General features: G+C 39.5%; 1 protein-coding gene and 1 pseudogene across 2 annotated transcripts; one reads left to right on the top strand and one right to left on the bottom strand.

The window, feature by feature from the left end:
- Positions 1 to 42,479: 42,479 nt before the first annotated feature.
- CGA (glycoprotein hormones, alpha polypeptide) lies at positions 42,480 to 59,880 on the bottom strand. 2 transcript variants are annotated; one of them, XM_036094830.2, is made up of 4 exons: positions 59,765 to 59,880; positions 44,800 to 44,906; positions 43,213 to 43,397; positions 42,480 to 42,803 (listed from the first exon to the last, which is right to left on the bottom strand). In XM_036094830.2, exons 2-4 carry the CDS (start codon positions 44,897 to 44,899, stop codon positions 42,726 to 42,728), a joined length of 363 nt encoding a protein of 120 aa, XP_035950723.1. In that variant the 5' UTR covers positions 44,900 to 44,906; positions 59,765 to 59,880; the 3' UTR covers positions 42,480 to 42,725. The 2 variants fall into 2 exon arrangements, with proteins under 2 accessions (XP_035950723.1, XP_035950722.1); XM_036094829.2 differs by lacking the exon at positions 59,765 to 59,880 and adding an exon at positions 50,490 to 50,601.
- On the top strand, positions 54,216 to 54,757 carry LOC118537448 (large ribosomal subunit protein uL15 pseudogene; annotated as a pseudogene).
- Positions 59,881 to 72,089: the final 12,209 nt, after the last annotated feature.

Here is a 72,089-nt window from a genome sequence, read left to right as displayed (position 1 = left end):
TTATATACCTTATACATACATTAATTGTGACAAATGTATCATTCGAATATAAAATGTACTCAGTACTGAGTACACAGGAACGATCTGTGTTATCTTTGCAACTCTTTTGTAAATCTGAAACTGTTCTAAAATAAAAATTTATTTTTTCATTATTTTTTATTATGTTATGTTAATCACCAAGAATCACAGACCTGTACATCTAAAATTTTATTTTAAAAGAATCAAAAGAATACCTGCCACTGTTCTATCAAATTTTCCCAGCTGTTTACAACATTTGGGTGCATTTCATCATTCATTTGCATATATTTAATTATAAACCCAATTTACAATCACATTATTCTTAGATGTGGCATTTAAACCCAAGAATCAAATGCTGCACTACTAATGTGAATGCTCTGCTAAGTTGTACTCTCTAATACGTTCCCTGTAGTGTGGCACTTCATGTGTGTGCCCCATAAAGAGCTCTCATAATAAACAAGGTACCTAAAGTAGCATATGGTATACTTACGATTTATCTTTAACTGTACCCAGTAACATGCACTGCGATCTCACAATTCTAAAACAGACTTTTCTGTTACACTATTCTAATTTGATTATAAGTTGTTGATGACTTACACTCAGATTTCATTTTGACTAATCCTATAACGTTTTCCTCCCCTTCTCAATTCCAATCATTCTTCTTAAAATAGGATGTTAAACGGGACATTTCCGCATCTCAGCTGAAACTAATAGGTGTCATGTATCCCTACATTCTAAAGAGATGTGCCAAATACCCATACAGGACTGGCTAAGAGGCATCCCCCCAAAAAGAAGACTATAATCCTTAGCATATCACCAATCTCCAGGATACAGGAAAGCAAGCCGATAAGTGACTTAAGGTTGTTGGTGAATCCTTGAACAGAACTCTGAGTGTTATGCATTTCCACCCAGCCCCGCTAGAGGACTGCCACCCCGTGCCACTGGCATGAGGATAGGGCCTTCAGAAACTGCTCAGAGAGGACACAGGTGTTTGTTGGGAAAATGAAGGATGGACAATGAGGAAGGGAGCCCCAGGAGAACATTGCTGAGCATCAGACCTGGGCAACCATGGGACAGAATTTAACCTGTGTGCTCTGCACTTGAAGAGTGAACATTCTGGGGCCTGGTATTATCTAGAGAAGCTTAAGGCGAGAGGCTGGCTGGAGAGACTTTTGACTGGAGGGGCAAAGAGAAAACGCAGCACTTGCACCCAGAGTGGGCCAAGCAGAAGAGAGTCAGGCTTGAGTGACCTGTGAGGGACGCCGCCTCAGAGGACTGCTAGAGAGGTGAGCTGAGCCACCCAGAAAGACACTGCATGGCACAGACGAGAGTGGACATTGCAAGGGGGTAGCCAGGGAACATAAAACCAACTTCAGGGAAATGTTGAAGGCTCTTGGCCAGGGAGGGGGAGGGATGTCTGAAAAACCAATGAAAAGCTCCACAAGAGAAAGAGCTAGCATTTGGGCACGAGCCACAGAGACCACCACTTCTAGAGTACAATCATACCAGGCCAGGCCAAATTGCTGAGATTCCAAATGAGCAGAACCGATTTGAAACTACAGTAACTATCCTACTAAAATAAAAATTTTATAAAACCTGAAAACAAGACATCTTAATAGGTTGCGCTTGAATTAATTTTGTTTTGTGGCAAAGAGATTAAAAACAAGTAGCAGTTTTGAAGGGAGGGAGGGAGCGAGGGAAGGAAGCGATATTATTATGCATCCTCTGGCACAAAAATAGTTTCTGGCAGACCACGTTTAACCTTAGAATCACACAAATTGATTTTTAAGGAAATGGAAAACCTGACAGAGATCTAGAAAACACAGGTGAGAATCACCTTTCAAAACCATACTGATTCTGCCTGGAAACCAACTATTATACAAATATGAATTGCAACAGGTTTGTTCAAGAGAAAGAGCTTGTTATGGTGAGCGCTGTGAATTGTGCAAGACTGTTGAATCACAGATCTGTACCTCTGAAACAAATAATGCAATATATGTTAAGAAAAAAAAAAGAAGAAGAAAAAGATAGCAGGAAGGGAAGAATGAAGGGGGGGAAATCGGAGGGGGAGACGACCCATGAGAGACGATGGACTCTGAGAAACAAACTGAGGGTTCTAGAGGGGAGGGGGTGGGGGGATGGGTTAGCCTGGTCATGGGTATTAAAGAGGGCACGTACTGAATGGAGCACTGGGTGTTATACGCAAACAATGAATCATGGAACACTACATCAAAAACTAATGATGTAATGTATGGTGATTAATATAACAACAAAAAATTTAAAAAAAAGAGAAAGAGCTTGTTGGCATAATATCAAATAATGCCAGTCAACCGGATAACAATCTACTTGCTAAGCAAACTGATGTGTCAGTCCCTGCTACAGTCAAGAGATCAATCATTCACCAACTTCAGTTAGAGACTGCAAATCAATACTTTGGTTTAAGAAGCATAACTACTCCCATCCACATAGAAGTATGGATTTCCTCAGAGAAGTTTTCTCATGAATTTCTCACCCATGACCAAAATTTACAATAGACCTTGCCAAGGTGTTGTCAAAATATGATCCCCTGACACTTGAGAGCTGTAGGTACATGACGATGACAAAGTCAGGATCTGGGGCCTCACGTTCTCTAGGGTGATTCTAATAGAAACCTGCAAGCCTAGATACTCCCCATGCCTGGAATGGACAACAGGCAGGCTAAGCAGCCATAAGCTGCAGCCCCCAGGCCCTCCTGTCGTTCATTTTGAGGGTGGCTACCTGAGTTAGTTTTCTAGGGCTGCCATAACAAAGGACCACAGACTGGGTGGCGTAAACAACAGAAATTGATTTTCTCACCATTCTGGAGGCTGGAAGTCCAAGATCAAGGTGTAGGAAATTCAGTTTCTGGTGAGGTCTCTCTCCCAGCTTGTGGATGGCCACCTTTTCACTGTGTCCTCAATGACCTTTCCTCTGTGCTCTCCAGGTAAGAGCTCTCAGGTGCCTTTTTCTTTTATAAAAGCATCCATTCTGTTGGATTAGGGCCCCACCCTTATGACCTTATTTAACCTTAACTACCCCCTCAAAGGCCTTGTCTCCAAAACAGTCACACTGTGGGTTAAGCCTTCCATGGTATATGAACATGGGGCAGGGGAATGATGACACAATTCAGTCCATAATACTACCTTTTTGGCAATAAGAGCAGAAATCAGGATGGTTAATGTGGAGATGGAAGTGTAATAGGTAATCCTGTTCTCTAGCTTGTCAGAATTCTAAGATTAACTATTCAACATAAGTAACGCTTTATTGATTCAGACACCACTAAATTGAAATGGTGCCGTTCAAACTGGAGAATCTGAAGCTTCCACTTGTACCATAGAGGCAAAAGTAATTACCCAGGCAATTGCAAGAGTTAACAAGATTGCAGAAGAATTGAGGAACAGAGAGAATAAATTTCAACAACTGCCATTGGTATTAAGTAATGAGCAGGTTTCTACTTACCCTTTTCTTGCCGTAAAAACAGGTTGGCCAGCTCTTCCTTCAGTGCTCCCTACTCATCTTTAGTCAAGTAACTATATGTTCACTGCTCTAATCTTCAAAAATATTTCTTTTCAAGAATTTCAGAGTTCCTAATGTATTTATAAATCATACCCAAGATTCTCACTTGGATAGTCAAGGCCCTCCTAAATCCAGCGCTATTTATGTACTCACCCCTGGCTCCCTTTACTCCCTAGTATGATCCCTGACTACCATCAGACCACTCTACTTTTGGCCCCTGGGCACCCCTGCAGTTTGATTCCCGGCTTGCCCCTTCTGTCCTTGGTGCCTCAGGAACTCACAATTTGGAGCGGATTTTAAGCAGAATCTAGAAATTCGAGATGCTTTCCATGCTCACGACTCTAGCAGCTATGATCTAGGGTCTCAATTCCTTAGTTACTTTCATTGTTGAGAAACCCCACTTCCTTTAAGTTCTACCTCGAGTCTTGCCTCCTTCAAGAAAGACTTCTTTTCCTAGTCATTTAATTTATACAGAGTTGCTCCTTTCTAAATTTCCAGATCCATTCCACTCCCTCTGGCTATGCCATACAGCTTTTCTTGCTAGTTATTTTTCCTCTGCGGGTCTCAAAATAATTGTGAATTCTTTCAAGTCAGGTACTATTGACTTTTAATGTTTTTTAAACATCCAAAGGGAAACGCAATGCAGTAAATATTTTTCTCTTCAAAGTAGCTTGAGTTCAAACCTCTCACTACTTCAAATCAATCTCCCCAAGCAATGTTAATTACTGAGGCTCTGCTGCATCTGGCATTTTATTCATGCTTGACATCTCAAACCAATTCTGGAGCAAAAAGTCTGTGATATCAAGAAAGAAACATAAAAAAGCTCTGAAAATTGACAAATTTTTTGAAAAGAGGTGGAAAGAATCACTGAGCAGTAGTCAAGGAATGTTACCTAAGGAAGTTTTAATATAGAAAGGAAAGTTCATACTTGAAATACTAAGTGGGAAAACAATTTAACTTTAGCTTACATGTATTGGTGCAAACTATTTAGATGATAAGAACAAAATTAACTTCTTTTCTTAAGACCAAATAAATGCAAACCTCTTGAATTTTCTGAAATACTAAAGCAAAGACTGGGGTAGGATGGGGGGTGGTGATTGCATTTTTTTTTTTTTTTTCAGATGAATTCATCACCTAAGAGCAACTTCTACTTCTTTCCAAAAAAAAAAAAAAAAAAATGAGCTACAGGGGCCACATTCTGGCCTCATCTTAACATGAGGCAGTGATGAAAAATTTCCTTTTCAGCTCTGTGAATCAATAATTTTCAACCCTTTCGAATATCTTACTCTAACTTGTCTTTACAACTATCCTCCACTAAAAGTCAACCATGGTATAATTATATACACACTTGAAGCATATAAGCTAAAAATACATACTTTTACTAAAACTCTAGACACAAAAGGATAGGATAGATTGCACTGAATTGCCTAAGATAACCATTCTAGAACCTAAGCAAAGATTCTCAGCACTTTCTAACGCAGACTACAGTACTATCACTCCAAGCGGAGAGAGCTCATAACTCCCTCTCCCTGATGTCCATGAAGTCTGATAATCCAAACAGCATTCCCAAAAGGTTTTGGACAAAGCACTGATTTCAGATGAACATAACTATTATTTGCATTAAGCCTGTCTTTTTTTTTTTTTTTTTAATTCCAATATAGTTAGCATGCAGTGTGCGGGTTCCTCAAAAAGTTAAAAGTAGAACTGCCTACAATGTAGCATCAAGCCTGTCTTTGACCCATCTCTGAAATATTTCTTTAAATGACAGCTTTGCGTTGTGCCAAAATTACACAACTAGGATTCCCCACTTGATTCAGTGGTTGATCTTACTTAATAAATCCTATGCAGCATGTTGGAAAAATAGCCAGACACGCTTCCTCTCCCTGTATCCATCCCCCCCTTTATCATGTGAGTTTGAGTGTCCTCAAACTTGACTCTGAGATTGGCCATGGGACATTTTTTGACCAATGAGGTGTTAGCAAACATGATACAAGCAAAGGCTTGAAAAGCACTGCGTACTGAGGCTGCGCCTCTTGCCATCACCACCACCACCATCTGAAAAAGCCCAAACAAGCCTATTGGATGATGAAAGGCATGTGGTCCAGGGATCCCCACCACCCAAGCCTATGGCTACCCCACCCCAGTAGCAGAGCTGACCGACAGCTGACTGCAGGTAAACGAGAGCCAGCCCAAACCAGAAAAATCTCCCAGCACCTCCCAAACTGCCGATGCAAAGGAGTGTGAGCTGAATAAATGGCTCTTGTTTTAAACCACTAAGTTTTGAGGTTGTTTGTTATTCAGTAAAAGCTAACTGGCACACCATGAGATTTCAAATAAAAGTCTACCATTCTCCTCAGCTTTGACTTCAACTCCTATGATCCCTTGTTTAAACTGGTCATTGCAAGATCTTGTATTTTTCCTACACAGTGGGATTATGGGATTGCAGTCCGGACACCAACTCAGAGATTTGAGAGATTGTCTCATAAAGGGGAGTGTGGGAGTGTAATAGTTTTCACCAGCTGGGTTTGATTCATTTTTCAGCTGTCCTATCTCTGCAGTGTATTCCAAATGGCTGAAATACACCAAAAGCCAGCATCTTTTTCTTGGAAATTATTTGAAGCCTAGTGAAACAATGAAAGCTTTCAAGCAAAAACAAGAGTTTTTCTTTGTCTTTTTTCAATACAGAAAGCAGGTGGCATATGGCATCCTATAGCCACCAAAAAAAGCATTCCAATTTTAATCCATCTGAACAGAAACTGGACACTTATTTGGGTTAATCATGGATCAAAGCCTCAAATACCTGTGGTTTTTGTGCTGGTTAGCGATTTCAAAATTGAACCAAGGGTGAATAATAAATGCTAAGTTGTAGCACATCCAAAATAAACCATTCATTTGTCACTGATAAAAGTCATTCTGTTTTCATGCTATTACAATTACAGATATGGCATCTATTTTTTTCTGATTCCTATCACACAATATGGTATTTTAAAATTTTGTATACTTGATAACTATTCTTGCTTAACTTTAGGACATTGAATAGGTTTTCCCATTAATTTCTCCAGGACAAAAGTTAGTCTGAATTATTTTTCTCATCAGCCAACAAGGAGGCAAAAACTGACAACTTAAGCGGAGACTCATCACAAACAAATATACCAGGGACGATCCTTGTAACGTTTGCAGAGTTAAGTCTTCAGACAGTATTATTACTTCTCAAGTTTTCTTTTCTGCCATCTTTATTCTTGTTGCATATGGGGGGTGTTTAACATGCTTAGTGGAATTTTGATTGAGATACTACATCTCTCCTTCTCTGAAGAATGTATTCCACCAGGGTCAGAAATTCTGCTCATGTCATGCCAAAATGAACTCAAGCAAAAAACACTCCCTTTACAACGCAGGTATCTGATAGGCAGGTCAGTTACATATGGGAATTTTTTTTTTTTTTTTGAAAACTAGAAGCTTGGTAGAATAAAAACAGAGTTGACATTCTCAAGTTGAACAGACTCAAATCTTTAGGTTAAAACAGTGATAATTTTACTTGTGTGCTGGATGAGGGAAAGTCACTGTGGATATAGACTTAACAAAAGTGAAAAATGGATTTCTCTCTCCATCATCAAATGATTAGATATTATTTAATAGCTTACTATATCCTAGGGGGAACAGACTAAGATTAATTTCATGATTATTAGAAACAGATACTGACATTTACAAGAGGAAGTTGTTGAAAATTGTACACTGGCTTTTCTACCGTTAAAACACTATAACTTCCTGTCACTTAGATAGCAACCCGGGTTGTACGTGATCACAGGCTTGAGTTTACATTATAAAAATAAATAACCCAGTGAACCTTTTTCATGAGAGAACATCTTTCAGAGTTAGAGGAAAAAGAGAAGGCCTGGTCTGTTCAACCTGGGAATTCCATGGTTTCACATTACATACGGACGAACTCAATCCCTCAGGACACTTAACACGTAATGAATAATTATAACTCCTTTATTCGGAATCCAGTAATTAGGTTGACAGAAAAGCAACTCTTTTGGGTGGGTGTGAATTTATTACAGTAAGTATAACCTCCTCCAAACTTCCCATAGCTATTGATACTACATTATGTGCTCTCCATGCCTTATCTCACTTAATCTTCACAAACAACCCAGGCAGATAAATGAGAAAATTGAGGCTAAGGAGTTAAGATAACTTGCCTGTGATCCCATACAGCTTATAAATATTTAATTCAGGATTTGGGCCAAAGAAGAGTTTTGCCAACAACTACATTCTTAACCAGTACCTTTCCCTTAACAAAAGAAGTAGCAATGAGGAAATCGGGAGACCCTTGGTTTTATGGCTGTAATTCCCATTTAACTGGTGTTCTTGGTCTGTAAAGACAAACCAAAAACAGTTGATTTACACTACAAATAAGCCCATGCAGTATATTAGGCCTGACCTTTAGCGATATTTTCCTTATGTACCCTCAGTCACTAAGCTTCAACACTCTTAATCAATGGAACCATATGTCAGCTGAGTTTATTGCGTATGGAAAAGCACCCAGGAACAAAGAGAAGAAATAATATGTTGTTTCCAGGAGCAAGTAAGTGATTATTGATCATGATACGTAAGAGTTCACTCAGGTGCTTTGCTGTAGTTGAGTGGGTAAGAAAGAAGAAAAACAGGTTGGTAAAATAGAGCTCCTATAAAGAGGTGGATATTCTCTACGCCTTCGCCAAACGTGATTTAGGAGTATAAATTTGTGCCACAGAGCTTGCCACCCACCAACCACAAATGTAACTATATCAACATACTTTTATTTTATGTTAGCCTTCTTCTTTGTTTAGTTCTCCCTCTCTATTCTACTCCCTTTTTTTTGCCTCAGGCAACCCACGTGAACAACCTCATCTACCATAATTTTCTTCTTTCTTACATAAGCATGTGAGAACTCCATTAATCATATACACACCCAGGAGTTTGTGACTGTTCTTTAAAAACTGGATTATTTTATGCACTCTTTGGCAACTTGCTTTTCTCACTCATGTTATCTCATGAAAATCCCTCCAAATCAACTGGAATAGGTAGATCTAATTCATTCTTGTTCGTGGCTGCAGAAAAGTCCACACTCTTGCTGTTGCATGATGGCATTCACTTTGGTTCTAGACTTTCCCCTCTAATAAGCCATGCTAAATATATGTGATTGCACAGATATTTTAAGTATTGGCAATTTTATTTACAAGGTATCCATTTCCTGGGGTGAAGTTTCTGGGTCAGGGTGTATATGTATTTGTAATTTTAAAACTGTTGCTAGATGTTATATTACCAAAAGGTTGTAACAATGCCATTTGCACCTGCCATGAATGTGAGAAGCCTTTGCACTGCATCCTCACCAGCAATGGCTTTTTCATTTCCATCTGTCTGAGAGTTCTAAAATATTATTTTGCAGTTGCTTTAATTTGCATTGCTGGGTCACTAGTGAGTGTGAGAATCTTTTCATATGCTTGCTACCCATCTGAATTTTCTCTCCTGTGAATTGTTCATGTTTTTTTATTTTATCTCTACTGAGGTCTTTTGGCAACTTGTTTTAATTTGTAAGAGGTCTTTGAATTTTATAAACATTAACCCTCTGTCTGCTGTCTGTATTATAAATATTTTCCCAAGGCTTTTGTTTATATTTTGACTTAGTTTATAGTATTTTTTGCCCTATTGATATAATCTGATATTCTATCTTTTATTAAACAGTTTCCAGGCTTCCAGTCATGGATAAGAAGTCTCTAGCACCTAGATTTTTCAGAGTTACCTAAATTTTCTTCCACGATATTAAAATTTTTACATAAAATTTGTAATCCATTGGAAATTTTTTTATGGTTTAAAATGGGGATAAAAGGGGCGCCTGGGTGGCTCAGTCGATAAGCGTCTGCCTTCGGCTCAGGTGGTGATCCCGGGGTCCTGGGATCGAGCCCCGCATCGGGCTCCTGCTCAGCGGGAAGCCTGCTTCTCCCTCTCCCACTCCCCCTGCTTGTGTTCCCTCTCTCACTGTCTCTCTCTCTCTGTCAAATAAATAAATAAAATCTTTTTAAAAAATGGGGATAAAAGTGGGAGTGCACATTTACTTTTTTATATTAACAGCCAGTTACACAAGCACCATTTATTAAATAATTCATTCTTTCTCACTGAATTGATATATCTACCAGTTTTGTATTTATTAATTCTCACTTACAATGGGATATATTTTTAGATTCTGTTCTGTCCCATGAATCTATTTGTGTATTCCTAGGTCAATAGCATTTGATATCTATTAGGGCAAGTCCTCCCTTACTATCTTTTTCTTTCCCTCAATATATTTATTTTTGGGGTTTGGAGCATTTATTTTTCCATTAAAAATTAAATCATTTTATTCAATCTTCCAATTCTCCCTCCTTCCCAAATTCCTTTGACATTCTATTTGGGATTGCCTCAAATGCATTTGTTAATTTTGTGAGCATTGACCTTTTATGATATTGTTTTTCAATCCAGTAAAAAGGCATGCATTTCCATTTGTTCCAATGTTGTTTAAGTCCCTGACTCCTGACCTCTGCCAATAAAATGAGACCTTTGAAATACTTTTGCTTTCTCTCTCCCTTCATCCTCAATCCTAGATGACACCTTGGAAAATAAACTTGAATTTTTCTAAAAAAATTAAGTATTTTTATTTCTGGACCATTATTAGCACTTACCTTGCCATATTCATTCATGAATTCAACTAAACATTTATTGGGAACTTACCATTTACTATGCATGGTTTGAGGTACTAAGGATAGGTCAAGGGGAAAAAATTCTCTGCCCTCATAGAGTTTACATATGGGGAAACAGATATTGGACAGAATAAATGAATAAAATATAACTATGTTAGGGGTGCCTGGGTGGCTCAGTCATTAAGCGTCTGCCTTCGGCTCAGGTCATGATCTCAGGGTCCTGGGATCGAACCCCTGCATCGGGCTCCCTGCTCAGTGGGAAGCCTGCTTCTCCCTCTCCAACTCCCCCTGCTTGTGTTCCCTCTCTTGCTGTGTCTCTCTCTGTCAAATAAATAAATAAAATCTTAAAAAAAAATAAAAATAAAAATAAATAAAATAAATAAATAAAATATAACTATGTTAGAAGGTAATAAATACTACAGAGAAATCCAAAACATGAAAGTGGGATGGAATGTCACAGCATCAAGCAGAGAGTACATTAAAATGTTAAATAGTGTGGTCAGGGAAGGTCTGAAGAAGAATGTGGCATTGGAGAGAAGACTTGAAAGATGTAAGAAAGAGAGCCATGTGGATGTCTGAGGAAGAGCAATCCAGGCAGAGGAACAAGAAGTAAGAATGCCCTGAGGAGGGGCACCTGGGTGGCACCGTCGGTTAAGCAACCAACTCTTGGTTTCGGCTCAGGTCATGATCTCAGGGTCTGGAGATAGAGTCCCAAGTCAGGCAGAGTCTGCTTGAGATTCTGTCTCCCTCTCCCTCTGCCCCTCCTGCTCGTGCTCTTGCTCTCTCTCAAATAAATAAATAAATCTTTAAAAAAAAAAAAGAATACGCTGAGGAGGGATCATGCCCAACCTACTCAGGAACAACAAAGAAACCGGAGTGATTGATGTGGAGTAAAGAGCAGGGTCAAGGAAGGTGAGAACAAAACAGTAAGAGATGAGGCCATAGAGATTATGGGGGTCAGGTCATATAGGGCCTTGATGCCTATTATAACTTTCACTCAGGATAATGGGAAAGCCATTAGACAGTTCTTTTTAAAAGCACCTTGATCAGGGGTGCCTGGGTGGCTTAGTCGGTTGAGCATACGACACCTGATTTTGGCTCAGGTCATGACCTCAGGGTCATGAGATGAGCCCCGCATCAGGCTCTGCACTCAGCAGGGAGTCTGCCTGGGATTCTCTCTCTCCCTCTCCCTCTGCCCTGCCCCTACTTTCTTTCTCTCTCTCTCTGTCAAATAATAAACAAACAAACAAACAAAAGCACCATGATCTGACTTAATTCTTTAACAAAAAGATCATTCCTGTGTTAAGAGTTAAGGGAATAAGATGAGTTAGGAGTCTACTGCAATAATCTAAGCAAGAAATAGTCTTATGGACTAGGACCAATGAACTAGTGGTGACAAGTGGTCAGAAAAGTATATATTTTTAAGATAAAACAATGAGATTTGCTGAGGGATTACATATAGAGTACACGAGAAAGAAAGAGGTCAAGGATAACTCTGAGGATTTTTGACTGAGCAACGGGAAAGATGGAATTCTATTCACTGAGACAGAAAACCATGAGAGGAACCAGGTAGGATGGGGAGTGGAGGTATTAAGTCAGGAGTTTAATTTTGGACATGTCTACTAGACTTCCAAGTAGCTGAGATAATAGATGGATACACCAGATTGGTGTTTAGGAGAGAAGTCCAGAGTAGGGATATAAATTTAGGAGTTGTTGGTATTTGAAAGTATGTAACTGGATAAAGTCATTAATGAGGTGAGTGGAGGTAATGAAGAGAAGCAGCTCAAGGATTTTACCATGAGGAACTCCAAAGTTGAAAGATTGGTAAGATAGGAGAAGCAAAAAGAAAACTGAGAAAATGTGGCTAGTGAGATAGGAGGAAAGCCAGCAGAATGTGACATCTCGGAAGCCAAATGGAGAAAGTATTTCTAGAGTGAGGGAATGATCAACTCTGCCAAACGCTGCTGAAAAGACAAGATGAAGACTTAGAATTTCCCGATGGATTTAACAAGGTGGACATCATTGGCAACCTCAATAAGAGAAGCTGCAGTCATACGGATGGCATAAAAGATTTAAAAATATAAATAGCAGACTTGTGGAACAGCATCTGAAAAGAAGTGATATATTTCTTAAAACTGGGGTTATATTTATATTTGGATTGTTAACTATAATTTTATTTGTTTATATCAAGTTTTTTCATTGTCATTTGGCAAGAGATAAAAGGCACCTTCATCTCATATTTAATACTTGCTGGCTCTTGTAGATGTTTGTTTGCTAAGTAGGTATGATTTTCACATTATAACATTTCCTATCAAGGGCTCTCCTCATCAAATCAACATGCTAACAAATGACAGGAGTCAAGAAAACCATGGTCTCCTTAAACTAGTAAATGATTATCTTTTACAATGGTACCTACAAGATCTCAGTTGGTGACTGTGCTAAATGGTGAAGTAAAACAACATGAATTGTAGCCTGGACCCCTAGATTAAACTTAAATAATGTTTGCAAGTCCCTAGGTCGGCACTGAGGGGGAAAAAATATGTCATCTATGACAGATGGCACTACTATATGACATTTTAATCAAAGAGCCAACTGGCTTTTAAAAGTCAGTTTTCAAAATTGATCTATATGTAAAAGGAGAGCAGTAGCAAGAAGAATAATAGCTCAGGAAACAATGCAATCCAATATGCCAGGTTTGGGTAGAAAGTGTCTTCATGTGAGAATTGCATACTAGATGGTGATCAAACATGAAAGAAAAAGAAAAAGGAAATATTTTAAGAGATAATGTTCACAGTTCCACTCCAGTGGGTTTTGTGAATAAACACTTGTGAATTCCCTTGAAGTAGCTCAGGCCTCAAGCCATTATAAAGTATACAGTACTCCTTTTTCATAAAGTAGAATTAAATTAGATTTCTCAAAGCTTCACCAATCTTGCCTCATGTACAGCAATTTGATTATAGATTTAAATACCTCTAAAATTCAGAGTAAACATTCTCACCCATTTAGAAAAAGCACAGAAGAATGAAATTTTACCTGCAGTACATTAGCTAGAAACTCACATAGTAGTGTGTGAGGAGAGAAAATTCTAATGAGTAAGATGAGGAATACAATCAGAGTGGTACCTTTATCCTTAAGGAAACAAAAGCATGTGATAAATGAGGATGAAAAATACATATCATTTATAAAGCTGAGAATCATTTGCTTTGACTTACAGTAAACCAACTAATTACAAATACAAGTTATTATTATACAGGCAATGGATGACCTTGAATCTTTGGAAGAAAATTGACGTCAAAAATAACAAAATAAACTATTCGGGAGAGGGACTTTTGTTAATTGGGCTATTATTAATATGCAACATTATCTTAGTTTCAGGTGTACAACATACTGATTCAATATTTGTATACACTGCAAAATTGATCATCACAACAAGTCTAGTTAACATCCACCACCACACATAGATATAAATGTTTTTTCTTGTGATGAAAACTTTTAAGATCTACTCTCTTAGCAACTTTCAAATATAAACACAGTAGTATTAACTATAGTCACCATGCTATACACTACATCCCCAGGACTTATTTATTTTATAACTGAAAATGTGTACCTTTTGACCACCTTAACCCATTCCACCCACCCCCACCCCCACTGCCTCCGGCAACTAGCAATCTGTTCTCTGTGTATCTATGAGTTTATTTTTTTTTGGTTGGTTGGTTGGTTGGTTTTTTATGATTCCACATATAAATGAGATCATATGGTATTTATCTTTCTCTGTCTGATTTATTTCACTTACCATCTTGCTCTCGAGGTACATCCTTATTGTTGCAAAGGGCAGGATTTCATCCTTTTTTATAGCCAAATAACATTACACATGATTATATAGAATATACCATATTCTTAATCCATTCATTCATCCATGGACACGTAGGTTGTTTCCATGTCTTAGCTATTGTGAATAATGCTGCAATAAACATGGGAGTATGGATATCTTTTCAAATTAATGTTTTGTTTCTTTTTGATATATTCCCAGAATTAGAATAGCTGGATGACATAGTAATTATATTTTTAATTTTTTGAAGACCCTTCATACTGTTTTCCATAGTGGCTGCACCAATTTATATTCCCACCAACAGTGCAAGGTGAACTATTTATATGTTATTCTACTCAGTTTTTCAGCTAATATTTTTTCTTTTTTCTTATTATGTTATGTTAGTTTTTCAGCTAATATATCAGATAGGTATTGTTAAAAATGTCTCTCGGGGTGAGTGGGTGGCTCAGTCAGTTAAGCATCCGACTCCTGATTTCAGTCATGATCTCATAGATGGTGAGATGGAGTCCCACATGGGGCTTCGTGCTCAGCAAGGAGTCTGCTTGAGATTCTTTCTCCCCTCTCTTTCTGCTCTCCCCCCCAAAAAAATAAATCTTTTAAAAAAAAGTGTCTCAAACAACTAATAATAATAATGTTAAGTTTAACACACACACATATACCCACTCTGAAAGTATGGAAAACTTATAAAAATGTCAACAAGTGGCTTTTTCCCCCATTCTGCTAATCTTTATTTCTAATTTTTCTACAGTGAAGCTGAATTACTCATATAATTTTTAAGGGTTAAGTTTGTTAAAATGTTCATGCATGGAAGAATAATGGTTGTTAGCCAAACTTAGGGTGCTTGAACTGAAAAATTGGAGAGTATTTCATCCAATGTTTCTATGTTACAGATGAAAAGACTGAGGTAGAGGAAGGTTATGTCAGTTTTGCTAATAATGATCTGAAGGTATAGATCATGTAACTCAGTGATTCTCAACTCTGGCTGATTTAAAGGATAATAAAAGTATGCCTGACCAGAGCTTACCCCAAACCAATTGGATTGTAATTGGAGCTATGTGGACCAGAAGTTCAAGGTTCTCCATGCTGCCTCCAAAGAATCTAAGAAAAATAATGGGAACAGGAGATCATTACACCAAAAATAAAATCAACAGAAACTTTAACAAGCATCTCTGTATAAATTCCCTTTCCTAAACATACACTTGTCTATTAAATGTGTGAGCCAGCTCACTCTGAAACAGAGCTTGGCAATAGGGATGATGTATCTGTCTCTTATGCTAAGGGTGTGAGTTCTTCTTTGCACCCTTTAGATAAATTCACATCTCAGATTCTGCAAAGCATAAGAAGAGTAAATATTTATTGAATGCTTACTATATGCCAGGCACTGTTCTGCATATTTTATTCAGTTTATCATCTCAATCCTATCACTATCCCTGTCTTACATGGACACTACAGCTCAGAGAAGTTAGGTAACTTTGCCTACAGTGACTAAGCAATTTAAGTGGACAAGCCTGGAGTTGAACTCAGCCATGCTCCCAAACATGTGCCCTTAAGATGTACACTACCGTGTTATAGGATGTTTATACGTAATCAAGTCCAAAGAGTTAATTGAATTCTGATTTCTACATAGTAAATCATAGCTGGGCTCCAGAAGAAGAGGGGAAAAGAAGACACAGTGGAGAGAGAGGACTGTGTAATAGTACTGAAGGAGAATCTAAGTTGTTTAAGTGGTTCCCCTGAGGAAAGTCTCCAAGCTTTAGTATGTGGATTTCAAGTCGTCTTTTTTTTTTTTTCATTTGAGAGAGAGAGAAAGCACAAGAGGGGGTACAGTCGGAGGGAGAAGCAGACTCCCCGCCGAGCAGGGAGCCCGATGCGGGACTCGATCCCGGGGCTCCAGGATCATGACCTGAACTAAAGGCAGTCGCTTAACCAACTGAGCCACCCAGGTGTCCTCAATTCGTCTTTTAACTACACAGCAAACTTCATGCTTCATGGCTGTGCTCTGAAAACTGAGGTTGTCTGAGGGTTTCCACTGTGTAGGGGAGTGAGGCTGCACCATCAGATGTCTGTATGCTGCTTGAGCAAGTATAGGCATTTAAAATAAAAGAAGAAGTATTCCGGTTTCCAGTGTCTATAAACAAACCAACCAACCTCTAGATCAAGAAAAAAACTAAGCCAAGGTTAATATTCCTGGTCCCACATCTTCCCAGCAGTACAGCAAATAGGTTAGACTGAATCTGTGTTTCTCAAAACTTGAGTCCACAGATACATTCCCAAGGGTACACAAGGCTAACTTTCTATTATAAAGTTAATGTTGTGTTCTGATTTTAGTCACAAACTTTTTCAAAAAGCATATTTTGAATCTTCATGATAACTAACTGCCTTATTAGCCAGACTGCCATGTAATTCAGTACTTGTTTCTGCTTGCATTTACAAACCTCTTGTGCCCAAAGATCACCTATAATCATGGTATTTATCTTATGTATATGCTGAGCAATAAGTGTGGCCACCATTCTGTTGTTATATCCTAACATCACAATGATGACAGTTGGCCCACATTTACTTTTGTGTACCAGTTGTAAATAAAAAAATATTTTTCCTTTGCAGTTTAAAGACTTTTTAAATTAAGACTTTATTTTTATTTATTAAATTGAAATTGACTTAATATTATTTGAAAAAAACATATAGTAAAGCAGAACAATGTGTTCCTTGTCACAAGCTAATGGAAAGAACATTGATATAGATGTAGAAGATAAATAATTCAATTTACACCAAGTTACATGGTAACCTTTCCCCCATCCCCTTCCCCCGCTGGGCTCACTCAGCGCAAGCTAAACTCATATTGTCCAGAAATGTCAGCTCCCTTAGAAGTCCTTGAAGACCTTGTTTCTCTCCCTCCACTCACCTTCTTCCCTAACTGAAGATTGAAATGATTAACATTTGCATAACTCTTCACAATTTTTAAAAGTGCATTCACCTACATTATTGCATTTAATTCTTATAATATCTGTTATTTTCATCTCCATTTCACAGATGGAAAAATCAAGGCTCAAAGAAATTAATAACTTAATGATAAAAATAACAATAGGACATAACATCCGCTACAAGCACTGTGCTAAGTACGTGACATACATCACTCATTTAATCCTCAGAACAAGTCTAGTAGTACGGTAGGCACAATTCTGGGGTGGCCCTCAAGTTGCCCTGCCCTTCTTCCCCACCCCTTGTACATTCTCTGGACAATCCTCAGTACTGTGAATTTGGTGGCTGTCTCACTAAAGTCATTAAAAGCAGAGCTGACGAACTTGTTACATAGCCATTTCCTTAGCTCTTTCCTCTGGTCACCCTCTCCTCTCCTCAAAATCCAACAACTGAAGAATTAACATCTGTTACAGCCCATCTAAAAGGTACCCCTGAGAGGCTGGTACTTGTGCCTTTTTTATTGCTAAATATATTTATATGAACGCTGACTAAAAAGACTGAATGTCCCCCAGCCTCATGTCCACTGGTGTCCTTTGCCTCAAATATGTCTTCTAGGCTTACTCAGGATAACATGATTTGTACATGATTTACAGGCCAGAGTGCTCATATTCACCAAAGCTCTGTGGTGTTGCATCGGACATACAACGAGGTGGCTATAGGTGGCAGAACCAGACAGTCTGAATCGAGTGACCTGGTTTTTGGCAAAGTGCCATATTGCCCTCCTCAGTCTTCATGGCCATATAGAAGGGATTAAATATTCAAATCCTAACCCTGTCCTCCTTCTAATAATCCAGGGGGGTCAAATCTGACTCATGAAGTACATAAATGCCCAGCACCTCTTCTACCTGGTGGAGCGAGTTAAGACTATCCTCCAAGTGACCTGATAAGGTTGGAATCCCAGAAAAGTGTCCTCAAGTCTCATGTCGGGTGACATAGAAAACAAAGAGGTCTAAGCCCAAGCCTAACACCTTCTAAAACCCTAAGTAGCACACATTAGTTGTACCTCTAGATAAGCCGAATGTGAAAGAAGGATGATATTTTTGGTTAAAAAGTCTGTGACAAAATGTTTTAGAAAAATTTACAGATTGAGAAATATTTTAAATAATTTATGGGTCAAACTTAATCATCGCGACAAGCAACTCCTGTCTCTGGGCCTCTGTTCTTGCTGTTCCCTCTACCTGAAATACTCTTCCCCATATCGACCATCACTTCCTTCATGTCTCGGTTCAAATGGTATGTTGCCAGTCCCTGTATAAAATGAGTCTGCTCCCATATCCTCCCTTGGCCATCCTTATTCGCTCTCTCCCGTTGTTTCTCTCCATGGCTCTGTCTCCATCTGCCACACTATATACTTACTTATTTGTTTACAGTATACATATTATATATTATACATAATAATAAAATAAATAAATCATATATTATGAAACATAGTTACATTTGTTAATTATATATACATATAACTAAATATATAACTAATAAACATGTTACCAAGATATAAGCTGCAATAGAGCAGGGAATTTGTATGCTTAGCTCTCCGCTGAAATCTCAGTCCTTAGACAGTCCTTGATACATAGCAGGTGTCAATAGATATATGTTAAATATTTTCTACCGAACAAGGAAATTGCACTAAAGAAACTAAATTAGTTTACGACAGCTGAGGAATTCTGACCTAAAAGTTCAGATGAGGGCGCCTGGGTGGCTCAGTTGGTTAAACAACTGCCTTCGGCTCAGGTCATGATCCTGGAGTCCCAGGACAAGTCCCGCATCGGGCTCCCCGCTTAGCAGGGAGTCTGCTTCTCCCTCTGACCCTCTCCCCTCTCATGTTCTCTCTCTCTCTCAAAAAAAACAAACAAAAATCTCCTGAAAAAAAAATAAAAGTTCAGATGACAAGCATGAATTCTGTGTGTGGAATAAAAGGGAGAGGTGAGAGATACCCTCGATATCCACTGGGGAGTTAAAGGTGAATTCACTCACGCTGGGAAGCTTGGTCTGCAACAGGTGGCTGATCCTGAGAAGGACGAGTAGGCTCAGAAATAGACACAGCAGAGCCAACAGGTCCCACCTCAAAATTCTCTGAAAGACTGTGGTTTCACAGGAAAATGAGATGCTCTATGAGCAAGGAGAGGAAAGAAAAGAGAGCAGACAAAGAGGGACCAGAAGACCTTTCTCTATGATCTAGGCTATCAGTTACAAGTTTCTACTGCTGACTGATTGAGCAGGAAGGGATTTTTAAATAAAAGGATTTGGGGTTCTTCTAAAAATCAGGGTGGGATGGAGAAACAGGGTCAGGACTTGACGAATCTTCACTGACAAGGATGGTTTTTCAGCTGACTGATCATTCCTGAGCATAGCACAGAGAGCTGGCTATTGGACAGGATGGATCAATGAGGGGACGGCTGGGGGAAAGGCAGGAATGGCTGCCAGGAGGCACGGGGCCGGGAGAAGAGGGGCGCTCCAGGCGGCATAACACCACGATCCTACAGGAGGCCTCTGCTGCCTCAAACTCGTTTCAAAATTCACAAGACACTTTGCTGCTTGAGACACAGAGGAAGAAATGGAACCAGGAGCAGGAATACAGGTAAGTGGGCTGCCTTTCCCATGGATTGGCCCCAAAAGGGCTCCAACCAGAATGTGCAGGGCATGCCAGGATGCCTCCTTCCTGTCACACAGCAGAGGGAGTGAAAGGTTCAGCGTGCAACAACACGTGGGGCGCGGCTAAGGATGGAGAGTGGAGCTGAAAACAACAACTGACAACACAGTACCACATCGCATATTCCAAACGTAGGGAAGAACTGGGAAACAAGCCGGAATGTGACTGAACAGCCAGTGTAGTTCATCTACTACACTTCATGCTCTTTCTCAGAGAAGCAACTCATGCTCTATTCTGTATCCACTTAGTCTTCTTTTATGCAAAACTCTATCAAGTGTAACATCTATATTCCAAGCCCTCAACACATTAGAAGCAGGAGAAAAGCCAACACACCAACTTCCACAAGAAAGAGCAGACAAGAGTTCAATGTTGTGGGAAGAAACAGATAAAATCAGAAGCCTAATAGTCTGACATTTCATCTAAAGGCAAAAAACAAAAACAAAACCTTACACATCTCAGTAGCCCCATGATATTAAATTAGAACAAATTAAGGGGCATCTGGGTGGCTCAGTTGGTTAGGTGTCTGCCTTCAGCTCAGGTCATGATCCTGGAGTCCCGGAATCGAGTCCTGCATCGGGCTCCCTGCTCAGCAGGGAGTCTGCTTCTCCCTCTGACCGCCCCCCCTCATGCTCTCTCTCTCTCTTTCTCTCTCTCTCTCTCATTCTCTCTCTCAAATAAATAAATAAAATCTTTAAAAAATTAAGACAAATTATAATGAAAGAATTGCTCAATTTATTCCTTCATTGATATATTCAAGAATATCTATTCAGCACCTGACATGTGTCAAGAAGTAGGCTAGTTGCTTGAGGCACAACCATAAATGAGACAGAGTTCCTGTTCATAAGGAAGGTTTGATCCCAAATGAGGATACATATCATTTTAATGCAATACTGTTGATAGTGGATCACAATCAAATAATAGAGAAAAGCCAAGGATGCTATTACAATACAGAAGACCAGCACAAACCTCATCGAGAAAACTCAGAAAAGGTTTTCCAGAGACATTAGGGTCTACACCAGGGCTTGAGGGATACATAGGAGTTAGCAGGGGAAGCAGAGGCAGGAGAGAAGCTATTCCAAGGAGCGAGAACAAAATGTGCAAAAGCCCAGAGGCAAATAGCAGCCCAGAGTCAGTTTAATGGGCATGCAACCTGTTCTCAGGGCCCAGGCTCGGAAGCCTAACCCCCTGCCACTTGGTTTAATATCCTGCTCCTACAGTCTTGAAATTCTGAATAATTTTTTCTTTGAACTTGTGTTTTATGAGTGAAGGCCAATGGATAATGTGTCATGTGCCTGAGCAGAGGAGACACTCACACAGTGGGTATCCACCATCCCTTGCTGCTCCATTTGCCTACAGCATTCATCTGATGAGCACAGAATTCTGGCAAGTCCACAATATGTGGAAGTTCAGCAAGACTCAAAGCAAGTAAAAAATAAGCATGTTGATCTTTCATTGGGTGAGTGGGGGCTATCAGAGGCTATGTGTTCTGTTCCAACCAGAACTTGCCTCAAGCAAAGAAAGGAGACAGTAGTGTTCTAAGAAACATCAATGACCTAGGATAGCTCTTCTTACCGTTACTTCTCTGTATTAGTGAACCACTTAAGCTGAAAATGATGACTTCAAAAGAAAGGGCTATGAAGAGTAACTCACCGTTCTTTTTAACTTCAGTCTTTCCATACTCATCAGTAGATGAAGACAGGAAGTGTTGGTAAAATGTACGGGTGTCAAAAAGGGAAAGAAAAACAGTTGAGTTAGTTTTGTGAAGTGTTTCCACTGTCCTGAAGAGAACCAAATACATATGTGTGTATTAACTACAAAATACAAATTGTGCAATTTCAGGGGCGCCTGGGTGGCTCAGTCATTAAGCGTCTGCCTTCCGCTCAGATCACGGTCCCAGGGTCCTGGGGTCAAGCCCCGCATTGGGCTCCCTGCTCCACGGGAAGCCTGCTTCTCCCTCTCCCACTCCCCTGCTTGTGTTCCCTCTCTCGCTGTGTCTCTCTCTGTCAAATAAATAAATAAATAAAATCTTTTTTTAAAAAATTGTGCAATTTCAGTGATTAAGATGCAAGATAAATGCTCTTATACATTTTTAAAACGGGCATCACACAATATAAAGATGAATGATAAAACTCATGAGGATTCAAAATTTTAATTTTTCTTTACTTACAATGACATTAAGTGGCAAATGAAAAACACTATAACAACTGGAGAGAGAGACTGTTGAAGAATGGAAAAGCCATATATTTTTCCTGCTTTCGGGGAAAGGGCCCCACATTTTCAGTTTGTACTGAGCCATGCAAATCATGTAGCCTGCTGTGACAACATAAGAAGTTTGTGTGACATAGAAAGTTCCAAATTAGAGGAACATACAATGTCTTGTATCCATGGTTGTTGGGAAGGAAGGAGAGATTTGAGTCAGGGAAGACCATCCAGCCATCTGGTTGTAAGGGGAGGACAGTGGCTTTGAGTATCAGTGAGAAAATAAAACTGATAGGAGTTTTGGAAGGACTGAAGTCTTGTCAAAAACTCACCTAAAAATAAAAGTCACTGATCAGAGAAAAACAACCCAACAGATTTGTGCAATGGAAAGACTACTTCCATGGCCACCACAGGGAAAAAATGGCATATGCGTCCTAAGGGGTATACAAAAATATTTTGTGTGCATAATAGCCCCAAACTGGAACCAGCCCCGATGACCAGGAGCTGGAGGCTGACTGAACACCCAGAGGCACAGGCATGCAGTGGAACGCTGGTCAGCAATGAACGGACTACAGCTACCCAGCAACGACACAGGTGAATCTCACAATGTTGGACCCCCAAAAAGGAAGTCACAGAAGAATAATGCGATACAGTAATTCCATTTATCAAATTCAAGTCTAGGCAAAATTAAATTATATATTCTTAAGATATGTACATAGATAGTGAAACCATAAAGCAAAGCAAACCATTAATACAAGTGTTAGGATAATAATTACCTCTGGGGAGAAAGGAGGGAAATCTCAGTGGGCTTTTATTTTTAAGATTTTTTTTTTTTTTTTTTTTTTTTTTTTTGAGAGAGAGCACGAGCAGAGGCAGAGGGAGAAGTAGACTTCCTGCTGAGTGCAGAGCCCTACACTGGCCAAGCTTCTGAGATCATGACCTGAGCAGAAGTCAGATGCTTATCAAACTGAGCCACCCAGGCGCACCTCAGTGGGCTTCCTTTTTTTTTTTTTTTACATTGTATTTATTTATTTGAGAGAGCGCACACGTGCGTGTGCGAGCGGGAAGGAGAGGCAGAGGGAGAGGGAGAAGCAGACTCCCTGCTGAGCAGGGAGCCCAGACAACATGGGGCTCCATTCCAGGACCCTGGGATCATGACCTGAGCCAAAGGCAGATGCTTAACCCACTGAGCCACCCAGGTGCCCCTCTTGGTGGGCTTCTAAGAGACATTTCTTTACCTGAAAAATGGGCTCATGCAAGGGTATTAATTTTAATACTGTTCTTTGGACTGTGCAAATATATTGTATAGACTTTTTTCTATATATGATGTTTTACAATGAAAATATTTAATATGACCATATTATTAGACATAAAAAAATTTGCTTTTTTAAAAATACTTCCAGCAAGCTACAAATAGGAAAAAAAAAAAATCTGCGTTCTAATGAAAGCTATCAAACAGAAACCTGCTTTAAGCATCACAAGTAAGAGCAGGAAATTAAAAGCATCCTCAATAGGGTCAGGAGAGGAGCAAGGCTGCGCTATCACTGCTAGTCTTCATTCTGGATAAGAAGCATATAATTTTTTATGAATTTGAAAACATTTAATTCACTAATGAATAGCTGGTATTTATTCCATTTATCATATTGACAAAAGCTAGGTTGACGTTCTCATCACAATGTGACTTTGTCATATTCCCAGGAACAATTACAAATATGCATCCAACTCATTTAATAATGAATTAATTGTCCCAACAGTACTAATCGTTTTGTTTTTCTAGTATCTATTTATTTATTTTTATTTTATTATGTTATGTTAATCACCATACATTACATCATTAGTTTTTGATGTAGTGTTCCATGATTCATTGTTAGTACTAATTGTTTTGAACTGAACTTTGTGGGCTTATGATTCTATTTCTCTGCTTCCTTTGGCCACGGATTACTTTTAGATATCCATGTCTTCAGAAGACGAAACCATGAGGCAATTTGGTAGAACAGAAATGTGTAGACCTTGAGGTCAGTCAGGTACGTGTGCCAGGCCAGCTCAATCACTTCCAAGCTGGGTGCAACCACAGGCATATCACTTAATGTCTCCATTCTTCGGTTTGATATCTTAAAAATAAAGGCTAATAATGTGGACTTCAAGGTCTATTTTGCAGAAATGTCATCAACCTTCAAAATTATACATGGTAACAATACACATGCCTAGATATAAAAGATGATTCAAAACAATGTGGTTAAGGGGTCCCTGACTGGATCAGTCAGTGGAACATGTGACTCTTGATCTCGGGGTTGTGAGTTCGAGCCCCATCTTGGGTATAGAGATTACTTAAAGAAACAAAATCTTTAAAAAAATAAAATAAAGGGGCACCAGGGTGGCTCAGTCGGTTAAGCGTCTGCCTTCAGCTCAGGGCCTCATCCTGGAGCCCCTGGATCAGCCTGCATCTGGCTCCCTGCTCAGCCAGGAGTCTGCTTTTCCCTCTGCCACTCCCCCACTCATGCTCATGCTCTCTCTCTCTCTCTCAAAAAAATAAATAAAATCCTTAAAAAAATAAAATAAAATAAAAAATACATAAATAAAATGGTGTTGTTGTGATTACTTTCTTAATTTCATAAGAACCAGCCAGCCAAATTCCTGAAACCAACCCACAGAATGCTGCCGAAGAGTCCTGGCCAGAATTCTGGTATGCTGCCACTGTTCTTGCAGGCTATCTCCTATTCTACATGTTTATCAATAGCATAAGACACAGATGGAATGATTATTACATTTTTAGATGATGTAAAACTCGACCAGATGGATAAGACAATTCAGTGGACCCCAACAGCACTGGGACCAAACCCAGCGAGGTAAGATTTGATGTGAGTGGAACAAAGGCCCCGTGCTTGCTCTTTCTGACGTCAGGGCCTCACGGCGCACCAGCACCCAGTCATGTCTGAAAGACCCATGTGGCTTTGAGCTTGAGCTGAGCAAACATGGGGGTCCTTTCACAGATACAAATGTAGGCTACAGTAGTCCCCCTTATCCACAGGGGTACATTCCAAGACCCCGAGTGGATGCCTGAAACCGCAGACAGGAAGACCCTATATGTATTATATGTTTTTCCTATACTGACATACTCTGATAAAGTTCAATTTATAAATTAGGCCTAGTAAGATATTAACAATAACTAATAATAAAATGGAACAATTATAACAGCATACTGTAATAAAAGTTATGTGAATGTGGTCTCTCTCTCTCCCCCTCAAAATATCTGAATGTACCATACTCACCCTTGACGTGATGATGTGAGACAATAAAATGCCCGCATCATGAGATGAAGGGAGGGGAATGATGCAGGCTTAGTGACGTAGCATCAGGCTACCACCGGCCTTTTGATGATAGATCAGAAGGAGGATCATTGACTTCTGGACCACAGCTGATCGCGTGGTACTGAAATTGCAAATAAGGGAGGCCTATTGTACTTGATAAGACAGGCAGTGTCCAAAGGAAGAAACAGAGACACATGATGTGATGGGCTCCAGTGCAGTAGGCAGGGAAGGAAGCTCTCTCCTCATCAGTCTATTACCCTCCTCAAAAGCCCTCATAAAGTGGTGGTGGGAACACACAGACTTGGATTACGTTGATAGTGATCCAGTGTTTCAACTACTAAAGGCTCTATTTCAATAACACCCTCAGGGAATAAATACTACAAACTATCACAAAAACTCGGGTTTGTATTTGGGGACGATGGGTTGGGGCACGGGGTGTGCTTGTTCGGTTTGGTTTGGTTTGGTTTGAACACATGGCAGCAACAATATAATGAGAATAAATAAAATAACCAAAGGAACAAAAGCAAAGAGAAAGAAAAGGTAAGAATTACAGTCATGTTGATTGCAATGACCTCTTCATATGCCTGTTTTGGAGTCACCAGTTTCTTCATTTCATTTCAAAGACAATTAATCAATTGTTTCTAATACTTGCTTCCAACTCCAAATTTTTTTTTTTATGTTTTTGGTCACACATTGCCACTGGGTGGTGCTCCAAGTCCACAAAAGTATCTTGGGGTTGCAGAAAGCAAGTAAATGAAAAGCCAGCAGCCACTGACTGGTTTTCAGACACACACACAAAACATTTAAAATATTTTCTCTCTTGTGTTGGTGCATAAAGGAGTACAAACACCGAAAGAAAGGAGGTAGAAGGAAGTGGCCATCTTTAAAAAGAAAAAAAACGCATCTCTTGTCACTGAAGAAAAAAAAAAAAACCAGCAAGCTATGAAAAGAGGTTGCTGAAGCAGTTTTCAGAGATGGATTATGTGCAGTCTCCTGAAGGTGTGATCGGTGGCTTACAATAATGACAGAACTGAGGTGCTTCTGCAAAGATTTGTTTATTTTTTTATTCAGCTTTTTCTTCCGCACAGAGGCATTTGTCTCTTCTGAAGCTGTTTTGCATATGGACGCTGTGTGGACATGCACTCCTCTTATGGACGTATGTTAGATGTATTCCTGCAAAGGAGGCCAGGGATGCCCTTGGGGTCCAGACGCTGTGTCTGGCTCCAGCATCTATCCCTTTGAGAACATCAAATACAAAATGCCGCTCGGACAACCAATTATTGCACTGTTTTAGATAAGGCAACTTGCACTTTCCCCCTTTATCAGATTCCTGAAAGGAAGGGCTGCAAACCAGAGAAGAAAAGAATAATGAGCTTTTCGTTACCTATAGGGCATGTGCTGAAAAGTCCTTTGACAAAGAGAAGATGGAAATCGATGTGTCTTGATTGGCTCTCACATTTTCTTGTGTAGCTAGAATAACATTTGTTACCATTTTCAGTTTCTTTTTATTGTACTGATTTGCCCGATACAGGTTTAACAAAATATAGTTGGGTAATAACAAAATAGCTGGTGATGCTGGGTAATTAAAAAAAAAAAAAAAAAGCTGACACTGAATGAGCTTTTATTACATGCCAGGTGCTGAGCAATTTGCTTCTGCATTCCCTTTAATACAACAACCCTATGAGGAAGGAATTACCATCATCTCTACACTGCAAGTATAGAAATGAAACCTCAGCAAGGTTAAGTAACTTGTGCAAGGACACACAGCTAGGAAATGGCAGTACCTGGCTCAGATGCATCTCTGCACCAAAACACATGCTCTTCCTTTTCCATAAGCGCATTTCACGGAGATCTCAGGTGTCCTACTTATGCACTGCACCTGAGGGAAGGTGTCCTGGTTATGAGCTACCTTGCTGGCCCCGCCCCTTCAGCTCCTTGGCCCCACAGAGCAACACTGCGATCTGAGGGTGAAGGGAGACCCGGCCTTCCAGTGGGAATTTCACCCAAAATAAGCTCCGCGTCCCCTCTGCTCTGCAGAGTCTTGATTCTGCTGACCTCCATTTCCGTCCATGGCAGTCACAGATCACCCAAATCTAACGAGCCATGAGGTGACGTAACCTCACTTGTGTTTTTGAATCTTTGAAACGCAAATAATAACAATACCTACCACTCGGGGTGTGTGCGAACCGAATGAATGTGTATAATGCTTCCAGCATTGCCTGGCCCACTATACAAGCTAACAAGTATCAGTATTGTTGATCCTACATCTCTAGGTTTGCACCCCCTTTTCGCACCACAGCCTCTCTACCTGCCAAGTCTCTGCACACAGGACTGCTGGGCGGCCACGGAAGCATCTGCACTCCAGGTCCCACCCTCTCCAAGTTCCAAAATTGCAGCTGGCTGACAAGACTAGTGTCACTAAAATGCCACCAGGTTGCTCACACTCTCCATATTAAATAATAATATTTCTCCATGATCTAGAAGCTAAAGTTTTCTGTTCTTCCACTATCCAATGCTTTCAACAATCTGCTTCCAACCTATCTTTCCAAGTTCTCCCCCCAGTTCTTGCTTTATTTTGGTCATGCCTCATGCCAAGCCTTTGTACACGATGTTCCACGTGCCTGTATAACCACCTCCGTTTGTCAAAAGTTGACTTACCACCTAAGACATACGTGAAGTTCGACTTTCCGCCCACCTGACATGACTGTTTTCTAGTAGGAATTCCCACAGCTTTCTTTTTTGGCCCCTCATTTATTTATCTGCAGTTATTCACTTGTTTTATCCCACCCTTGCTTCTATGACTTTTCCTCAGGTAGGTTATAAGCAGAATGAGGGCAGAGACTGCTGAAATTGTATATACTTAATTACTATACCTAAAAGGTCCTGAGCTGGTATATGAGAAGCTCTGAAGGAATTATTTACCAGAACAAAGCTAGACAGAATTCCTCCCCCAGACTAACAGGAGTCAATATTTGTGGTCCTGAGAGCCTGAAAGCTTAAGTGGAAGCTTCTAAGAGGGTGGATGTGAGGTGTTTGGTTCTCTGCATTTCCTGAGGTAGCAAAGTATTGTTGGAATTGCCAAAGGGAGAGAAGAGCAACCTCACTGGCACCAAGCACTGGGCAGATGAGTTTTTCCAGAAGCTATCCCTAATTAAGTATCAGACACTTCTGGCTACAAAGCTTGTGAAATAAAATGTGTTTTGTTTTGTTTATCTACAGATTTTAGTACTTTAATGTGCACCGCTCCCCACAGGTTTGATTTTGATGTTCCAAACACTTGCCACTCTGAAGAAAACATGGCCCATGTCTTGGGGAATTTTTTGGCAGGTCATAATGCTTGCATTGGTCAAGTTAGGTAGTTCTACAGTGGCCAATCCCAATTCTCAGTGGCTCAGTAGAACTAAGCTTAACTTTTCACTCATGCTACATGCCCTTTGCAGCTGGGGAGGCCTGCTGCATGTAGTAGTTACTCAGGGACCCAGGCTTATGGAGGCTCCGTCATCCGGAAATTCACCTCGAAACAGTCCCGTGGGAGGCAAAGAGAACTTACATGAAAGTCACTTTCACTCATAACTCATTGGTCAGAAGTGGTCACGTGGCTCTACCCACCTGTAAGCAGGGAATATACACGGACCTCTAGTTGGTGAGCATTCCTGTATTCATCCAAGACGCACTGGTCTACATTTCTCCTCTAATGGACATCAGTTTCTGTTGTTTCTGTAAAAGGTACAGGAAACTCAATAATGTTACTTAAATAAGTGAACACATTGGAAAGAACAGATAGTCCAAACAGATAACTTCAGTATGTTTAATTCCTGGATCAGGAAATTAAATTGCTTCTGAACCCTACCAATATCTGTCTCTTTGAGTTAAAATAATCATCTAGACCTTCTTTGATATTTTGGTTAATGGAACAATCACAGAATGTGACTAAGTGGAACATTTTTCTCTTTCCCTTCTGAGTAGAGAATGGACAGACAATAAACACTCGAATTTATTTGGTCAAGAACAAGTTTAAAGACTTACCATTTTCCTTGGTGCTCTGACTTCATGGAGTTGTTGTTTGTGGTAGCAGTGATTTTTTATTGCCTGTATCCTATGAGAAGGATTATACATTAACAAGAACCTCCTAACCAGCTTTCTTCACATAAAAATGTGAAGTGACATGACAAATGAATCTACCAGGAAATTCCCCTAATTTGAGTAAAACCCAGACTACAGGGATTAAGGGCAATAATCATTGCTGCTTTCTCTTGCTAAAACTTAGCCCAAGATGTTTATTTGAGAGAGTTAAGGGAGAAGAAATGCAAAATAAGGGATTTTCAAGCGATACTTCAAAATCAAAACCATATGTCCTCGAGGAAAGCAATTTCAAAAACAAAAGTAGATTACACCGGTCCACATTCTTATTTGCATTCTTACACCAAATAGGACTTTTAGAATCATCTGGAACAGCATTTTTCAATCAATGATGAACATTAGAAACACTTGTGGAGGGGTATCTGGCTGGCTCAGTCGGTAGAGCATGCAACTCTTGATCTCGGGTTTGTGAGTTCAAGCCCAGAGTTGGATGTAGAGATTACTTAGAAATAAAATCTTTAAGAAAAACCTGTTAGGGCACTTGGGTGGCTCAGTTGGTTAAGGCGTCCTACTCTTGATCTCACTTTAGGTCTTGATCTTGGGGTCATGAGTTCTAAGCTCTGAGTTGGGCTCCACTTTGGGCATGGAGCCTACTTAAAAAAAAAGAAAGAAAGAAAAGAAAAAGAAAGAAACACCTGTTGAGTTTTGAAGTACACACATACTTAGGCTCAAAAACTAGAGATACTGATTCATTGGGCCTGGGATTGGGCACAAGGATCTGTAATTTTTAAAGTCTTAGATGAGATTATGATTTTTTTAAATTAGGAAACGCATCTAAAGGCAAGACATCTGTTACCTAAAGAAACATGGCATTCTGCCTTTTATTCTTCAGTGCAATCACTAATGCATCCTCCATTTATTGAACTAGGGAAACTGAGTCAGGCCACCCAGGGAAAGAGTCATTATTAGAGCAGAAATTACACCCAGGATTTTCTTAGCCAATAATCATTGCCCATTATTTGCAGCCACGTAAATGATAATTAATCCTGCTTATCAGAGTTACTCTCTGAACCATGTATGGTCTTCCTCTGGCTGTGAGCAGGTTGTTAGTACATGACAAGAGAACAATTGGCATTTATCTTCTCTCTGTACTTGGGACAAAAGCAAATTCTTTGTGATGTGGCCCCTGTCTACCTTCACCCATTCCAGCCATACCAGCCAGCTTTTTCTATTTCAACATGTCAGCTGGACTCTAGGTGGGGCAGGAACTGGGGCAGGGACCCAGCTGTGGCCCTGGGAGCAGTCCAGTCTGGCTTTACTGAGGAGTGGCCGGTCAGCACCAGGGAGATCCATCACAAAGTAAGGAGCGTGTGGGGCTATGTGGTCACCAAGAATTCAGAGGTAATTGAAACCTGGGGAGCCACTAGCCACTAGACTTTCAGAGTCTGGAAAGGCATTTAATTAGCACTCTAATAAACATAGAAAAGTATCTTAGATAGAGGTTCAAGAAGATTGAAAGTCAGGAAGATTTTGTCACAACAGTCTGTGATTAAAGAACAATTAAGCAGCTTAATTGAATTTCTTCACTAATTTTTTTCAGTGAAAACATGAATAATTCTTTTACTGACCCCTTTACATAGATGGAGAGCAAAACTCGATTGAGAACAAAATAATTTCCTCAGAGCAGCCCCTTGGTCCTGTGGGCCTCCTGCACAGATTTAGCCAGGGCTCCTCATTTCTCAGCCCACAGCACTGAACCACCGTGCTGGAGTACTGGGCGACTTCCTCACTCATACCACGTCACAGCAGGCCTCAGAGGATGGGAACAGCCATTGCCTCTGACTGGAATTGTCCTTGGATTTCCTTTCCTGCCTTGTGAGGCGATGTCTATGGGTCAACGCCTGGCTTAGATATTCCCACCCATGGAAAGTGGTCCCTTGCCCAAAGCTTCTATCCCAGGCAGAGCTAAATACCCCACCTCTCCCCACCTTAAGCCTGCACACTGCCAGGCATTCTCAGGGGCAGCCGAGGTTGAGAATCATTATCTTAGAACGAGTATCTATTACACATTTATTTGAAAGTCGACAATTCTTTTTCACTTAGGTTGAATCCAAATGAAACTAAATTAAAACAGCATATTCAGTGTAGCCATGTTAGTCTGCATCTTTATCCTTCTTTGTGTGTATGCATTAAAATATCTGTTTATGATATTGTTTCCGAGTGGTGGGATTATGAGTAATTTTTTGCACTGATTTTTATATTTTTCCATATTGATAGAATTATTTTAACAAGGATGTTTTTATAAAATTAATAGTCATTTTAAAAGAGATCTCTATCTTATCTAAAAATGTCTACCCACCCCACCCCATTATTCTCTATCACTTCATGATATTGGTTTTCTTTATAGCTCTTACCACAATTTGTAGTTACATACTTATTCATTCATTTGTTTATTTTCTGTCTTTGCCTCTTGACCATAAACTCCTCAAGGGAAAGACTGTGTTATTTCACTCACCAATGTGTACAAAAAACCTAGCTCTGGGCCTGGCACAAAGCAGCTGCTCCAAAATCTTTATTGCTTGATGGATGGGTGGACAAACAAATATGTGATATAATACAAGGGGGTCCAGCATGCCTTGAGGAGAAAAGAAGAGAATGAATACTGTTAGAGAAGATTGAAGAAGACATCACAGAGAAGGAGACACATGAACTGAGTCTGGAACAATGAACAGGATTCCGGACAGCGAAGTGAGAATATCCAGAGCGAGGGTATAGAAGCATGAAAGGATATAAATATTTGTGAAACAGAAGTTGGGTGTGGCCAGAAAGTAGGCAGAATTATATGAAAAAATGAGGCAGGAGGGTTGGGTTGGAACCCATTGTAAAGAGCCTATAATTACAGTAAGTAGTGGGGACTTTAATTTACAAGTCAACCTTAGAACATATGGGTGAAAGAAAAGGAGGGCAAAGGACAAAACTCTCAGAAATACCTTGAGAGACAGAGAGGAGAAATGGGTTCAAATAAAGCAGTTGGAGAGAAGGAAAACCAGGAGAAGAAAGTGTGATGTGAGGCAAAGGAAGAGTTTTAAGTAGGAAGAGGCTCAGAGGGTCAGATGCCACAAAGAGACAAAAACAATAGAATTTGGCACATAAACCAATCAGTAATGACCATAAAAAGACTCAATACAGTAGAGTAGGGGATACAGGACTATGATTATAAGGAGAGTTTCTGTTAACTTCTTATTTTGAAATCATTTTAGATTTGCAGAAAAGTGGGAAAGTAGAACAGAGTTCCTATATACTCTTCACTCACCTCCCGCTAATGTTAACATCTTGCATAACCAGAGTACAATGATCAAAACCAAGAAATTAACATTGGCACAATACTATTGACTAAAGTACAGATTTTATTTGGATTCCACCAGTTTTCCACTAATGTTCTTTTCCTGTGCTGGGATCGAACCCAAGAACCCCACTTTGCAGTTAGCTGTGTGTCTCCTTAGTCTTCTCCCATCTGTGACAGTTTCTCATCTCTCCTTGTCTTTCATGACCTTGACCTTTTTAAAAAGAACTGGTCAGTTATTTTGTAGGTTTTCCCTCAATTTGGGTTTGTCTGATGCTTTCTCATGATTAGATTGAGATTATGCATTTCTGGCCTGTCTTGGCATGTCATTTTGGGGCTTTGATGTTAATAACACTTTATTACTATAAATTTGTGTGAAGTTATGACTTTTCCTTTTGTAAAGAGTAAGTGTCTTTGAGCAAATTCTTTTTGATAATGTAAATATCCTGTTTTTCCTCAAACTTCTGCCCACCAATTTTAGCATCCAACAGTGGCCCTGCCTACAATTATTACTGTGGTGATGAATTCTATTTTTCTCATTCCTTCCCCTTCTATTAGTTGGGATTCTGCCATAAGGAAAAGCTGTATCTTGTCCTCATTTACCCATACAGTTAAGCATTTATATCAACATGGATTCATGGATATTTATATTATGGGTTCATCCATTATTATTGCTATTTATTTTGTTGCTCAAATTGTTCCAACTTTGGTCATTGGGAATTCTTTTAGATTGGGTCTGTGCTTTTCAACATATCTCTATCAGAGATTTGATTTCAGCTTTTCAAGTAAAATCAGCCTTGTAGAAAGATTGCGCTATAATACTCTACTCTGATAAAAACTCTCCACTCATTTCCTCCCCAAACCTTGGAACAGATTGATTAGGAGCCTTGGATAATGTCAAAGGCTGCTATAAAGTGGCCAGTAAGATTTTAAATTATGTGCCATCATCTTACAGGTGGGTATGAAAGCAGGTGTGAGAGGTGGCACATTCTTCTAGAGCAAGTGTCAGAATCACCTGTGGGGGGGCCCAACCCATCATCTCCTTCAAAGCAGCAGTGAGCACCTGTTACTAATGTGTATGCACACAGTCCTTCAAGTCAGTTGTGATGGGGGGAGACAAAAAGGTAGAGAAACACAAATATAGGAAGTTCTGGAAATGAGAACACAGCTGTTTGTCAAACCCCCTTCTAACCTGCCTTTGGCCATTAATTTATTGTCCTTTTATAACATAACTTTAATCTACAACTCTCTTGAATTCCCAGGCTCATCAACCTTCCTAAGGCGCAATTCTGAAAGGCAAAGGGACCATCTGGGACTCAAATGCGCCTGTGTGGGGAGCTAGGAGAATTTCAGATTTTAATATTCCTGGTGCAGTGTAAGCATCAGACTTCAGGAAGGTCTCCTCTACCCCCCAACTTTCACCACAAATTGCCGCTTCCCATTTTTACACTGAAACTGGTCACGCTAAAAGGTAAAAGTATATTATTTCTATTCTAAAATATGATCAAAGACTTACTGAGGTTCTGATATCTGGAATAAAGGAGCCTAAAAACTTCAAAGTTTGATGCAACTGGAGGTGGCCTTAGGAAAACTGTGGAATTGATAACAGAATTTCTTCAAAGACATGGGGTAGAATTCTTTGAGAAGGAAGTGTGTGAGGTGCCCAGTGAGAGAGCCCATAAACCTACCCAACTTCAGTCTTCCTCTACCACTTCTTTACCCCCTTCTCCTTCTCTTCCCTTCCTGCTCCTGAGAGGGTAGGAAGGGCCAATTAGGGCAGCAAAGGGGTCCAGCTACAACCCCTCTCCCCCAGAAAACAATGGATAAGTGGACGGAAACTATCCTTCAAAGTTCAGGGGCTAGATAAGACTTGGGGATGTAATGCACAGCACGGTGACTATAGTTAACTATACTGTATTGTATATTTGAAAGTTGCTAAGAGAGTGGATCTTAAAAGTTCTCATCACATGAAAAAATTGTAACTCTGTGAGGTGATGGTTGTTAACTTGTGGCAATGATTTCACAATAAACATATATCAAATCGTTATGTTGTATACCTTGAACGAATACAATGTTATATGTCAATTATATCTCAGTAAAAGTGGGGGGAAACAAATACATTAAAAGCATAGTGGTTTTCAACAATATCTCCAGAATAAACTAATTTAAAATTCAATTTTATGTTTAAAAAAAAAAGGCCAGGATCACCGGTCCCAATTTATCTCTACAGTAAGCTGGGCCCAGAACTCTCTGAAATCTTAATAGTAAGTCATTCTCACCATCCTATCCAAATTCAGCTCTCAAGTTCAAGTAAAGAGACACATGAGTAAATGAGTCCACAGAGATGAAAAAAAATATTTAGTGGCCCTTTTTCCAACCACAGGAGAGAAAATGAACTTGGCAGAATGAACGTATGAAGGTACTTAGAAATATTTTTATGTTCACTAATGAAAAATGATAAAGGCAGGGAACCAAATGAAGATAATGTTAATGACATTTCACACATCTTAAATTATATAACGGGTTACTATATAATTAATTCTATTTCCCTTCCTTATCTTGCTAAACATTTTTCATCAGGAAGCCTGCTTCTCCCTCAACCACTCCCCCCTGCTTGTGTTCCGTCTCTTGCTCTCTCTGTCAAATATAAAAATAAAATCTTAAAAAAAAAAATCCTGTCTTCTACCCTACTGCTTCCTAACCTTTCACGTCATGGCACACAGAAAAACAAATGGGATAAACTGGAGGGTATTTGGAGGTGTCCATATAGGCCTTGATAAAAAAAAAAAGACATGAAATTCATCATCGAGTCTTTTTAATGCCAATCTCTTCCAATTCTTTTTTTTTTTTAAAGATTTTATTTATTTATTTGACAGAGAGAGAGAGACAGTGAGAGAGGGAACACAAGCAGGGGGAGTGGGAGAGGGAGAAGCAGGCTTCCCGCTGAGCAGGGAGCCCGATGCGGGGCTCGATCCCAGGACCCTGGGATCATGACCTGAGCCGAAGGCAGCCGCTTAACCGACTGAGCCACCCAGGCGCCGCAATCTCTTCCAATTCTTGATAGTCCTTACCAGATGAAAACGTCGTGCACTTTAGGAGTAAAAGAATTTTAAAGCCACTATTTCACAAGCATTCAAAACTTTATAATAGTTTAAACTACATGTAAAGGAACCAGTGGCTTTTCCTTTTCTTTCATTGGCAATTGTCATGTTGAAATTCATGTAATAATGTGAATAGATGTTGAGCTTTAACTTTAGCTCATCAAATATCTCTGAATAATGTTGAAGCTATAATTTGCTGAGTGCCCAAGCATTAAACCTGTCACCCTGCAGCTAGCTGAATGCCACTAAAAGGGCACATGAGAGGCAAATGAACAGAAGGATTGCATCAAGTTGAAGACAAATGTACCCAGTCAGCTAGACCCATCCTGCCAGGCATCCCTGGAAAAGCACACAGGCTTGCTGGCCTCAGCCACCGACTCCTCTAAATACTCAGTGTGCCACTTGTCCATGAGGTGCAGCGTGTCTGCTTCTGACTGATGGACTAGAGGAGAAAGCATAGGGGAGAGGCTCCCCTTGGCCAGGCTCAGCTTCACAATGCTATGGTGAGCACTTTTGTCTTCAGCTCCAGGAACCACAGGGCACACCTTCAGAGCTTACTCTGTCCAAGCAGATGTCTTCCACATCACAGAGTGGTAACAGAGACACGCAGTCATTAGACTAACCATAATTTAATTTAAATAGTTAAGAAATTCTCTCCCTAGGGGTGCCTGGGTGGTTCAGTCGGTTCGGTTCAGGTCATGATCTCAGGGTCCTGGGATTGAGCCCCGTGTTGGGCTCCCTGCTCAGTGGGGAGTCTACTCACCCCACTCCCTCTGCCCCTCCCCACTGCTCATGCTCACTCTTTCTGTCTCTGTCTCTCCTCTCTCTCAAATAAATAAATAAAATCTTAAAAAAAGAAAAAGAAATTCTCTCCCTAATTCTCAAAGTTAAGGCTTTTTTATCCACCATAACTTCAACGCAAGCATCTGCTAGCACCCCCCTCTCCACACACCCATCCCACTTCCTCCGTCTTCACAAAGTGGCAGGTGCATTTCTAGGTCAAGCCCAGGTTTCTTTTCTTCCTCTTCTTTCATCCCTCTGAAACCGTCTTGGGCAAACCACTACTTCTGCTTTGCCTCCCAGTTCCCCTCTGTTTCCCAGGCCTAACCCTGACGCCGCCTTTTTCTAATTATCCCCAACGGGAGTTGCATTTGAGAAAAAGGTATGTGGAAGGAAATCTGTACATGCTGAAATTCTACTTACTGTCAACTTACTTGAGAATCAATGACTGTTACAGACAATTTACAACTGAAGAAGGGACTGTAAGTCAAACACTTTCTGATCAAGAGCATTTGGAGAAAATTGATATAGTTTTCAGCGCTTTCTGGCTTTACTCTCCTACTTTTCTGCAAACATTTCATTCATGGAAATGGATTTAAAACAGCAGAATATCTTCATTGGAAACATTCTTACCAACTTTCAATTATGTGCCAAACTCCCTGGCTGCTTCTTCAGAGACTCCTCCCTGACCCCCATTTCCCTCATTCTCTTCCCAAAGCCTCAGCTTGCAAGCCCTTCAGATGAGTGAGCTCTGGAAGTCAGGTTCAATAGGCAAGTACTTATCAGAGCATGTGTTTCTCTGGGGTTCCAAGGGGGAATTCATTTAAAAAACATCCAACCGTTATTTCCTTTTTATGTCTCCCATTTTGAAGTTTGATGCAATAATTAACTTCTCTCTTTGCTTCAAAGAAACTCAGACTTGGCTTCAGTTCTTTGTGAAAACAGCATTTAATATTTACAATTCCATATGCTACATAGTTTTGAATAGGAGAATATGGAAATCCTACTTGGGTTTCAGAATAGAGATAGCGCTTTGTGTTTCTCCTAATGAAGTTCAGAAAGAAAGTGTCAGAAGGAGATGTTGAATGAATCAAAAACAAAACAAAACAAAACAAAAAACCAAAAAAATGCCATAAAGGTAAAACTGAAGTTCTAGCTTCCAGACAAAACATAAGTGGACAATTCATAGTTCAGACTTCATTTCTTTTAATAGGATGGCTTTTCACCCTGGGCAAATCTCCAAGAGAGTTCGCCTATTCAGGACCCAGGGAAAAATAGGTCCTTTGCAGTTAAAGCAAACACTTCATACCTTGAGAGGGAATTGGAATTTGAAAGAAGCAGCACAAAACTGGACATGGGGAGACCCAGCGTTCCACACATTCTCAGTCCCTATGCAACCAAAGTTCTTTGTGCCTCTGTTTATCCAATTGTCAGATGGAGATATTCCCACCTGCCCTGACTTGCAGTCCACAAGGGGCTGAGTCAGACGCACTGAGAAAGTAAAAGTGCTGTACTGATGTCAGGTGGTTTGACATCGATTAACTTTTTATCCAGTAAGGGGACCTCTCTGGACCTCTTGAGGTTTGCGGTCCTAACCAACTTCTTCATGTCAGCTTCATGGTCATTTACACGTGGATTCTTTGGTTTTACCTTCCTGTTGGACCAGATTATGGGCAGCTCTTCTGGTTTCCCCATAGCTAGTCAAAGCGTAACCAAACTATTTGGGGGAATATTTTCTCCAGAAGCCTCCCAACACGATAAGAATAATTAGGAATCAACATTTGGAATCTCAGATTGGAGTCTGAGACATGTGGAATCAAAGATTCTTACCAATTTAAGACATTATCTCCCCACGGTCATATTAGGATAAAGAGATCATGATCATGGCTGCCATGTAAGGTTGCACAATGTGTGGACTACACAAAGGGTTTAAGGACGGACTGATACCTACTTTTCTGTGCCATTTAGTTATGAAGTTATTTACTTAAGGTGCTCTGCCTGCCCAGAGAGGGCACTTTCATCCATTTGCACAAAGGCTCCAGAGAGGCTAGAGGTCTTGACTTTGGGTGATTACTTGGATTCCGGCAGGGGTGGGGGAAGAGGTGGCAGCGTGTAGAGCCATGGCTTTTTCTTTCTGCTTTAATCCGGGTCAGCCACCTCTGAGACTGCTGACTCCTCCAGCACCACTCTTGTCTCTTCCCCATCCCTCTCACACATTTTTCCCGCCCCAACTTTTTCTACCCCCTCCATTCTTCTTTCTCTTCCCTTCCCTGTGTCTCTCTCCCTCTCATCTTTTGCTGTGCTCCCCCCGCCCCCGCCCCACTCTTAGGAGACAGACTGATCCACAGGAGCCATCCCTGTTCCCCGGCCTCCTCGTTGAGCCCTTGTTGTTGGTGGCATCCCTGTAATCACTTAGGAGTTTCTGCTCAGGGTCAATTCTTGACACAACTACAAAGTAGTAGAAGTCTTGCTTCTTTGTTTTATCCTTTTATCATTCTGCCTGACACCCCTCTCTCCCTAGTGACCAGGGTCCACGGACCCATGCAGACAGACCTGCTGGTCTGTTTATCTTATCTTGCGGTGTTAATGGTCAACTATGTTGCCTCAGTCAGATGTGTTATCATGTAAAAGAAGATGCCGGGGAGACTGTGTCTTAGTCCCAAAGAAGGAATCGCAAATGGGAGAATTTCGGGCAGCTTTCTGGCTGAGATAAATGGTAGAGAATTTTTTGATAGAATAATCCCTCAAACACATGCTATTTCTACCACTTTCTTTTAGGAATTTTTCACAGATAGGCTTGAAAGAAAATGTCCAGCTTCCATGCCTGCCTCTCTTCCTCCTTGCTGCTTATATATTTGAGATTGTAATCTGTTCTCTAGAGGGCTCATAGCGGGGCTTTTGAATTGACGGTCCCACAAGACATAATCATTTTCTCAGCCAGGCTAGCCCAGACTCTATCCTTGGTGGTCCAGCATCTTCTCTTCATCACACCCCCACACCCTCCTGAGCAACCCTAGCCACCCCTGTGCTTTTGGCCCCACCCACCACAGATGACCCTCAAGCCTGTACCTTGGGGCTGGAGTACTTTCCTGAGCTCCGTATCACTGTACATGCTGCCTATCAGACATGCTCACCTAGTACTCCTTAGACACCTCAACTCAGCAGGCCCCATACTGAATGTCATCTCTCCATTCTGACGCCATGCAAACCTTTTCCATTTCCCGGTTATTGACACCACCATTCACCAGCTGCCCAAAAAGCCAGGAGCCACACCCACAATTAGCTCTTCACTTCCTCCTAATTCCTCCCAAATCTCTCTCTTTCTCTTACTCTCACCCTCACTGCCAGTAGACTAGCACCAGCTCGTGCCAAGACAATTGCAAAGACCCCAACTTGTGATCCTGTGTCCAGTCTCTCCCTTTCTCAAATCATCCTTTGCTTGCTGCCAAAATTTTTCCAAAGTGCAAAGCTGACCGTATTAATTCTTTAACAATAACTCCTCCATTTAAGTACTCCTAAGGCAAGAAAAGTGAAGGAGCTCCCGACAGGTTTGGGAGGGGTCAAAAGAGCAGGATCTGGAAGGCCCTGCCTTCAATACAAACTTTCTTTTTTTAATCTGATTTTTGCAATTTTGCATTCCATTCTATAATGTATCAGTCTGTGTTTTAAAATCAAAATAACATTTCTCTAAATCTTCAAGCAAAATTGATCCTGCAGAAAGGGGTATGTTTATCCTATAGCTTCAGGAACCCTCGGGGCCTCTAGTTTGAGAAGCTACTGTCCTGGCTGGAATGCACATTTCTTTGCATGTTATACAAGGACCTTGACAGGTGTTCATTTGTCTCAGCAGCTCCAGCCCTTCATCCATCTCCCTGTGATCCAGTCACACTGAACTTCTGTGATCATCAAACCGGTTCCCATCTCAGGATGTTTACTTGCTCTGTTTTCCTCGAACTAGACTGAGCCCCTCCCCCTTCTTTCTACCTAACTTCTAGACCCAACTCAAGTGTCATCTTCCCTGTGAAGCTATCCATGACAAACCCTACCAGGCCGAGTGAACCATCCCTGGTTTTGTGCCACCGAAGTCCCACACCTCTCCCATAGCATGTATCCCATTAGATTGTAATTCTTTGTCTATGTCTCTCTTCCCCACTGGACTGTGGATTGCTTCAGAGCAAGGTCTGTGTCTTTTTCATCTTGACTTTTCTAGGCCCAGCACCATGCCTGGCACACGCCCAGATGGGAGATCAATATGGCCAGGACTTTTCATCCTACTGCTCTCCAGGGTTGATTTGACTGATCTGAATGACCATAAGAATGTCGCCTTCCCCCTGTCAATTAGATGATCCCAGATGGACAAGGACACTCTGATCAAGGGCAGGTCAGTAGCTTTCCTCTCCTGCTGAATTCCCTCACGAGCTCTCCAGACCTGACACATAGTAGATTCTCAATGAATATCTATTAAATATCTGGATGAACTAATGATCAGCACCACTGTTCTCTTGAATTAAGCTACATTTTATTTTCTCCATCTTATCTTTCAGGGAATCCTGATATCTCTGAATCCCCATAATGTAACAATGTGCCAACACTTACTAGACACTAAATAAATGTATAATAAATGAGTGAATGGACAAATGAAGTAATATCTTCATATGTTTTTCTTAAAAAGTACATGCACTCATTTTAATTCTTCATCCTGACACCCAGTGTGTTTACTAACCTGTTAAGAACTAGCTTTTCACTTAGAGGGGCGCCTGGGTGGCTCAGTCGTTAAGCGTCTGCCTTCGGCTTGGGTCATGATCCCAGGGTTCTGAGATGGAGCCCCGCATCGGGCTCCCTGCTCCACGGGAAGCCTGCTTCTCCCTCTCCCACTCCCCCTGCTTGTGTTCCCTCTCTCGCTGTGTCTCTCTCTGTCAAATAAATAAATAAAATCTTTATAAAAAAAAAAAAGAACTAGCTTTTCACTTAGAAATGGAATCTTGACAAATTGATGATAATTGAAATTATTTTGAAAACCTTATCTATGACAGTGTGATTTTTTTTTTTTTTAATTTCAGGCTCCTTTAGGTGTAGAATTTTTGAGTGGCTTTGATCTCTTCCATAGCTAATATAATTTAATGTATAAAACTATCATCCTCAGAGGAAGGGCTATCTCTTTTTTTAAGTGTAAATATTCAATAAATGTGGCACTGCTTTTAAGCATTTGGCTATAACTACATAAAATTTTACTAAAGTAGAAAGCTTGGCACCCCACCTAGCCCACAGTGAGGGCTCAGTGAGTACTTTGCTCATCATTTATTCATTCTCTTCCAGGCTTGAATGTGGAATGTAAGAACCAATGCTTCTGGAATATCAAAGCAATGCCCAATTTTAGTTGAGGACAACAATGCTCTTTCCTTAGCCACCATTCAATTATAACCTAGTTGCCAGGGACTAATAAAATGTACTCTTTTTTTGGCTAGGTATAAGCCAAGTGGATAGAAACTTCAGGCTGGGGAGGATTTTGTCTTGCTCAAAACTTACAGCAGTGTCTCTAATGTATTTTCCTAATTTTGCACACTTCTCCCAGTAGAAAGTGTCTGGCCAAACATCTTCAATATATGCATAATTATTTATTTATAAATGTTATACATTTATTACCATACTAATGTATATGTACTTTTAAAAAAAAAGTCATCAAAGGGGTGATATAAAAATGAATAACGGTAGAAGTTCTTGTTTTCTTTCCTCACCCCAACAGATTGTTTTATAACTAGCCCACTGGTTAGTTATAAAACTAGAAGTCTTGGTGGAATCAATGTTCTCTGGGGTCACTGAGTACAGGGAACCCCAGCTCACCCATTGGCTCACTCCCTTCAATTAATCTTATCAAAAGTAACTGGCTTTAAACTTTTAAGAAAAAATTAGAATCCAATGATAGAATGATGATTTAAAAGGCTTTATTTCCAGAGGAACCAACTTTTTATGGTCATGCTAAATGCTGTACTTCACTCCAAATGAAAAGAACTAGACTTCTGATTATACTCTAGGATAAAGAGAAAGGCAATAAAGCTGCAGTGTCCTCGAAGCATGCCAAAAGGAGTATGGTAAGGAAAAAGAGGGTTTTATCTCACAAGGCCATAAACACTGAAAAAATTAATTTTTCACTCCAGGAAATCAGCAGTCATCAACATGCTCTTTGCAAAACATTAAGATTTGTGATAATAACAAGTACTGCAATGGCACTCCGTGTGGTTCTCCACTTTGGCATTTCCCATCACTGTGGCCTAAAGGGAAAGGGAGAAAAAAAAAATGGATGGATGGATGGATGGACAAAACTGAAAAATGTTAAATAAAATTGTCTGTAGCCAGCTGGACTAAATAGATGCTTGTTCCATTTGCACATTCTCCATTTCAGCTAATATTTCACTCTAAAAGATTAGGTTTGCACTGTGTGTGTATGTTATACTCTCTTCCAACCTACCCTTCATCACCTCCACAGCTGTTCCTGTCATTCTGAACAAATCTAGCCTAAATCAAAAGGTTACTTTTGATTTAAGGGAACAAATCCCTGTACCAATGTCAAGCAAAGGATGGGTCATTCGACACCTCTGACATTAAACCCCATGGATATGTTCTGGGGACATTTCTCAGGCTGGACTGTTAGAAAACTTCTGGGGCCTTCTAAGTTCTCACCTTGGTAAATGCTTTGGCCACACAGCATGTGGCTTCTGAGGTGATGTTCTTTGGGACCAACATTGTCTTCTTGGACCTTGCTGGAGTGGGATATGCTCTGGAGAAGCAGCAACCCATGCATTGATAAATTGGGGCACCCAACTTGGAGAAGTATTTGTTTTCCTTTAGCTTGCATTCTGGGCAACCTATCACCAAAAAAGGCAAAGAGTAAAATAATCCAAGAATAACTCAAAAAGAAACAGCAGCACCTGGCTAAGGTGGTAGAGCATGTGACTCTTGATTTAGGGATCCTAAAATCCAGTGCCACGTTGGGCATAGAGTTTATTTTTTTTTTAATTGAAAAATAAATTTAAAAAAAAGAAACTGAATTTTCCCTGATTATGAGATGGTAGATATTCTTTTTCCATTGGAAATAGAAGAAAAATAATAAACACTTTTTGGCTGTTAACTTTCATGCATAGTATCTATTTGTACTGATTATATTTATTTTCACAGGAAATAATTTTTGCAGATATGCATGGGAGATCTCAAGAGTAGTAGCTTCTCACATAAACATAAAAAAAAAGAGTAGTAGTTTCTGTCTCTTCAACCATGGATTCTCTATCCCAATGCTAACAGCATACCTATAGGGAGCACAAAACTTGACAGATAAAAACACCATGCTCACCTGAAAGGAGAATTTTGCCCAGAGGCAAAATATTTTCCCCTTTAGAACATGCTATTGTTTTCCCCCATGGAAACTCCAAATATTGACAGAGAAAAATATGTCAGAATTAAGAAAGCTTGGTGAGTGGAGAGCCTGATATTAGATGGAGCATCCGCACTTGAGAACTGGGATTAAAATATTATCAATTGTCTAAGAAAAACCATAACCAATAGTAGCTCACAGTTTCATAGCATAAGGAATTATATCAGCTACTATATGAGATTTTTCAAACAATACAGCAAAACAAATGCACTGCATAAAATGGTTTTGTTTTTCTCACTTGTTAACTGATGTGAAAATTCATCTACAAAGGCAATGTTAAAATCTTCTCAAATCTTCTAGGAGAGGGCTCCTGGGTGGCTCAGTTGGTTAAGCGACTGCCTTCGGCTCAGGTCATGATTCTGGAGTCCCGGGATCGAGTCCCACATCGGGCTCCCTGCTCAGCGGGGAGTCTGCTTCTCCCTCTGACTCTCCTCCCTCTCATGCTCTCTGTCTCACATTCTCTCTCTCTCAAATAAATAAATAAAATCTTTAAAAAAAAAAAAAATCTTCTAGGAGAAATGTAAAAAAAAAAAAAACTGAGCTAACTGAATAAAGAGCGTTTTCTGCTTATAAAACTCAGATAAAGAATAATAAGGAATATAGTTCAGATGAAAATGTACATGCTGCTATTTAAATGGACATGTTAGATAAATCTTCACTATACATTTTCTGAACCTAATTTAACTTTATGTTTACAATCTAAAAGTGCCTGGATATATATCCAGCAGCAAAGATTTATCACATTTGAAAAGGAGGTGGAAATGTAGTTAATGGAGTTATTGATGTACATCTAGAAATGTGTGTTTTTCCTATTACTGCAAATCCTTTTGGTCACATACCCTGCATTGCAAACTCTCCATCAGGAAAGGAATGGAGAATATGCAGAAACACAGACAATGTGGCCAGAATGACAGCTGCATATTTTCTGTAATAATCCATGGCTCTCCTGCAAAACAGACAAGGAAAACAAAGTTACTCTAAAATTGGCTTACCAGTCATAAAAACAACTAGTAGGTTTAACATTACTACTAATAATAGTCATCAGTGTCTTGACCCCTTAGCTTACAGCTCCAAACACACTCTGGAGCCATCTAAATAAGAAAGCAATTTTTCCTTAGGAAAGAGCTAGGGAATCGAATCTTTCCATTTCACGTATAAACTAATAGAATTGGACTTGATGCTAATAAAAAATTATCTTTTTAAATATATCATTCTGCTAAGCCTCAGTATGCTTATTTGTAAGACATGAAACTTAAACTAGATAATGTCTAAGAAGACAGAGAGAGAGATAAGCTTATGTAAAATAGATAAGCTTATATATGATATATAAAATGTGTAAGCATTTGAGTTCATCCTTCCCATTCCTACTTTCCCAGGTAGGAGAACAGAAGGTAAGGACAATGTCTTTCCTGCTTTTTATTCACTGGTGGTAGTGAGCTCTAAGGCTCATTATCTGTGTGCAACAGTAAATGTTAGCTCAGCAATGTGGCAAGAGTAGACAGCAGAGAATGTTTATCGAAGTTTTCCTAAATGCATTTCTTGACTTATTTATACCTGTAGATACAGCTTTACCTAAACATTTTGAGTGCATAAGATCAGGCTAGCCAAGGTCAGCTGTGATTGACCGTATCCAGCATTGACCTCATCACACCTGAGAATGGGGCGACAGGGAATTGGATTGTATCCCTACAAAACTTCATATAAGATATTTATTTCTACAAATACTTCATATAAGATAAAATGGGCAAGTTTTTATTCCTATTTTTTAAGTGAAAATGTTATGGATTACTCATGTTCATACCATGAGAGATAAGATGAACAGAGCATCAATTACCAATAAAAAGACAATTCAGAACATTTAAAGGAGAATTAGCACCAACTTTACAGAATCTCTTTTAGAAAATAGAGGAAGAAGGAATAGTTCCCAACTCATTTTTCGAGGCCACGATTACCCTGACACAAAAACCAGACCAATTCAGTATGAAAGAAAGAAAGAATGAATGAACAAAAGAAAGAAAACGAAAGACCAGTATACCTCATGAAATTAGATGCAAAAATTAAAAAAAAAAATCCTAAACAAAATAATAGCAAATTGAACCCAGAAATGTATAAGAAGATTTGTATATGACCAACTGCAAATAATTCACATATGCAAGGTTGGTTCAATATTTGAAAATCATTTAATGTAATCTACCATATCAATAAGATAAAGAAGAAAATCATGTGATATATCAGTTGACACAGAAAAGCATTTGACAGCATTCAATACTCTTTCATAATAAAAAGTTTCCACAAACAAGAGTCAAAAGAGTTTTCTCAACTTGATAAAGAACATTTACAAAAAACCTGCAGCTGACATCATACCTAATGGTGAAAAATGAATGTTTTCCCCCCAAGATCAGCAACATGGCAAGAATGCCCACTCTCACCTGTTATTCAGTATACTACTGGAAGTTCTAGTCAGTGCAATATGGCAAGAAAAAGAAATTAAAGGCACACAAATTGAAAGGGAAAAAATAAAATTATCTGTATATGTTAAAAAAAAAAAGGAACCTACAGAAAAGGTCCTGGAACTAATTAGTGAGTTCAACAAGATTGCATGACATAAGATCAACACACAAAAATGAATTGCATTTCCTCATACTAAAAACAATTATGTGAAAACAAATTTAAAACAATACCATTTACAATTGCTCCAAAGAAAATAAAATACTGGGGCACCTGGGTGGCTCAGTCGTTAAGCATCTGCCTTTGGCTCAGGTCATGATCTCAGGGTCCTGGGATTGAGCCTCGTATCAGGCTCCCTGATTGGCGGGGAGCCTGCTTCTCCCTCTCCCACTCCCCCTGTTTGTGTTCCCTCTATCGCTGTCTCTCTCTCTCTCTGTCAAATAAATAAATAAAATCTTTAAAAAAAAAAAAAGGAAAGAAAATACTTAAGTTTAAATCTACCAAAATATATATAGGACTTGTATGCTGAAAATTATGAAATAAATTAAAGAAAACCTAAATAAATGGAGAGACATACCAGGTTTATGAATTGGAAGACTCAACATGGTAAAGATGTCAATTATTTACAACTTGATCTTTTTATTGAATGAAATGCCTATCCAGACCCCAGAACAGCTTTTGTAGACATAAACAAGGTCATTGTTGAAAGGCAAAAGATCTAGAATAGCTAAAACAATTTAAGAAAGAAAGTGGGAGGACTCACTATTCCCAGTGTTAAGACTTAGTATACAGCAACACTAATCAAAACTGAGTGATACTGGCAGAGGGATAGATACATAGACCAGTAGAACAAAACAGAGAACCCAGAAATAGACCCACACAAATACGGCCAGCTGGCTTTTGACAAAGATGCCAAAACAATTTAGCAGGAATTCAACCTTTTCAACAATGGCTGTCGGTACAACTGGACATCCATAGGCAAACAAACAAAAATTGAATGTAAACCTCATACCTTGTATGAAAATCATTGAAAATGAATTATAGACAAATGTAAAATGTGAAACTATAAAATTTTTATTAAAAAATAGAAAAAAAATTGGCGGACCAAGGACTAGGTTAAGAGTTTTTAGAGTTAACAACAGAAACATGACCCATAAAAGAAAAATTAATAAATTGGACCTCATCCAAATTATGGGTTAATCCTTTGTTAAGAAGATAAAGATACAAGGCATAGACTTGAAGAAAATATTTGCAAGCCACATATCCAACAAAGGGCTAGTATCTAGAATAGACAATAAGCTCTCAAAACTCAACAGAAAAAAAAATCCAATTAGAAAATGGGTGTTGCAGGGGCACCTGGGTGGCTCAGTCTGTTAGGTGACTGACTCTTGGTTTCCATTCAGGTCATGGCCTCAGGGTCATGACATTGAGCCCCACATCAGTCTCTGCACTCAGCAGGGAATCTGCTTGAGATTTTCCCACTCCATCTCGTCTACCCTTCCCCCACTCTCTCTCTCTCTCTCAAATAAATAAATAAAATCTTTAAAAAAGAGAAAGAGAGAGAGAAGAAGAAAATGGGTTTTGCAGCAGAAAGGATATCTAGATGGCAAATACATACAAGGAAAGCATTTAACATCATCAGCCATTAGTAACATGCAAATTAAAACTACAGTGAACTAGTATATATCCATGAGAATAACTAAAACAAAACATAATAATAATACCAAACGCTGGTATGGATGCAGAGAAACAGGATAATTCAAACATTGTTGGGGGAAAATAAAATGAAAAATCATTTGGGAGTTTCTTTCTTTTTTTTTTTTTTTTTTAAGATTTTTATTTATTTATTTGTCAGAGAGAGGGAGAGAGCACACAAGCAGTGGGAGCAGAAGGCAGAGGGAGAGGGAGAAGCAGGCTCCCTGCTGAGCAGGGAGCCCGATGTGGAACTCGGATCCCAGGATGCTGGGATCATGACCCGAGCCGAAGGCAGGCGCTTAACCAACTGAGCCACCCAGGTGCCCCATTTGGGGGTTTCTTATAAAACTTACCATATAAGCCAACAGTTGTACTCAGGCATTTATCTCAAAGAGATGAAAATTATGTTCATACAAAACTTGTATACAAAGGTTCAGAGCAGCTTTATTTATAATAGGCAAGAACTGGAAACAGTCCAAACTGCTTTCAATAGATAAATAGTTATAGAAGCAATAGGACATCCACACCAGCGAATACTATGTGGCAACAAAAAGAACACATTATTGATACACATGCAAGGCAGATAGATCTCAAAGATATTGTGTTGAGTGAAGGTTGCATGCTGCATGATTCCATTTATATAACACTCTATATAATAAAATAAAATTAGAGAGATGCCAAATAAATCAGCAGTTTTAAGGAGTTAGTGTTGGGGAGGGAGTTGAGGCGGGGATAAGTGTGGCTATAAAGAGAGCCACGTGGTGATGGAACAGTTCTGAATCTTGATTGTGAAATTTGTCACACTATTGTACACACGGGATAAAATTGCGTGGAACTACACACACATTCACACACACATACACGCGCACACACACAATACCAGTGAAATCTGACTAAGCTCTGTGGGTTGTACCAAAGTCAATTTCCTGGTTTTCACAACCTACTACAGCCAGGCCCAGTATTATCTTTGGGAGAAACTGGCTGAAGTATACCCAGGACTTCTCTGTACATATTTTTGCAACTTCTAAATCTATAATTTTTCAAAACAAAAAGTTTATTTAAAAAAAAAGGCATTCTAAAATAAGATTTAAAATTGCATGAGTCAAAATTTGTGGTTATTTTTCATGCAGATTGACAGAATGAGGCCATATTTTTGCCAAAGGTTTATATCAACCTATACATCTTTTAAGAAAAAAAATTGTCAGCAGAACTAACAGTTTATAATATAGAAAAACAAACCGTATAAATATAGGTACGGCTAAAACAAAGGTATGTTATTATTTCTCCCTGACGTATATACTTATACATAAGTAATTATAGGTTTTATTTATCTCCACACCTAATTAGCACCAAACAAACACTGTTCTAAGTTGGTGGTTCTCAAGGTGTGATCTGGGGACTCTCAACACTTTTCAGTGAGTTTGTGAGGTAAAAATGATTTTCATAGTAATTCTAAGATACTATTCACCTTTCTCATTCTCAGCCTCTCATGAGTCTTCAGAGAAATTTTCTAGAGGCTACATGACATGTGCAATTGCAACAGATGGAGTAAAGATGCACATGGGAATCTAGCTATGTTCTATTAGGCCAGTTTTTCAAAAAAAATTATAGAAAGATAAAACCATGCCACCTTTCTTACTAATTTTTTTGTTTTGGAAGTTGTCATTTTTTTATAAATGTATATTTGTGTTAACATGTGATGGGTTAATTCTTACTGTTTTAAAATGAATACATATGTTAAAACTTTTTCTAACATTTCTAAATCAGTAAATATTGAGAAATATAACTTCATAAAAAATTCTTTGGACTCTTCAACAATTTTTAAGAACATAAACAGTTTCTGAGACCAAAAAGTCCGAGAACCACTGCTTAAGTGATATACAAAGCCACAAGGAAATTTTCAGAATTGAAACTGGTTTCCTTTTTTAAACTAGTATCATTTTTGTGCTTTGATATTGCAGCTCATATATTATGAAAATTCAGCATTATGCAGCGAACAATTATATCAGAATTAATTCAGAGAGAAACATTTATAACAAGATTGCAGAATGTGAGAGTATGAAGTCAACGCACATTTCAGAATCTGCTTTATGATAAAATAAAGAGAAGATTGAAAAAGCAGAACCAAAGTCACCATTGCTGTAGCTTTCAGTAACAGAAGTGAATTTATCTTTATTTGATAAAGAAATGGGATTAATCAAGCAGAAAAGGATTAACCTTCAAATCTTGAAAACATTTTAGTAAATATTTTTATCATTCTAATCACCTTTAGGTCCATCTGTTTTGGAATTTGGGAGAAAAACATCAGGACAGGAAAAATAATTACGTTCAGCTGGGATTTATGCTATTTTGCACAATATGCTCAATCTAAATCAGAGTTCCTCACCTCAGCCTCTTTTGGCATTCCGAGTGAGTACCTTGCAGACATCACCGACTCTGTACATCTGACCCCACAGTGCATCTCCAATGTGCACTCAACATGCTCTTACCTCCCGCCACCTGCCACATCAGAATGGTGTGAGTCTGAGAGAATGTATGTTTTCTCAGCTTGGCCGGGAAAGCCTCTCTCCTCCATCTCAGTCCATCCACCTCGGTCCTTTAAGGAGCTGCCCAGCCACCAGCTTCCCTGTGAAGGTTTCAAACAACCCCAAAGCCAGAATACATAATTCTCTCCATTGCATCCACCTACCGTTTTGCTTAGAATTCTTAGATGAAGTTCCGCAATCTGCCCTGACTCTAGCCAGTTATGTCCATGTTGGTCTCTCCATTTCTGCAAAAACCTCCTAAGGGTAGAAACTATGCCCCTCTGATCCACCACCATCCCCGGCCTAGAGTCTTGCACAGGGTACATGCAATTATGTTGCACTGGGACTTTAGAACAGCAATAATAGTATCGACCCAAAGTTGCTAATGTAGAACGTCATGAAGGAACAAGATAACTCTTGAATGGGGACTTAGAATAAATGTTTAATAAAGTAAAATAATTTCAAATAATAAATTCATTAGAGACCGTATGTTCTCACAGAATTCCCTAATTTGTAGCTGGCCAATATGTGAAACTATAAGTATTAAATATGCCACAGATAGAAGCCACTCTATGCTAAGATATAAAAGTCATAAGAATTAAAAGAAAGCATCCGGGGCGCCTGGGTGGCTCAGTCGTTGGGCGTCTGCCGTCGGCTCAAGTCATGGTCCCAGGGTCCTGGGATCGAGCCCCGCATTGGGCTCCCTGCTCCGCGGGAGGCCTGCTTCTCCCTCTCCCACTCCCCCTGCTTGTGTTCCCTCTCTCGCTGTCTCTCTCTCTCTTTCTCTCCATCAAAATAAATAAATAAAATGTTTTTTAAAAAAGAAAGCATTAATAAAAAGCATACGTAAGAGCTTCAAGGTTTAAATTGGGTGTCTCATCTCTGAGTTTACATCAAACTATATGTGTGCACAAATTTAAATTCTTGATAAGACTGAGAAAAAGATAGCATTTTTGAAAGTATAAAAGAATATTATTGCCAGAATTTAATATTATTATTTAATGTTTTCATAATATTATTTATTGTGATTATATATAATTAATATATTTAATGATTTACAAAATAGGTAAACTCTCTACCAGTACACACAAGCTAGCTAGCTAGCTAGATAGACCAAGTATCCTATACATACACACACACACACCCTGTATGTCAAATGGGGTACAAAAATGGACACCCCACTTTTTGATGTGGATGCGGCACACATACTCTCATGCTACAGAGGGAATTTAGTCTAAGATACTTTTGTGGCATTCTTTGGAAACACGACCCGCTATCACATGAAAACTTAGGGGCAATGAATAACCAGGGGGCTTCTCTTTGCAGCCCCTCTGCTCTGTTTTTATCACAGGAAAAAATCCTTGGGGCGCCTGGGTGGCTCAGTGGGTTAAGCGACTCTCTTCGGCTCAGGTCATGACCTGGAGTCCATGGATCGAGTCCCGCGTTGGGCTCCCTGCTCAGCGGGGAGTCTGCTTCTCCCTCTGACCCTCCCCCCCTCATGCTCTCTCTCTCTCTCAAATAAATATATAAAATCTAAAAAAAAAAAATCCCTATAAAGTTAGGTGCCTGTCTATCAACAATCCTGGCCTGTCTGCCGGAGTATGGAAAGACCTCAAGGCTAATTAAATATGTTTTTATACACTTACATATGGGTAGATGTGTGTGTCTCTATGTGTGTACAGATCTGTACACTCAGGTATACACATATATACGGAAATGTACATATACATAAAAGATTGCTCCAAGAAGATTACAAGTGTTTGGTACAATGTGACATCCCGTCCTTCGCTTGCAAAGACGCTGCCATTGCTCCCCCCCTGCCCCACCCCCACCAGAGAGTAAGGTTTTCAGTTTTTCTCAAGGTGGTGATGGCAGGGGTGACTCATCCATACTCTCCACACCCAGAAGCCCGTATGACTCATAGCGCGCTTTTGAGATGACTGGCTAAGCCTAGAGGCACAATTCTTTGTTAACAAAATGGTAGAAATCTAACTGACTTCTAGAGGGTTAGTTAACCTAAGGTTTCACCTCATTAGCCCCATCTGACCCAGCTAACTACCAAGGAGAGGAAAAGCCAGCTGCCTTCAATGACCAGTAACTAATGAAAGGGAAGCTTTAAAGTAAAGTCTTTAATCCCTGGCACATTGCCTGGCATGAGATAGGTATTCAATAATTGTTTATTAAACAGAGGATAGGCCTGTTGGTTTTGCGTCTTGCCTGGTGAGAGAAGATAGCCATAGCTCACCTTGAGGAAAGATTTGAAGGAAGAAAGTCACAAGGGAAAGTAGAATGTTTGGAATCCATCATCCCACAACTTCCACAGAGTAGGCTCACCTCTGCCTCCTGCTGAGTGACCACCTCTGTTTCCAGGTGGACGAATTTAAAGAGTTTGGGGCCAGTAGTAAGGAAACTCAGCTTGGAGTGACCCTGGCAACTATTTTTCTTTGCTCATGCACTCTAGTTGCAGTAAGTGGGTTTCAACCTTGTTCTTATAATGTGTTCTGCACCGCAGGTCCAGCCTGAGTGTCTTGCATGATCCCATGCTCCAGCCCTTAGCCTCAATAATCCTCCAGGTTCCCAGTTCTTCCAAGTAGACATTCAAACATTGCTTCCAAGCACCACAGACACCTTCAGACCCGTTAACACATTCATTGATAGTTTTTCCAAAGGTGGTGATGTGGATGGCTGAGCAATTGGGGGGACAAGGAGAGACTGGTTAATGCTCACTCAATCTGTCCCCAGTCATTTCATCCACTCTTGGATATAGATAATTACTATTTTCTCTATCTTATAAAAAGATGAGTTGGGGGGGCAACTGGGTGGCTCAGTCAGTTAAGTGCCTTTGGCTCAGGTCATGATCCCAGGGTCCTGGGATTGAGCCTCCCATGGACCTCCCTGCTCTGTAGGAGTCTCCTTCTCCCTCTCCCTCAGGGCCCCCCCCCCCACTCGTGCTTGCTCTCTCTCTCGTGCTAGCTCTCTCAAATAAATAAATGAAACCTTTAAAAAATAATTTAAAAATAGAATAAAAATAAGTAAATAAAAAGATCGGTTTGGGATAATTTGACGGGAGCTCAGTGCTGTTAAGTGCAAAATTTAAGGTCCAAGTTGAACCCTTGAAAGGTTTAAAGACTTTGAATAAGCACCTGCTACATGTCAGACACCGTGCCGAGCACGGATGACACAAACTTGAATAAGATTCCTGCTGTCTGACCCAGATACAAAAGCAAGTAACTATGAGAGTGAAGAATGCTGTAATGAAAGCATTTGTCGACACCGAGGCATTTGCTGGGTGGAGGACATGAAAAAGGAGAGATGACAAGCAAATGAGAATAAAGAACATCTTCTTGACCGAAAGAGAATCTCTACAGCAGTAAATACATATCTCAGTGTTTTGATATTTGTGCAGGAGTTTCATGGATCCAGTAGTCCCCATAATTTATGAAGCAGCCACAGGCTGCAAACAGTGCCTCAAAGCACCCCAGGATCCGGAGGAAAATAAGGCCAAGTGAAGTCACACAGCTCAGTGGCAATATTTGTCTATCAATCACTTAACAGCATTTTGTGCCTCTTTCATTGGGGCTGCCCACATGCCATCCAGACTGAGGAAGACCCAGAAACTTTGGGGGCATGTGAGTCATGGCCACGGCCGCCTGGACAAGCACTGGAAGCACCCAGCGGCCAGGGTCATGCTGGTGCTTCCATCATCGGCACAGGATCAACTTCGACAAGTAACACCCAGGTTACTTTGGAGAAGTTGGTATGAGGCATGACCACTTAACGAGGAACCAGAGCTTCTGCCCAGCTGTCAACCTTGATAAACTGTGGGACCAAGTCCGTCAGCAGACTCGGGGGAAATGCAGCCAGAAACAGGACTGGAGCTGCTCCTATCATTGATGTGGTGCGATCTGGCTACTGTGAAGTTTGGGGAAAGGGAAAGCTCCCAGAACAGCCTGTCATGGTGAAGGTCAAATTCTTCAGTAGAAGAGCTGAGGAGAAGAAATGGGGGGCAGAGGGGGGGGTGGGTTGTGTCCTGGTAGCTGGAAGCCTTGTGGAGGGAGAAGGTTTATTAAATGCCAAAAAGTGCTTTACAACAACAACAACAACAACAGTGCTTTCACAAGATCTTTAAAGGGAGCCAACTTGTTTTCCAGATGAAATGGGGAGAAAGAAAATGGAAAAAAAGGGTCCCATGGACAAGAGAAATATACAGCACAAGTTGTACAATTTATGCTTTACAAAAAAAAGGGGTTTCCATAAAGAAGCACCAAACAAAAGATGACCTTAAGATAGTTATCTTAAAAAATATTTATTTTAAAAATAAAGGAAAAAAGCAAGCAGTAATTAGAAGAAAACTGAAGGGCTTATGGATTTATGAAAATGATTTTAATCCCTTTATGACCATTCTTTTAACCATAATATTTTAAGAAGTTTCTTTTCTTTTCTTTTCTTTTTTTTTTTAAGATTTTATTTATTTATTTGACAGAGAGAGAGGCACAGTGAGAGAGGGAACACAAGCAGGGGGAGTGGGAGAGGGAGAAGCAGGCTTCCCACCAAGCAGGGAGCCCGATATGGGGCTTGATCCCAGGACCCTGGGACCATGACCCGAGCCGAAGGCAGACGCTTAAAGACTGAGCCACCCAGGCGCCCCAAGAAGTTTCTTTTCTTAATTGAATAAATTTAAGGGGCTTACAATAACATGCATACTTTCTACTTTAATTGTTATTTAAAAGCACTTTACAATGTTAACTTAATTATGTAATTAAAATCTTGGTTTTTCCATTACCCTCTGGTTTTCCTAGCACATCAGCATTTTTTAAATTGTCTGCATACTAAATCAATCAGAAATTTTGGTAAGACAGGCTCTATGCACCATAAAATATTGTTCTAAGTGAGAATGTCAAATGTTTGTTGTTTTAAGATACCCAATTTTTAAAATTAACATTATTAGAGTAATAAATGCTGGCAGGAATAAAATATTGGATAGTATCAATTTAACACTCAGAAAAGTAAAATACCTAAAAGCTAGAAAAGTTTTATATGGAGCATTATTATAGTAATATAAGAATGTTTCTTGTAACTTTTAAAATTTGTGCATTGTATTTTGTTATGTTTATCTGAGCCATTTTTATGCAATCTTTTGACACACCAAGCATCATTCCCATTTAAAAGCATTAAAGCATAAAAACATATTTCATTTGCCTTGAAGTTTTTTAATAATAGAATAGAGAGGCCAGGATTATTGATTTCTCTTCCCTGGCACCTTATTTTATAAGGATTTGTTTTTCTGTGATAAAAACAGCAGAAGAGCTTCAAAGAGAAGCTCCTTTGTTGTTCATTTCCTCTAAGTTTTCATTTCTATGGCAGGTTGTACTTCCCAAAGACGGCAACAAAAATATCTCTCAGCCTACATTCCTTCTGTACTATGACTTTGCCATTTCCACGTCAAAACACAGTGTGTCTAGGGGCGCCTGAGTGGCTCAGTCAGTTGAGCATCTGCCTTTGGCTCAGGTCATGATCTCAGGGTCCTGGGATCGAGTCCCACATCGGGCTCTCTGCTCAGTGGGGAATCTGCTTCTCCCTCTCCCTCTGCCTGCTGCTCCCCGCTCATGCTCTCTGTCTCTCAAATAAATAAATAAATCTTTGAAAAAAAAAAAAAAACCCACAGTGTGTCTATTTTTGTACCCCATTTGAGTGAGGTAGGCCCTCTGACCACTGAAACCAATAGAATATGGCAGGAGCAACATTGGGCCAGTTGTTGGCTATATGCCGGCCCTCTCCTGGCAGTTCTTGCTTCCTGTCTCTTAGAAGACAGTTGCCGTATAGAAAGTGCTACTACTCTGAGACCACCCTACGATAAGAAGCCAAGCCACATGGAGAGAAAAAAGAAATCCAAGAAGTAAGAAATGAAGAAGGCATCCTAGATGACCAGTCCAGTTGAGCCTCCAGAGGACTCCAACCCCAGCCACTATCTGATCGCAAATACATGAGAAACTCGAGTTAACAACTGGCCAGGTGAGCCCGGGGCCACCTACAGAACCATGAGAGAACAATAACTTGTTGTACCCACTAAGTTTTGGGGTAGTTTGATGCACAGCAATAGATCACTGGAACAATTATCTATTGCTCTCTCATAACAAAAATTTTTCCTCCAGGGTCTGAAATATAGGACCCCAATCTTGCCTTTCTGCTTTCTCTTCTTTCTACTGTCTCCTTACTTTTCCTCTGTGGGAGGATATTTATATAACACGTATTCAGTTACTCTATTTGGGAAATGTAGCAACGTGTGAAAAAAAAATTTGGAGTTAGCATTCTACACAGTATCTGCAATACTGACTTCGGGAATAATAATAACTCTCTGCTTTAAAAATAATTCCTACATTTAATGGAGCACTTGTGTGTGCTAGATGTTCTTTTGGGCACCTTGAACACATAAACATATTCAATACTCATGACAATCTTGTGAAGTATTCTTCTCATTTTGGCAGATAAAGAAATTCTTGAGGCAAAGTAACCCAGAAAAAGTCAGAAAATTTGTTGCTCGTGGAGCCAAGATTTTAGAATATCACTTTACAATTCTAAACTCCAGGCTCTGAACCACACTTCACTATACTGCCTTCAAATCTTTATATTTTACAATGAAGTTCTTAAATGATTTTTTCAGATGGTATATCCCTAAATAAGATGCTGACATTTTTTGTTTAGAGCAACATTATGTTGTGCCAGCTTAAATATAACTTGCCCATGTAATTTTTTATTTTACGTATTTATCTGACTTCACCTTCTTCAGAACAGCCTTAAGAAAGCTATTTCATTTGGATAAAAAGGCATTTTATACCCGATCAAGTATGAGGACTAGTGTCTGACTGGGAGAGAAAGGGGGAAACACTGGTTTTCACGTACATTCCTTTGTTTGATTCTCTTTACACCTCCATGAGGAAAGCATTATTATGGCACCTATTTCATAGACTGGAAAACTACACTTCAGAAAATTAAAGGGATCTGCCAAGATCACTTGGAAAGTAATCTGATCCTAAGATCATACTTTTTCCACCTGTACCACCCCTATAGCCCAGAAGTACTTAGTTAATCCATTACCACCTTTAGGACATTGATTTACATATAGACCATGTTGTTAACAATTGTCTTTTCTAATTTGATTCCCAATATTGCCCTTGATTCCACACTCAGTTCAGCCTAAGCCCCCTCTAAACCCTCTCTTTGTCTTAGACCCCAGCAGATTAAGGATGCTAGAGCATTTTTATAATGTTATCTCAGTCTGAGGAACCCAGAAATTGCCAGATTACTTTGTGCAACATTACAATAAGTAATGCTGAAATGTTATACACCAAAACCAGAATTTGCAAAGATCATAAATTGATACCAAACTACTCTAGGATTCACAATCTGTAAAAATAGAAGTTTGGTGCTATGGGTCATACTGTTCTCAATGGAAATATTAATTGATTCCTGTACATTTTCTCTTTGTGAAAGCACATTATCTTGATCTTTTTTTGAACAAGATGCACATTACCTCCTAATTTTGCTATTTCTATTTCCCAGCTCTTACTTTGAGTTTTCATGTAAATTTGAGTCCCACATTTATAAGAAATGTACAATGAAACCGAGAATCTGTTCTGGAACATAATCAATTGCTTTTCTAACATTGTTCACATGCTACCCTTTTCAGCAGGAAATGGTAAGAAATATGACTCAAAATTTCAAAACCTCTATTACTGCAAAAAAAAGAAAAAGAAAAAAAGAGAGAGAAAAGAAACTTAAACCAAAACCAAAGTTAAAATTGAAATGAAAGCACATGAGTTTTTCATAAATGGTAACTGTTCTTATCTTTTTTTTAAATATTTCAAGACTATAGCAAAGTATTACAATGCAATTTGGATGACTAATATTTTAAATAATTGATTTGGTATTAGGTCAAGTAATTATTTAAAAGACATCGTCAGAAAATTATAAAGATTCCTCTGATCTAACGTAAAAAAAATCTTATTTTTGAGTGGGGAAAGGATTGTAAGTGCTTAAGAAATAAAAGTTCCTGTGAAGTTTAAATGGAGTTTCTGTATTCCCAAGGGACCCATAATTCTTCCATGTGTCCAAATCCTGTTCCTCAACACTAATAAAGAGGGACAAGAGAGCACTTTTATTTTCTAGTCTCAATTTCCCAGTAAGCTGCCATTTCAACTAGTGCTCATGTAAATATAACTAAGGTTAGCAAAAGTTTCCAGAAGCTCTCATTGGAACTAGATTTGGTCAAGGGATTCAAAATTACAAAATCATCAGTAATAACTGGACAAATAGCACTGACTCTTATTTTTGTAGCGTTTTATGAAAGAAGAAAATGGAAACAATGTTGTCTGAAAATTGTCAGTGTTACTGTATTCAAGTCTGCAGGAGAACATCTATTCAAAAGATACCAGAAGCTATGGTCATTCGGCTAAACAAGTGAGCTGCTTTATCACTGGCCAGATTGGAGATAGAGCTATACATCATTTAAAAATTGATTTGGGGCCCCTGGGTAGCTCAGTCGGTTAAGCGTTCGACTCTCGATTTCGGCTCAGGTCATCATCTCAGGGTCCTTGGATCCAGCGGAGGAGAGTCTGGCTCCCCACTCAGCAGGGAGTCTGCTTAAGATTCTTTCTCTCCTTCTCCCGGCCCTGCCCCCACTCACACGCTAGGTCATGCTTTCTCTCTCCCTCTCTCTAAAATAAATAAAAAATCTTTAAATAAATAAATAAACAAATAAATAAAAACTGATGGTAAAACAATAGCAGCAACTTATATAATGTCTATCCTCCTTCTACCTGACCCCTGTAAGCCACTCAAACTAATGTCTTTCAAATGACACCCAATATTTCTTGAAGAAAATTTTTAGATACTGACAGGCACTTGCAGATCTCAGCAGGAGACATTTGGTTTCTGGTTTCCATTAAATAACATCTTAGCCTGTGATCACAGACCACAGTTTTGCAGACTTCCTCCCAATTCAATCATGAGTGCTGAAAAGAGAATGTGTAAATATCTGTCTCTCTCCTCACTAAGGCATATGCATAGCTGACCTCTACTATAGAATATTTTACTCCTCACTCAATTAAAATCCCAGAAATTGTTTCATTCATATTACCTTCCTCCGGACTTTTTGCAGGATGTGTTCAGGGCAGTTGATTGTGGATCTGAAGAGGGATTTTAGCTTTGCCTTGTGTTTTCTCAGTAACTACAGTTAATAAAGTCCTCACTTGTCTTTTATACCAGCAGAGTAATAAAAACTGCATGTTCCCACCTGCATCTAAGCCCAGGGATCAACAGTAAATTCCACCCAATGATTGAATGGTCCTTCATGTAATTACCATGACATCAATTTGATCTTATCTTGTTTCAACCCTTAGATCATTTTTTGTTTTGAGCCATTTTCAGGCGGTGGTGACTGCAAGGTCAGCCTATGGAAAGAGAGTACACTCATTTTCTACGTAATTTTATCAAGACTTACACACAACATCCTGAAAGTTGACACTTTCCTATAAACAAGACTCTATGAGTATTACATTTAATTAGCTAAGTACCTGATGTTTACTTAAAACAGGAGAGGAACTGTAAATTTCAGATAATAGATACAGAACATTACCAGACTTACATTATTCTAGTGGGAAGCAGGAAAATAAAACACATAACTATTTAGATTTTTCTAACCCATTACTATGTATTTGGATTTGTGATAAGGATGCATAGAGAAAGTATGAGATGGTTCTGAGGACTGATTAGTTCTCAATATTGTGCCTTTTTTCCTTTTTTTAATTTCACATTGGTAAAGCTCAGTTCCTCCTAAACAACAACAACAACAACAAAATACATGTTACAACTTGCCAGCTATAGGACACTTAACTCCAGTATTCCCAATCCATGTCTCTCTCTAAAACTACCCAGCTCCTCAGGATTCAGCTCTGGCTTTTATCAAGAGATTAGGATCCTTCCAAGTTTCCTCTCTCCATCTACTCTGCTCAGTGCCATTTCTGTAGGAACTGGCTATGAAATAAACTAGCAAGGACCTCCCCAGGGGAGGGCCTAGAAGATCTGTGCAATACAAAAAGCAACTCTTGTTTCACATAAAGACACAGACCAAAGAAAGCAATGTTGTTCTGTGATTCATTATCTGTGATAAGTTGATTTGTTTCAGTTCTTACACCTTTCAGATTTCCATTATCTCCTCCCAATGGTTTCTCTTAGGATCCACTCTATCCATTCACCTTTTTCTGGTGACAATTGTTGTCACCATTATTCATGAATTTCTATCATTTACATCTTGAAGGATTCACAGTACATTTTCAAAGTAGCAGACTTCCTGTGGAAATCTTGAGCCTTTATAGCTTCAGGGAAAGGAAATCTCTCTAGTCTTATGGATAGCCTCCTTTCCCTCCATTCAGACATTTTGCTCTATTCTCTCCCTTCCCTTTGTGCCTTCTTTTGATTCTTCTTTCTTTTTTACCTGCGTGATTAAGTAGATATGATGCTTCTTGACTTCTCTTATTAAATTATTTTCATTTGGTTTATGATTTAGTAACGGGTTTCATTTTTATTTCATGTTTCTGTATAAGAATGAGGAATATTAGGGATTCATATGAAAGTTCTTATAGTATTTTTAAAGTTTACAGTGCTTTTGTATTCTTTTTTAAACATGATGTGGCAAAATAAATAAATTAAACAAAGGAGTTGTCAAAACAGTCCCTTCTGCCTGTGACCTCTCCTTCTCCCCAGACTCCCAATTTCCCTATTCAGGAGTGACGTTTGAATCACTACATTCTACACCTGAAACCAGTACTACGTTATATGTTAACTAACTAGAATTAAATAAAAGCTTGAAACAAAAAAAAGAAAGGAGTGATATTTTTAGTTTTTATATGTTTCTGAATTTATCCTATGTATATATAAGTAAATTATACATAAATCCCATTCCCCGTCCAAATTCTCTTTAACATGATAAACAGAACACAAAAGTTGGAGGAAACTGAATTTGTGCTCACAATTTAGAGGCATTTCTTCCTGTTAATATAGTATAAATTATAGTTCTCCATACTTTCAAAAATGAGCATATATTACTTTTTTTGGAGCATATATTACTTTTAATTATAACTGGGGAAATGAATTTTTAGTTAATGGAGAAATAACAATCTTCAATTACAACCAGGTAAAGTACCAGTAGCGAAAATATGTTTTTAAGTCTCATTGTTTTATGTAGTTGCTTTCCTGTATTATTAACAGTTCTATCCCATACCCGGCCATTCTCCTCTAGGATAACTGGTAGGGCTGGTGGGTGAGAGAGCCAAACCACTCCTCATTCGTGTATAGTTACTCCCCAGATGCTAAAATTTGGAGTGCCCCTTTCCAAGAAGGTAGGCTGGCTGAAGACCCTGGGATGACAGGCCCACTAGTCACTTTTTCTAGGCAAGGTCCTGAGAGCATATCATGCTATGGAGAGTGTGTCAGGAACATCATTGCCCAGCAGTATGACACAGTGAATTTCATACATGCTAGGTTAAACGCATGAATTTTTCCTAATGAAGTTTCATCATCTACACACTGAATACTTTTTTATTTTTTATTTTATTTTTTTTAGATTTTATTTTATTTATTTATTTGAGAGTGAGAGAGAGAGCACAAGAGGTGGGTAGGGTCAGAGGGAGAAGCAGACTCCCTGCCGAGCAGGGAGCCCGATGCGGGACTCGATCCCGGGACTCTGGGATCATGACCTGAGCCAAAGGCAGCCGCTTAACCCACTGAGCCACCCAGGCGCCCCAACACACTGAATATTTTTTAAATAACCACCTTTGTAAATGTTTCATATGCTTAATTGATTTGTTTTATTAAACATAATTTGATCTTTCTAATAGCAGAGTATGATTATCACAAACATTATACTATAATCAGAACAGTGAGGCATGTTAAATGCTTGCTTTCTCGAGTAGTTTATTCTTCAGTAATTTTAATAATACATGACAAGATTTTAAATTTTCAAGCAATCCAAGAGTATGTATAATGAAAAATAAGTCTTCCTTCTACCCCAAAATCTTCACTCCCATTTCCAAAATTAATCCATTTTTAACAATTTCTTAATGTTTTCTGACATTTTCTACATATATAGACACATTTTCTGAGGTTTTACTGTGTCAGGGAACAAGAAGTCCTGTCCCTTCAAAGATTCTTTTAGCTGGACTTAGAACCAAATTAACATGAGACAGATTAACAGGAGAAAATCAAATTAAATAGGCATACATACAGGGAATCCACATAGACATGGAAACTCCAAAGACAGGCAAAATGAAGTATATATGCCATTCTGAACTAAGGAGAAGGAGATTAAAGGGGTCTGGGCGATAGTGGTCTGGGACTTCAGAGAGAGGGGCCTGGGTCTTGAGAGGAGAGGAATGCACTTTACAGGGTGATAAGAAGAGCAGATATTTGGTAATTAGATGTTGCCCTACCATATAGATGGGCCACTCAGATAAAATTTATCTCTGTGAATAACCCTTATTCTGGGAAAGACCCCCAATTTAGATTCTTCTATGTGGTTAAGGGAGGGACAAAGTTTCTCTTGAGCCCACAGGGTCTCAAGTGCCTTCAGCTCAAAATAATCCCCATGCCAAAATGGCACATTCTACAGGGGGACCTATACTGAACCCCTTCAACTATATAGAAATATACACATTGTTTAGTACCCTGACTTCTTTTTATTTTCTTAAAGTTTATTTACTTAACGTATTTATTTATTTTAAGTAATCTCTACACCCAACATGGGGCTCAAACTCATAACCCTAAGAATCATGAGTCACATGCTCTTCCGACAGAGCCAGCCAGGCGCCCCTTTCTTCTTTTTAAACTTAATGATGTATTTTGGTGGTCTTTTTCTACAACCAGATATGCAGATCTAACCATACTTTTTAAATAGCACAAAGTATTATGGACTATAAATTATTTAATCAGCCCTCTGTTAATGATCATTTGCATCATTTCCAGTTTTTACCTATTACAAACAATGCTATAAATATCATCCTTGCTCTGGTTGCATGTACAATTATAGTTCTAGAATACATTTTTAGAAGTGCAATTGGATCAAAGAATATGAGTGTTTTAAACTTGTATAGAGATTGCTCAAGTGCTCTTCACCGTTCCTCAAAGCCAATGTTATAAAATACGTTAGTTTTTATGAAATAGATGAAAAATAATCTTATTTTCATTTGCATCTATGTAATTTTGAGCAGGGTTAAACATCATTTCATAAATTACAGTTTATTTATGGGTTATTTTTCTGTGAAAACTGCCTGTTCAAAATCTTTCTCAAGTTGCTAATTTCATCTTTAATTTTAAGCTTGAGTTTTGACTCCTTTATGATATTTTTTTAAGATTTTATTTATTTATTTGACACAGAGAGAGAGATAGTGAGAGAGAGAGCACAAGCAGGGGGAGCAGCAGACAGAGGGAGAGGGAGAAGCAGGCTCCTGGCTGAGCAGGGAGCCCGATGCGGGGCTCGATCCCAGGACCCCGGGATCATGACCTGAGCCGAAGGCAGCCGCTTAACCGACTGAGCCACCCAGGCGCCCCTATGATATTTTTACCATACAATAGTTTATGTAGGCAAAGATATCTATCTTAAACATTTAGACTTGTTGGTTTTATGTAATGCCACGATACTAAAAAGAAGCCTTCATTTTTTACTCTAGAATGTGTACTGCATTATTTATTTTCAATTTAGATCTTTAATTCACCTATAACTTTTTTGGGAGTAAAGAGTGAAGTAGAAATCCAGCTTCTTTTTAAATCTAAATGCCAAATCAGTTGTTATAATACCATGTAGGAAATAACCAATCCTTTATTTTTCCGGACTCATTTGCTACTGAATTCTCAAGTATTTGGGGTCTAGTTTTGGGTTCTCTATTGTGACTCATATCAATAAAAATTGTTCTATATTGGGGCGCCTAGGTGGCTCAGCCATTAAGCGTCTGCCTTCGGCTCAGGTCATGATCCTGGGGTCCTGGGATCGAGCCCCGCATCGGGCTCCCTGCTCAGCGGGAAGCCTGCTTCTCCCTCTCCCACTCCCCCTGCTTGTGTTCCCTCTCTCGCTGTCTCTCTCTCTCTGTCAAATAAATAAATAAAATCTTAAAAAAAAAATTGTTCTATAAATGATAATAGATGTCTTAAATTTGTTAAGGTAATCGAGTAGTAGATTTCATTATTTGGTGACTATCTACCAAGTGTACAGAGTACATTAACAAACAAAGAGAAATTAGATGTAAGTCATATCCTTAAATTGCTAACAATCTGCTTGCTATAAATTGAGGTATTGGGATTTTCCCTCAACATTCTCGTTGACTTGTCATGAAGCTACTAAGACAGAATCCTGATTTCCTAACCTCCACTCGACTCTTTGATGCTGTGGGGCTACATTTCTTGCTGTATGTCCCATTTTGCATCGATAACCAGAATTTTCAGGCTGTTTAAGATTCAGATTCCTGGGTCCCATCTGAGACCTACTGCATCCAAATCTCCATCAGTTGAACCGAGAAATTTGCATTTTGTGTACCAAAGCTTGAAAACCATGACTCTACAGCCTGGTTTCATAAGCCAGAAATGTAGTCAAGGAACAAAGTGGTTTGTTTTCATCTTCAGCTGCCCCTATAGTACAACTAAAATGAAAATGGTAAAATCATTTGAAAATGGTAAAGTCCTATGTGAGCCTCCACTCTATACAAACAGCTGAGACATGCAGCAGTGGGAATCTACGAGAAAGATCGCCCAAAGCGCCTAACAACTATCCCATGGTCACAGACACAAAAACAGCAGCAGACAGTTTTTGGATTGAGATAAGGTTTTTAATCAGCACAGCAGGTAGGGTGACTGACAGGCTGAAAGCACAACGGGAGACGTGATGTCTAACCCATGCGGCAGCCACAAAATCTCCCCAGAATTGATGGACAAGAAGCAGGCCGACTTGACACATGCAAAGCAGCCAAGAATATTCTCTACTATTTCAGTCAAAACAGCGTAGCCTAATCAATAATGCAAACATCCTGTTTCTCAGGCTAACAACCTCTGTCACTTGAACCCTCCGAGAGATAAAGAAACGGCGGGTACAATTATGCGTAATCTTCCTCTAGTCTGAAATGTCAATAGACTAGGCAAATAAGGCTGTGGAGAAAAGGGAGGACAATCTCACAGGTGAAAAGTAATTTGTTTAACATTTTCCCATTTCTTTCGCCTTGCACAGATGTCCTCCCGCTTCCATCGCAGAAAGCTATCAAGGATGGGCTCTCAGCGGAAAGCTTCACAAGAGAAATGGGTTTTGCCCCGAACCAATGGTACTGATAGAGAGTTCGGTTATATTTATAGTGCAGCATGGGAGGGACAAATGAAGCCCAACAGCACAGAACTTCCTACCCCAGTTGTGCAGGGGACAGTTTGGGTAATTAGATGTCACGTGGGTTTGCCTAAGGCATCCCTGTCCTAAAGGGCTTAGCTAGTTTGCCCTGAGAGGTAAGGGTGCTACATTTAGAAACTTGTCTTATTCCTTCTGTGGCTGTATAAACGGCCCTGTGCAGTTTTAGAGCCAGTGAAGAACCTGGTGGGAGGGAATCGGAGCCACTTTTATTAAGTAAAGGAGATTTCCTTTAGACAATGTTTTGGGTGTGGGTAACAGAAATCCCATTGTTCCTGCAACAAGGAGGAGCCAGCAGAGCTGCTTGTCCTGGCCTAAAATCTTGGCTGCTCTTCCAAAAAAAAAAAAGAAATACATTTAAGGAAAAAAGAGACCCTGTCACAAACATTACCTTGCTATCCCTCTCCCCACATACTCAACCACCCTGGAGCTCAGACTGAATTGGAGGATGGAAGGATTCTGTCTACTCTCAGCCTCTAATTGCTGCCACACACTCATTTGGGCTGATGTGAGCTCCAGTCATCGTTCACTAGGGGACTCTGCCTCCCACAAAGGTGCCCCCATATTTTGCCAGCCTTGGTGAGACATTATGCATCAGCCATAACGCACCAGCCCTTCTCCACACCCATATGTTTCCCATGCTCACATCTTCAGGATAAATGTACTCTCTGGGATTTGGGGACCAGTTGGAAATAGAGGTAAAGATTTCCCCCACTTCATCCTTCTCTATGCCTGATCAGGTTCCGTGGGAGCTGTTTTAACTTGGGTCACTCTCTGAAACACTAGGGCTGGGTTCCAAGGAAAAAAAAGAATAAAGAGAAGGAGGAGGAGTGGGACGTAAAGAATTTGTATATACCTGAAAATTGTCAAAAGAATAGAATGCCATAAAATATAGCATTAGAACTGTTGGTAAAGAGATGGAAAAAAACAATATGGAGATTGACACCTAGAATTCAGAGAACTGAGACTTAAATATTAAGTCTAATTACCCAAGACTTAAATATGAAGTTAAATATATAACATATATTTATATTATGATCCAGCAATCTCTCTCCTAGGTATTTATTTAAGAGAAATTAAGCCAGCTACCCTTTGTCAGCAGCCCCAAGGAGACATCTACGTGGTAATGGTAACCACCCCTATAGCTACAATAGATGATTGTAGCTATCAGATGGGGCTACAATCATCACAAGGCTCAGTCATCTCAAGGCTTAGGCAATCTTTATTTGAGTATGTGGCCCCCTCTCCTTACCCCCCAAAATACTGTATTTTTTTTTAAATAAATTTTGTTTTGGAGCATCTGGGAGGCTCAGTCCGTTAAGCATCTGCATTCGGCTCAGGTCATGATCTCAGGGTCCTGGGATTGAGCCCCACATCGGGCTCCCAGCTCAGCAGGGAGTCTGCTTCTTTCTCTCTCCCTCTCCCTGTGCCCCTCCCCCCTCGTGCTCTCTCTCACTTTCTCTCTCAAATAAATAAATAAATTTTTTTAAAAATTAAATAAAATTAATTTTATTTTGAAAATTATTTGTATCCTTTGCAATATATTCTGGATATAGTCCCAGAACTAGGGTTGGAAGCTCTGACCTCAAGCAAAACCATACAGAACTAGTCTTCTCTCATAATTTCCCGTGAAATCTCTATTCCACACTTGGCATCATTGTTGAGCTTCATGCCAGTGTCTTAGTTCAGTGTACTATCTATTGCTGTGTAACCAATTACCCCAAACTTAACAGCTTAAAACATATACTATCTCATGTAGTTTCTTGGGGTCAGAATTCTGGGAGCCTCTTAGGTGGATGGTTTTGAATCAGGGTCTTTCATGAGATTACAGCCTAGCTATCAGATGGGGCTACAATCATCACAAGGCTCAGTCATCTCAAGGCTTAGTCAGGGGGGAAGAATCCACTTGTAAACTCATTCATGTGGTTGCTCGCAAGCCTCCATTCCTCAATGGCTGCTGGGCAGGGACGGGGTGGTTACCATTACCACGTAGATGTCTCCTTGGGGCTGCTGACAAAGGGTAGCTGGCTTTCCTGAGAGAGACAGGGAAAGAGAGAGAGAAAAAAAGAAGACACCCAAAATAGTCACTGCTTGTGAGGATACAGAGTAAATGGAACTCTCATACATTGTTAGTGGGAACGCAAATGGTACAATCACTTTAGAAAACAGTTTAGCAACAGTTTCTTATGAAGTTAGATATATAACATATATTTATTTTATGATCCAGCAATCTCTCTCCTAGGTATTTATTTAAGAGAAATTAAAACATATGTCCATGCAAAGACCTGTATGTGAAAGTTTATAGACGCTTTAAGCATAATAGCCAAAAACTAAAAATAATTCAGTTGTTCTTCAAGTAGTGAATGTATAGATAAAGTATGGCACACCCATAAATAGGGAAGCTATTAAGCAATAAGAAGACATGAACTACTGATATATGCAACACATGAGTGAAACTCAAAATCATTATGCTAAGGAGAGAAGCCAGACACAAAAGGCTATACAAAGTCTGATTCCATTTATATGACATTCTGGAAAAGGCAAAACTATAGGGACAGACATCAGATTAGCATTTGGGGGATGGAGTGAGGGGATTGACTCCAAAGACACACAAAACTTTCTATATCGTGAGTGTAGTGGTGTTTACATGACTGTACATTTTTGTAGATACTCAAATCATACATCTTAGAAAAGATGGATTTTATTGTATGTAGATTATACATCGCTAAACCTGACTTTAAAAAATAATAAACATAAAGGTAGGAAGGACATTTCTTCAGAGGTAACACAAGAGAAAAGGTATGGAAGTATGACAGTATGGTGTGAGCAAGAAAGAGACAACAATATTACAACACTCAACATTACAAGGACATAACATTCAAAGCAAGGGGTTGCAGGCAGTGAAATCCTGACCTTTTCACGTGCATCTCCAGCTTTCACCTCAAACTCAATATATCCAGCACTGCAGCCTGCTTCCCTCTCTCCCCAAAAGAGCACCATCTTGCCTGTTGATGATGTCATTTTCCTAGTCACTGAACCTCTAAAGCTCAGAATCATTCTTGACTACTTCCCTTACCTGTCTTACCAAATCCATGCTACTCTCTTGCAATGCCATGTGGTATTTATGGGGGCAGCAGTCATGCAATGATGACAGTAGTGATTTTCTTTTTTTTTTATTTAAATTCAATTACCCAACATATAGTACATCATTAGTTTTTGATGTAGTGTTCAATGATTCATTAGTTGCGTATAACACCCAGTGCTCATCACATCACATGCCTCCTTCATGCCCATCACCCAGTTACCCCATCCCCCCCTACCCCTGCCTTTCGGTAGTGATTTTCCATTTCCCTCATATACCATTCTTTCTTACCTCACCATGGTGATACAGTTCGGGCTTTTATTTCTTCTCACCAGGCAGCCCTCTGACTGGTCTTGGTGCATCTGGTCACTCTCCCTTCTTGCCAGATGAGGCTTCTAAAGATACCAACCTCATCCCACTATGTCCTAATCAAAAATTCAAGGTCCTTGTCAATGAAAAGACCCTCTCCAATTGATCCCAATCTGCTTTTTAAGTTTATTCCTCAATACACCTAAGTCAACAACCTGCTTCAGAGCCAGCCAGCTTGAGCGTTCATTCCCACCGGTGTGCATTTTCAGATCTTCCAGTTCTGCCCAGGTGCCAACTCCTCTCCTCTTCACATATTTAACTCCTCCCTGTCCGTCATGACCCAGCACAAATCCTGCCTCCCCACTCTCACTGCTCACTTTCAAAGAGATTCTTCAAGTCACACTTTCCTCCTTCTCTGAACTACAGTGCTTCTTGCTCCACCCATTTGGGGTTTTCGGGTTAGATTGATAATGGTAGCGTGTATTTTTACAGCCCTTGAAAGGTTTCAAAGCCCCTTCCTATTCATCATCCTGTTTGAGGTCTTCTCAATAAACCTATGGGAAAATTCCTGTCTCAGAGATAAAGAAGCTACAGTTCCATTATGCACAGTGAATTGCCCACAGTCACATGGCTAAGTAGAAAAATTTATATATATATATATATTTAAGATTTTGTTTATTTATTTGAGAGAGTGAGCAGGAGGGAAATGGAGAGAATCTGAAGCAAACTACACTCTGAGCTCAGAGCCAGACTCGGGGCTCAATCCCATGACCGTGAGATGACAACATGAGCCAAAACCAAGAGTCAGACACTTAACCGACTGAGCCACCCAGGTGGCCCCAAAATTTTTAATATATTTTTTTAAATGAAGACAGAGCCAGAATATTGACTTGGCAATCAAGAGGAAGAAGTAAGACTTGTTTGTTTGTTTTTTTAAGTTTTTAATAATATATTCTACTTAACCCAATATATCCAAAGAGGCAGAACTGTTTTTAATGGAGAAGAAACTATTTAAAGTCCAAAAAAGACTATGTAAAGTCAAAATTTGACCATGATAGCATTCAAACTGACCATACTGTCTGCTCAGCTTTTGTGAGACTGGTAAGATAAAGGGTAGAATTTAATCTAAACAGTTCAACACGGGGCACCTGGCTGGCTCAGTCAGTGGAGCATGCAACTCTTGATCTCAGGGTTATGAGTTCAAACCCCATTTTGGGTGTAGAGATTACTTAAAAATAAAATCTTTCAAAAATAAATAAATAAGTAAATAGTTCAACAGATGAATTTTTTGAAAGTTTAAAACTGGCAAACTCAGCAAGCACTTATTTCTGCTTTTGCGACTGCTGGAGCTGACTGTGTGGGAGAGTTAACTGCTGTGTAAAAAGTGAAATTAAAATTTAAAAGTTCTTATGTATATTTTTAGAGAACAGAAACAATTAAGATTAAATGTAACTCAAAATCCAGTTAGTAGAGTTGGCATTTAAATTGGCTGTTTAATTAGCAAAATTCTGTATGATTAAAGTAGTCACTTGAAAATGTCTTTCAAACAAAGTATTTTAATATGCTTTAGTTCTTAGATGACCTGTATCACTGGATCTTCGTTTCCCCTCTGGAATTGACTTGCTCTGCAGTCTGAGTTAAGGGGCTCCTGGACTAATGATTCTAAAAGGAGCTTATCAGGGGTGCCTGGGTGGCTCAGATGGTTAAGCATCTGTCTTCAGCTCAGGTCATGATCTCCAGGTCCTGGGATCGAGCCCCACATCGGGCTCCCAGCTCAGCGGGAAGTCTGTTTCTCCCTTTGCCTCTCCGCCTGCTTGTGCTCTCTCCATCTCTCTCTCTCTCAAATGAATAAATAAAATCTTTTTTAAAAATTAAAAAATAAATAAATAAAAGGAGCTTATCAGAATGAGAGCAGAAAGCGAATCTTATTTGACAATAAAATACACTAGGCCTTCAAAAACTGTTAGATATCTTTAGTAAATAAAGAATTATAGGGAGAAAACTTTTTTCCATATTCAATTCTTAGACTCCTAGCCTACATTTCCTCTGAGACACTGAGTGCGTGACTACCTTTGAGGGCATTAATGAATCAGAGAATTCTTCAGGTTGTGCCCCTGATCTAAAACATGTTTTAAAGGACACACTTTGGGGTGCCTGGGTGGCTCAGTTGTTAAGCAATCTGCCTTCGGCTCAGGTCATGATCCCAGGGTCCTGGGATTGAGCCCCGCATCGGGCTCCCTGCTCGGTGGGAAGCCTGCTTCTCTCTCTCCCACTTACCCTGCTTGTGTTCTCTCTCTTGCTGTCTCTCTCTGTCAAATAAATAAATAAAATCTTTAAAAATAAATAAATAAAGGACACACTTTTAAAAAACCCTTATACACAACCATAAGAAGGTCTTTGAGAAACGATATGTAGTTCAACCCCTCTTTTTCATTTAGAACTAGACCAAAACCATAAGGAGTAGATAAAAATCCAAGTAGTTATTTATTTTTATTTATTTTTAAAATTTTATTTTTAAGTAATCTCTAAGCCCAACGTAGGGCTCAGACTTACAACCCCCAAGATCAAGAGTCGCATGCTCTACCAACTGAGCCAGCCAGGCGCTCCCAAATAGTTTTGTAAAACTCCCCATGGCAG

Source organism: Halichoerus grypus, chromosome 9, assembly GCF_964656455.1.
Source record: "Halichoerus grypus chromosome 9, mHalGry1.hap1.1, whole genome shotgun sequence".
NCBI lineage: Eukaryota > Metazoa > Chordata > Mammalia > Carnivora > Phocidae > Halichoerus > Halichoerus grypus.
This window is presented reverse-complemented; position numbering and strand designations above follow the sequence as displayed.

Coding starts and splice junctions, on each gene's coding strand:
- CGA (XM_036094830.2), bottom strand. CDS start 44,899: ATGGATTATTACAGAAAATATGCAGCTGTCATTCTGGCCACATTGTCT. Junction 43,398..44,799: donor TGGAGAGTTTGCAATGCAGG/GTATGTGACCAA, acceptor TTTTGGTGATAG/GTTGCCCAGAATGCAAGCTA. Junction 42,804..43,212: donor TGGCCAAAGCATTTACCAAG/GTGAGAACTTAG, acceptor CTTTCCCTTTAG/GCCACAGTGATGGGAAATGC.